At 54.6% G+C, this 68,771-nt stretch overlaps 2 protein-coding genes across 3 annotated transcripts; one reads left to right on the top strand and one right to left on the bottom strand.

Annotated features, from left to right (window-relative positions):
* Nucleotides 1-12,882: 12,882 nt before the first annotated feature.
* On the top strand, nucleotides 12,883-29,019 carry EPHB4 (EPH receptor B4). Of its 2 annotated transcripts, none has more exons than XM_068968216.1 (17): nucleotides 12,883-12,999; nucleotides 15,532-15,602; nucleotides 15,820-16,107; nucleotides 16,834-17,230; nucleotides 18,500-18,655; nucleotides 18,840-19,172; nucleotides 19,499-19,623; nucleotides 20,333-20,498; nucleotides 21,455-21,557; nucleotides 21,772-21,836; nucleotides 21,949-22,062; nucleotides 22,179-22,426; nucleotides 25,197-25,412; nucleotides 25,706-25,855; nucleotides 26,404-26,474; nucleotides 26,674-26,829; nucleotides 28,020-29,019. In XM_068968216.1, the coding sequence occupies exons 1-17, from the start codon at nucleotides 12,948-12,950 to the stop codon at nucleotides 28,147-28,149; spliced, it is 2,841 nt and encodes a 946-aa protein (XP_068824317.1). In that variant the 5' UTR covers nucleotides 12,883-12,947; the 3' UTR covers nucleotides 28,150-29,019. The 2 variants fall into 2 exon arrangements, with proteins under 2 accessions (XP_068824317.1, XP_068824316.1); XM_068968215.1 differs by having other exon boundaries at nucleotides 26,281-26,474.
* A 2,510-nt stretch (nucleotides 29,020-31,529) lies between these two features.
* On the bottom strand, nucleotides 31,530-66,256 carry ZAN (zonadhesin). The gene is given in 47 exon segments (XM_068967557.1): nucleotides 31,530-31,617; nucleotides 31,708-31,810; nucleotides 32,885-33,025; nucleotides 33,553-33,691; nucleotides 33,799-33,843; nucleotides 33,845-33,992; nucleotides 34,434-34,514; nucleotides 34,756-34,932; nucleotides 35,243-35,417; nucleotides 35,623-35,752; nucleotides 36,817-37,064; nucleotides 37,381-37,522; nucleotides 37,983-38,194; nucleotides 41,313-41,605; nucleotides 41,921-42,045; nucleotides 42,247-42,411; nucleotides 42,489-42,733; nucleotides 43,024-43,168; nucleotides 43,433-43,641; nucleotides 45,111-45,287; nucleotides 45,572-45,666; nucleotides 46,020-46,131; nucleotides 46,377-46,557; nucleotides 46,775-47,022; nucleotides 47,301-47,442; nucleotides 48,693-48,895; nucleotides 49,932-50,101; nucleotides 50,205-50,312; nucleotides 50,671-50,814; nucleotides 51,586-51,731; nucleotides 51,882-52,006; nucleotides 52,500-52,616; nucleotides 52,777-52,918; nucleotides 55,266-55,450; nucleotides 56,177-57,172; nucleotides 58,084-58,168; nucleotides 58,458-58,729; nucleotides 59,269-59,415; nucleotides 59,506-59,584; nucleotides 60,106-60,197; nucleotides 60,471-60,635; nucleotides 62,497-62,649; nucleotides 63,676-63,763; nucleotides 63,928-64,199; nucleotides 64,378-64,524; nucleotides 64,857-64,913; nucleotides 66,208-66,256. Coding segments are annotated over 47 exon segments (7,908 nt in total).
* Nucleotides 66,257-68,771: the final 2,515 nt, after the last annotated feature.

Here is a 68,771-nt window from a genome sequence, read left to right as displayed (position 1 = left end):
TTAAGGGGTCCGCCTCTTCCAGCCTCCCGGATCCCGGTCCAGTGCACCAGGTTCCAGCCCCAGCCCTCACCCCTGCGGCGCCCTCCCCTAGCGCCGGGTCCAGCCCACCGGCTGCTCTCCTCGCTTCCACCACCTGAGGGCGCCATTGGCTGCCGATCCGGGCGAGCCCTGGAGGCGCTGGCCTTGGTTGGTTCAGTCTCGTTCCCCGCCTGCTCTCGTGGTTCCCAGCAAGGTTGCCCCCTCCAGCAATGATTACAGGACTTGTGAACCTTCAGGAGTCAGGATTCCCCTCCTAACTCTTTAAGGCCTTCCCAGGTGGCTCAGCGATATAGAATCCGCCTGCAATGCAGGAGAGGGAGACGCGGATTCAATCCCTGGGACGGGAAGATCCCTTGGAGAAAGAAATGGAAGATTCCCTGTAGATGAAAATGGCAACGCACTCCAGTATTCTTGCTGGGGAAATCCCATGGCCAAGAAAAGCCTGGAAGGCTGCAGTCCGTGGGCTTGCAAGAGTCAGACACCACTTAGTGACTAAACCACCACCGCCCACCTCAACTCTTTACAGGTATGGTCAACATTGGTACTACCTGGTGACATCCCATTTGTCCACTGTAGATAGACCCTCCTGCATAAGGTTGCTGTGCGAGTTCAATAAACTTGAACAGGCACTTGAGAACAATACTGAAATGCTCAATAAACTATCTGCATACCATACTGTATTAAATATGCATAAGCACTTTGTGAGGTGGATCCTGCTATGATTTCCATTTTTCACAATAGGAAATTGAAGCTTGGAGAACTTCAGTAATAATTTCCTAACTTTCATAGAGGCCTTTGTGGTTACACTGTCATTTGAGCCTCAGGAAATGAACACTGCTTTTCCTGCCACTGGGCTTTGGCTGTAAATTAGCTGTAACGTTTCCCTAAGAGAGGAAGAGATTCAAACCGGTGCAAATGTGGCTTTGCCAGGGAGCGGTCTCCTGAACAGTAAATGCATTTTCATCAGTCATCCCTGCTACCCACGACATGGAGCTTGACTCCAGGGTCTCTCTCACATCCCTCCTATTACAATTTTTGGTGATTTCAATATCTGCATTGATGAGACCTCCAACACTCTAGGCTGGCACTTGCTTAAACTCCACTTCTGCATAGATCTCACTCTCCATCCCACCCAACGGTTATGCCTAGACTTTATCATTACCAGTAACTGGATCCTTCCCTCTTTTAGCCCATCACTTCTAGTTATGCCTGTTGAGGAAAATTAATCTGACACTTACTAAAACAGTAGGAAAGACTTTATTCAGGGCTACTGCAATAGGTATCAAGACACAGGAGGGGAGAAAGAATGTGCTCAACTCAAAACAGAGCAGAGAAACCTGGGGATTTATAGTCAACTAGCAGAATGAGGGGGTCAGTGAATGGAAAATTACTAAGAAGAAGCACCAAGCATAGGGGAATTCTAGCTAAAGAGGCTTAACAGGATCCTTGCTGAAGGAAGGCCAGGGTGATCAATTATGAAGGATGGATGGATTCTCTCTGAACTGGGCTAGACATGCCCAGCAAGGATGAGGGCCAAGGTGGAGGCCAAGTCCAGAAGAGGTTTCAGAGGAACTTGACTGAAGTTTGATGAAGAAGAGGGTCCTTGTTATGCCCTGACCCCAGCAATCCTCAACCTCACTGGACCCCCAATTCGTTGATCCTGCCCTCTGCCCACTGCCCTCCACTTACTTCCCTCGTTACCCAGCTTAAAGTTCACAGTCAGTGAAAAGCACTGCCTTACCCCTCGCTCCCTTTATAACACCTTCCGGCAAAATCACAGCCCTGGTAAAAGCAACTATCCTCCAGTCTCCTTCGCTGGCTCCTCCTCTTCTCGTTTGAACTCTGGAGCACCCCTAGGTGTTGGAGAAACAGCCAAGAGGCCCCATTGATCAGAGGCTCCATTGAGCACTAGAAGCTCAGTCCACAGACTTCTTTTAACCACTTACACCCACTCCCTTGGTGATCTCATCTAACCTCCTCTTTTGAAATACCTGCTCTATAGTAGTGCCGAAACGGTGTATCTCCAGCCCAGATGTCTACTCTGAACTTCGGATTGTATGTATCTCCAAGAACATGCTTACACCTGTGACTGGACATCACATGGGCAACTCAAACTTGGCATGTCCAAAATCCAACGCCTGACCACAGCTCACTCTTCTTGTGGTTGTCCCACTTCCCCAGTTGCTCAGGTCAAAAGCCTTGGGGCTATGCTCAAATACTCTCTCACACAACCCACATCCAACCCATAACAGTTTCTTTGGCCGGTAGTTTTCAAATACAACCAGTATCCAACCGCAAATACCACACTAGGCCAGGTCACCATCATCTCTCGTCTGCATTATTGCAACAGCCCCCTAACTGGTGTGCCTGCTTCTGCCCTGGCCCCTACAGTCAATCCTAAAGGAAATCAACCCTGACTATTCATTGGAAGGACTGATGCTGAAGCTGAAGTTTCAGTACTGTGGCCACCTGATGTAAAGAGCTGACTAGTTGGAAAAGACCCTTGTGCTGGGAAAGATTGAAGGCAGCAGAAGGGGGCAACAGATGATGAGATGATTAGATGGCATCATCAACTGAATGGACATGAGTGTGAACAAACTCCAGGAAATAGTGAAGGACAGGGAAGCCTGGCAGTCTGCAGTCCATGGGGTCTGCAGAGTCGGACATGAGTGAGCGGCAGAACAGCTACAGTCTATCATTAACAGATTAGTTATGCTAGTAAAGTAAGTGTCTGTTCAGGACGCTACTCTTTTCAAAACTGTCCCGTGGTTTCCCATTTTCCTCAGAATAAAAGTCAAAGGCTCTGATATCTAAGGTAACCATACCTACCTCTTGATTCACTGACTACAGTCCGACTACCATAGTTTATGCCTGTTGTCTTGGCGTATGTAGTAACAGCAACTCTTTAGCTCAGAAGTCGTCTATATATTACATGAATACCTTACTCATGAAGCCGTACCGGATCTTCATCTCGTCCTCACCTCCCCTGACCCTGCCCCACAATGACTTCTGGGCTGGTCCCAACAAGGCGCTACGAGCACACACCCAAAGAGTCTCCTTTGTCTTCTGGACTCAAATATTATCTTAGTGAAATCTTCTCTGCCAGTCCCACTTAAACACTGAAGTACGCCTTCCTTCCCATCCCACTTTCCTATTTTCCTCTTCTGTTTTTTTTCCCCCTCCATAGCGCTCAACACCAACTAATACGTGTCGTTTACCGGTTTCTCGTGTTCACTGAGAAATGTAAAGCTAAGCTCCACAAAAAGTTAAGCTCCCAATAGGAAGTTAAGCTGCACAAATCAGGAATTTCTCTTTGCTTCGCTGCTCTAATTGCGGTAGTTCTCACAGTCCCGGGTACTCGAGCGGCCTTCAAGCACCATTCACTGACCGCCCGGGGAACCATCTCAAACCTAGGGCTTACTCTTCACGTGATTGCATTGGCCCCGCCCCGCCCGCTCGGACGGGAAGATGGCGGCGCCCAGGGGGCCTCGGAAAGAGGGCAACCAACGAGAGGGCGCCGGCTCGCTAGAGCGTCCGCGCCGCCGCCTAGTCTGCGGTTGCGTCCTGGGAAGGCGCGAATTCGGAGAGTATGTGTTGGTCTTCCTCCCCACCATTTTTAGAGAAAGGAATTAACTGATCCTCAGAAAGTGCTCTATCTGACTTGCCCCTGTCTCCCTATCGCTTGGGGTTCCCGGATCCGAGACGTGTTAGGACGCGGTTGCGGGATTCAGTATCTAAGCTTTCTCCCCTCCTGTTGTCTCCCGGGTCTACCTGTTAGGACATCTCGGGGTGTCCATCCAGCCTCCAGTTCTAGGGATCCCCGAACACACAGCCGGACAGCCCCTCCGAGACAGGACGCCCAATCCCCGCCTCCAGGTGCCCCACTCCGAGTTCAGGCCCTAAATGCTACCTCCAGGGAGATCCATCCTCCCTACTCCCGCCGAGAGCTCCGCAAGATTAAGTCTTGTGAATCCCGACCCCCACCCTCCCCCAGGCACCAGGGGCAGATGAGCCCTTAGCCACCGCCCCTCCAATTTCCTGCAAACCCAGCAAACAAAAGGCTCGGGAAGAGAGACAAGGCTGAACAGGGCACCCTTCCTGCAGGAACAGCTGATGGAGCAAAATGACCCAGGAGGGAGAGAAGGGGGAGGGATGAAATTCCAGGGTTCCAGGAGGACTGCAGCAAGAGGCCAGACTCGGATCTCGGGGAAGGAGGGAGGGAGTCCCGGAAAGTGGATGTGCAAGGCCCAGGCAGGACACTGCAGTTTGCTGGGCTCTCTCAGATCCCAGCAGCCCTGGTGGGGGTGATGTCAGCCGTAGGGAATGGAGGGGGTGGGGGGAACACTGGATTTCAGGTGAGCTCTCAGGCCCCTGGGCTGGATTGGTGGGGGCTGGGAGAGGCCTGAAGCCCTGCGTCATCTCCTCTGGGGCCCAGCCTACGGCCCCCTGGCCCGACCTGCTACCCTCGGTGAGGGCCCCACCCTGGCCTGGCTTCCTGCTCCTCCCCAGCCACAGAGCTTTCCCTGCCAAGCTCAGGAACCAGCCCCGGGGCTTCTGGTCTCTTCAGAGCTTTGGTAGCCTAGCCCCCAGACACGCAGAGTCCTTATATTCCCTCCTAGAGCTGTTGCCCCTGCCCCCATCCCTGTCATGGACACAATGGTATGGGAAGGGCCCTGTCCAGTGGGTGGGGGGATGCTGGCATGGAGAGGGGGCTTGGCCTCATATCCTGTCAAGCTGCCAAGGGAAGAGAGGAAACAAAAGACTTCCCCCTGCTGAGACAATGAGCCTCCCATTACCTCTCCGCCCCCCACCCCTCCCTCCCCACCCCTCCCTTTATGCTCTGGCCCCCAGCCCCCTAGCCTCCGTTGTCTCTGCCTCCTTGGCGGCGGGTAACCTCGGGTAGTCTTGGCCTCTGCGCTGAGCTCTGCCCTTCTCCCGCCTTCCTTCCGATCAGCTCTCACTGATCCTTGCTCCCAGTCCTGGCTGTTTCAGTCCCCTGCCACTCAGTGCTCAGGGACCCTTCTGTCCCCAGAGCCAAGATTGGGGCCTGGCTGGGCAAGGCTCTGGTGAATGTTAGGGGGTAAATTACACCCTCATTAACGGCTACTGGGAAGTAGGGGCTCCAGGAGGGAAAGCATCCAAGGCCACCAAGAGAGAGGCGTACCCTCAGCCTGGCCTGGGTGAGAGAGGGAGAGAAAGGGCACAGGTGTCCTCCAGGTCCTGGAGGTGGGGCTGGAAGGCCATCCTGGTGCTGAGTGCAGAGTCTGGCCCACCTGCTGGCTACTAGCTGAGTGCATTGGACAGGTAACTTAACCTTCTGAGCCTGTCTCATTTTTAAAGTGGATATAAAACGCCCATCCTGCCCCTCTAACGGGGTTGTTATGTTTTAAATATGATAATGTTTGGGGGAAAAGAAGAGGAAGTAGGTAGTAAAGCTTTCCTTAGTCTCAATCTCTGCAGCCTCCTCCACACCCCTCGTTCCCACCTCCAGCATTTTCCATCACCATCATGTGACAGTAACTCCCAAACCAGTACCTCCAGCCAAAAAGCTCTCTGAGCTGCAGAACCAGTGAGCTCAGATCTAGTTGACTTCTGGCCCGGATGCCAGAAGGGATCTGAAACACAACATGCCCAGCATGTCCCCCATCCCTGCCCCTGTGGTCTCTATTCTACTAGCTCCTTCCAGGTTGCCCTTGAGAGTCCCTTGGGCAGCAAGGAGATCAAGTCAGTCAATCCTAAAGGAAATCAGTCCTGAATATTCATTGGAAGGACTGATGTTGAAGGTGAAGCTCCAGTACTTTGGCCACCTGATGCAAAGAACTGACTCATTGGAAAAGACCCTGATGCTGGAAAAAGATTGAAGGCAGGGAGAAGGGGTTGACAGAGGATGAGATGGTTGGACGCCATCACCGACTTGATGGACATGAATTTGAGCAGGCTCCAGGAGTTAGCAATGGACAGGGCAGCCTGGCGTGCTGCAATCCATAGGGTCACAAAGAGTTGGACATGACTGAGCAACTAAACTGAACTGAAGGCTAGGCTTGCAGTAGGGCTGCATGCGGGTAAAATAAATCCCTACTTCATCTGGTCTTCCAGCCCCCAGGGAACATGAAGGATGGAAAGAGATGCAGAAGTAAGCTGCCCAAGTCTGAAACTTGAATCATGTTTGATTTCAGTTTCCCTCCTCCCAGCCAGGCTTCGGGTCCTGTCCGCTCTAGTTCCCTGACATCTTTTGAATCCTACCCCACTCCAACCCTCACACACACACACACACAGACACTCACCCATGTCAGTTCAAGCCCTCACTGTCATTTGAAGTACTGCATGTGGTTTCTCTGCTTTCAGTCTTGATCATTTCAATCTATTCTCCAAAGTTGTACAAGCCAAGCAAGGACTTTCTATACTGATCTGACGATGTCACTTCTTTGCCTAAAACGCTTCTGGCTCAGGCTTCCCTGGCTGGCATTCAGGGTGGTTAAGACTCCCCACTTCCACTGCAGGGAGCTCGAGTTAGATCCCTGGTTGGGTAAGTTACTGCCTTGAGGTTCAGCCAAAAAAGAAAAAGAAAGAAAGAAATTACAATATAATAGGATAAAAGCTTTTCTTTAAAAAAGAATCTTCAGCTCCCCAGGTACTCAGGACAAGTGCACCCCTGGAAGGTCCTATAAAGATGGAGACTGGTTTTTGCTCACCTCCAGCTCATCCATTGTCACTGCCCTGGCACCCCACACCAGGCATCGTGAACACTGACAGCTTGAGGACAATCTCACCACATCCATGCTTTTGTACTTGCTGCTCCTTCTGCCTTGAAAACAACCTTTCCCACCAATCTCCTCCAGGACTCATTCAGACAGCGTTGTCTTCTCCAGACAACTCACCTTGAACCTGCCAGTTGGTTCCATGTACTTCCTTTAAGATACCATAGGACCCTCTGCCTACCACCCTTTGTGCTCAACACATAGCCTCCTGTGTTCTGTTGAGCTTTTATGACAATTTATACCCCTGGATTGTCAAGTCCTAGAAGGCAGAGAATCATGTTGTGTCCCCAGTCCTGTTTCATAGTTCAGTTCAGTTGCTCAGTCATGTCTGACTCTTTGCGACCCGATGAATCGCAGCACGCCAGGCCTCCCTGTCCATCACCATCTCCTGGAGTTCACTCAGACTCACGTCCATCGAGTCCGTGATGCCATCCAGCCACCTCATCCTCTGTCGTCCCCTTCTCCTCCTGCCCCCAATCCCTCCCAGCCTCTGAGTCTTTTCCAATGAGTCAACTCTTTGTATGAGTTGGCCAAAGTACTGGAGTTTGAGCTTTAGCATCATTCCTTCCAAAGAAATCCCAGGGCTGATCTCCTTCAGAATGGACTGGTTGGATCTCCTTGCAGTCCAAGGGACTCTCAAGAGTCTTCTCCAACACCACAGTTCAAAAGCATCGATTCTTTGGCGCTCTGCCTTCTTCACAGTCCAACTCGCACATCCATACATGACCACAGGAAAAACCATAGCCTTGACTAGATGGACTTTAGTCGGCAAAGTAACGTCTCTGCTTTTGAATATACTATCTAGGTTGGTCATAACTTTTCTTCCAAGGAGTAAGCATCTTTTAATTTCATGGCTGCAGTCACCATCTGCAGTGATTTTGGAGCCCCAAAAAATAAAGTCTGACACTGTTTCCACTGTTTCCCCATCTATTTCCCATGAAGTGATGGGACCGGATGCCATGATCTTTGTTTTCTGAATGTTGAGCTTTAAGCCAACTTTTTCACTCTCTTTCACTTTCAAGAGGCTTTTTAGTTCCTCTTCACTTTCTGCTATAAGGGTGGTGTCATCTGCATATCTGAGGTTATTGATATTTCTCCCGGAAATCTTGATTCCAGCTTGTGCTTCTTCCAGTCCAGCGTTTCTCATGATGTACTCTGCATAGAAGTTAAATAAGCAGGGTGACAATATACAGCCTTGACATACTCCTTTTCCTATTTCGAACCAGTCTGTTGTTCCATGTCCAGTTCTAACTGCTGCTTCCTGACCTGCATACAGATTTCTCAAGAGGCAGGTCAGGTGGTCTGGTATTCCCATCTCTTTCAGAATTTTCCACAGTTTATTGTGATCCACACAATCAAAGGCTTTGGCATAGTTAGCAGAAATAGATGTTTTTCTGGAACTCTCTCGCTTTTTCCATGATCCAGCAGATGTTGGCAATTTGATCTCTGGTTCCTCTGCCTTTTCTAAATCCAGCTTGAACATCAGGAAGTTCACGGTTCACATATTGCTGAAGCCTGGCTTGGAGAATTTTGAGCATTACTTTACTATCGTGTGAGATGAGTGTAATTGTGCGGTAGTTTGAGCATTCTTTGGCATTGCCTTTCTTTGGGACTGGAATGAAAACTGACCTTTTCCAGTCCTGTGGCCACTGCTGAGATTTCCAAATTTGCTGGCATATTGAGTGCAGCACTTTCACAGCATCATCTTTCAGGATTTGAAACAGCTCAGCTGGAATTCCATCACCTCCACCAGCTTTGTTCATAGTGATGCTTTCTAAGACCCACTTGACTTCACATTCCAAGATGTCTGGCTCTAGATGAGTGATCACACCATCATAATTATCTGGGTCATGAAGATCTTTTTTGTACAGTTCTGTGTATTCTTGCCACCTCTTCTTACTGTTTCATAGTAATTGTTCTAAAAATAAGCATTGGGTAAATTAAAGATCAGGGTCTTCCCTGGTGGTCTAGTGGTTAGGAATCCACCTTCCAATGCAAGTTTGATCCCGGTTCAGGGAACTAGGATCCTACATGCCATGCCACGGAGCAACTAAGCCCCCACTGCAACTCCTAAGCCCACATGTTCTAGGTGCTGTGCAGTGCAACTAGAGAAAGTCCACTCACGGGAAGGAAGGCCCAGGGAAACAAACAAAAAAAGACAAGAAGGTAAATAGTCAACAAATATCTATTAGCATCTACTATGAGAGAGGCTTGCATGGGACTTCAAGTGAACACAACATGTAAACTTTTACGAAACTTAGAGCCACATACAAGGAAATACACAGTCACTAATAAATTATATTAATAAAAGCACGTGTCTATTACAACTTTGTATATGATGAGTTCAGGAAGGTTTGTGGTGGTCATGTAAGGAGTGGATTCAGATTTTGTGGGCCCTGATGTTTTTATAATTTAGGGGAACCCGCTTTAAGAAAACAAAAATAAAACCATGAATATTAACTAGGTGTAAGTTAAAGTTTACTTAGATTGAGCAATCACAACCAGCTGTAATGTTAAGATGACACACACCATAAATATCACAAAATCTAGAAAAACAATACAATATTTGTAGTTAATAAGTGCCAACACATCACTATAATTCTATCATGTCCTGTCTGTTAGATGTGAACTCTGACCATCTTGTCATATTATGATTTTCTATTATTTTCTATTCTCTCTCTCTTTCTCTAGTATGGCTGATTGAATTTTTTCTTTCATTACTGAGAATTTATAAAACTCTCATTGAGCTTTACAACTTATTATTGTTACTATCAAAATCTCTATCAAATTCCTTTTGTGTAAGAGGTGTGAGATTTGGGGCCATTTCAAATGTTCTCCTGCTGTGACTAACCTTGAAAACTGTTTAAATGGATGGTACTCATTAACTAGGGTGGTAGGAGGAGCCTGGAAGGTGAGAGATGCCTAAACTTAAAAATTTCTGAGCTCCCAGATAAACTTAACTCTAGACTTTGACAGTCAGGTGGACCTTACAAGGAGGGGCTGGGATATGGGAAAAGGAGAAACAATTTCTACAACTGATGTTGAAAGAGATGGCTTCTTTGTTGTTTGTTTAATACATAATGAAAAGAAAAAAAAAATCCTAACTCCAAGTCCACTCCAAACAACTGTAACCATGTGGCTAGCAGAAAGAAAACCCTACTAGCTGTTGAGGGTGGGGGGTGCCCCACAAAGGTACTACCATTGGCAGTACATTGATCATGGAAAAGGAATAGGGGCAATAGCCTAACAGCCTAATATCTGGGGTGGGAAAACAGCGAAGTACTCTAAGTGCCCTAATAATGAAGAAAGGTGGGCTCGAGACTTGAGGTCTGTGGAGCCAGCGTCAAAACAGGTAGTGCCACGGATGCTCACCTGTGTAATTTAACTCGGTGGATACTGAATTAGCTTACCTCCAAAGTGGTTCTGGGTGGTTGGAAGTGGAGGAAATGATCTCACACCCACAGAAGAGACCGAGCATGGTTTTTGAACATTTGAGTGTATCATCTCCATGGACGAGGGAAATAATAGGATTTCCACCAGAGCATAGATCTTTGAGGTCAAGAGCCCTGTTTTACAAACAAATCTTGCAAAGTAGCAAAGTGACCACTTGGCACACAGTAGATGTTCAATAAAGGTTTCGTTTTATTCACTCTTTGATTGGTAAACACTAGGTGACTCAGTGGTAAAGAATCCCCCTGCCAATGCAGGAGACTTGGTTTATTTCTATCTCTGGGTCAGAAAGATCCCTGGAGAAGGAAATGGCAACCCACTCCAGTATTTTTGCCTAGAGAATCCCATGGACAGAGGACTACAGTCCATGGGGTCGCAAAAGAATTGCACACAACACAGCGACTTAACAACAGGTATTAGGAACTGGATCACACGCTGTGCGATGAGGGCTGAGGACCTGTGATCAAGGATCAACTGTGTATTTTCTTCCCTGTGGCGCTCTGCTCCCTCTCGCTGAGGGAGTCCTGGTGCTCAGGGGTCAGAAATACAGGGTTTGAATCTGTGATGGGCTGTTACATCTCTTCACCCCTCTGACTCATCAGCCCGTCACTCCATCCAGCCCCATTTCTCGAGGCACCTGGGTTTCCTTTCCATTCAAGCCATGCACCCCCCTCACCCACCCCCACCATGATGATGAACTGCCTCCCCCATCAAAGGAGAGGAGTTACGCAACCAAGAGCCTGAGGGGGACTGAAGGCAGGGCCCAGGAGGAGACACAAACAAAATTTTTAGAAGCTGGGAATCAGTGCAGACTGAGAGCAGTCAGAGGGTGTCGGGAGGAGATACCCTGGAGCAGAGGCTGCGTAAGAAGGGAGACGGGGCTTGGATCGCGGAGGGAGGAGGGAATTCCTAGCTCTGACCTGGTCTGCCTGGCTCCAGCCAAGCCGGCTGTTTCCTGCCCTCCGTGACCCCCCACCCCGGAGCAGGACCCAGGCAGGGCCACGAGGAAGGGCAGGGGTGTGGGGAGCACCACTTGCAGCAGAAAGATAAGTGCGCTGGGACAAGAGGTCACTACAGGCCTGGCTGTCCTCGCTGTGGGTTAGAGGGGCTTGGCAGCCCCCCAAACATCTAGGACTCCTCTCTCCCTCTTTCTTGGCTCCTGAGCTCCTCAAGACTCTGTCCCCCTTAACTGCCTTCTAGTCTAAGCTCTTTCCTTCCAGCTCTTCCACTGGCCGACTCCTGCAACACTGTCTTGGTCTCCCTAAGACCCACCCCACGGGTGCCCAGACAGACCAGGCTGGGGGGAGGAGCTGCTTTTCTGGGGCCCCCCTCTAACTGATGAGATGGAGGGGGAATGGCCCTCCCAGACATGCCGAGGGCCCTCAGGAGCCAGACAGGAAACAGTTTCAGGAAAGACAGCATCAGACCCGGCCCGAGTCCCAGGGGTCAAGGCTGAGGGCGGCGCGGGAGCCCTCCTAAACGCGACGGTGATTGAGTGAGGACCATGATTTAGGAATCTGGCCCTCCCTCTCTCGGATCCAAGTACCTTTTATTTACCCTTGCTTGCTCCCCATCTCAACCCAGATGACTCGTTCCTCCGCACGTTTTCAGCGATAAATTGTGCGCACAGTAGGTCCCCAATACTTAATGTTTGTTGAATGACTGTGTGAACGTTCGCTCCACGGTTATCTAAGCTGAGATCGCTGCCTCGGGGCCGGCTGGGCCACCCCTCCGTCCTCAAAAGTTTCCCTCCAAACACGGTCCCCTGCGCCAAGTAGGGGGTGGTGGGCGAATCCAGAAGAATCCGAAGTCCGCAGGAAGCATCCGACAGGGCTTCGCGTGTGCGGCCCTCCAAGCTGCTGGGTGCGTTTCCCTGCTCCCTGGTGTCTGCTAGGCTCAGGCCTGCCCGGGACGGGGGCGGTGGCGGTGGGGTGCGGGGGCGGGCATCCCCGGGCCCCGGCCCCGACACGCGCGGTCCGGGTCTGGGCGCACGGCCTCGGTGCAGGTCCGGGCGGTCCCCCGCTCCGCGCCCGCCGCCCCTCCCCCTCCTCCAAACTTTCTCCCAACTTCCCAACCTCCTCCGCTCTGTGCCCCGCTCCGCTTCCCTCATGAATTATTCAGCAGCGCGCGCTCCAATCAGCGCGTCCCGGCCCCCTAGCCAAGCCACGACTGGGGGTGGGGGAGTCCCCCCGCCCCCCGCGCGCCCCTCCCTCCCGGCCAGGCGCCGCCCGGCCCAGTCCCCAGCCCGGCCCAGCCCCAGCCCGCCTGGCCCGCGCCGAGGTCTCCCTCCCTCCCGCTTCGCTCCCCGCTCGGCTCTCACCCTCCCCGCCGGCGCGGAGCGCACTCGGCACGGCGGCACGAGCAGCGCCACTCCAGGGAGGGGGGGAGTCCGCGAGTGGCCGGGGCTGGACCCCGAGTCCCCGGAGGGACCCCGACTCCAGCCACGTCTACCTCTGCGCCCGCCCGGGCGGCCGCTGCCAGGACGCCCCCCGCCTTCTCGTCTGCGCGCGCGGCGGGGACGCGGGGCCACACCTGGGCGCCGCCACCCGGTGCCCGGGGCGCCCGCATGGGCCCGCGCTGAGGGCCCCGAGCGAGTCCCGCGCGGGGAGTCGGCATCCACCCGCTCCGGCGGGGGTCCAGACCTGGGGGGGCTAGCGCCCCCCAAACTCGGATCGGATCCAACCAGAGTGAGGCGGCGCCATGAAGCTCCGGGCTCTGCTCTGCTGGGCTTCGCTTGCAGCCGCCCTAGAAGGTGAGTTCTCATGGGGGCACCCCGGCCCTTCTGGGGCCCCCGAAGAGGGGCCTCGGAGTGGAAGGGCCGACCTCTCTCTCCCCCTAACCCGGCACCCCAGCTCCGAACGCTCCCGACCAATAGTGCTGGCGCGGGAGGGGGGCGGGGAGGAGGCGGCTCAGCGGGGAGTGGAGTTTTCTTTTGTTTGGGAAAGACTTGGAGTCGAGCTCCGTCCCGGGACGTGCCCCGGTCCCGGCTCCCCGAACTCTTAAACTCGCTTCTCCAGACGCCGTTGGCAGCCTTTCGTTTCTCCCGACTCCAACCTGCAGAACTCTCTCCAGAGTTTCTGTCCCTCTTCTCACCTCCGCCAAACAGGAGGAAACATTTCTGGAGGAACAAGAGGGCAGGCAGAACTTTGTGCTAGGCCATAAAACTCCGCCCGCCCCCCATTCCAGAGCGTTCGCACCTTGATCTACAGTACCCCCCACCGCAGTCGGGGATGGCCGCCTTCTGCACTCAAGTCTCCAAACCTTCCAGTCTCTCCCCAGTCCGCGGCCCCTGGAGCAGGGAGGCTCCCGCCCTGGCTTCCTCAGGCTGCACCCCAGCCCTTTAAATGCAGTGTAGACCCCAGCCCTTGCCCCAGTCCCACCAGAGTCCTTTTCTCTAACCCTAGCCTGCCTCTTGTCTTGTCCCCTGAACTCAGCCTCACTTCTGTCTCATAGGCTGTCTTAAATTTCTACTTTTTCTGCACCGCTGCAAATATTCCTTTATCCGTGAGCCTCTGCCCTCCCCTCAACCTCTAGCAGGGAAGCGAGAGCCCTATAAACCCTCCTCCCACGGCCCTAATCTCCTTTCAATGAGTTGCCTCCTTCCCCTCCTTCACTGCCTGCAATCAAAGGGGTCTCTGGGGAGTGGGCCATGGGGGGCTGCTGAGAAGAAGGAATCAAAGGCGGTTGGAAACGCATCTCCTCCAGGCTGGGCAATGCTGCTCTGGACTGGGGATCAAAGGCAGGGTGTGGGGGAGAAGGGAGACCTGCTGGGCTCAGGAAGTCCGCGAAAGAACCAGAGGGAGAGGGCAAAGGCGAAACAGGGAGAAAACCCGCCAGGATGACGTGTGGTGAGAGAGAAAGAAAGGTGCCAAGGGGAACAGGGAGTAACTTCGAACTCCTGTTACCTAAGTGCTTGCCGAGCCCAAGGCCCGGTGCTACGTGCTTTCAGTTTTCACGGTCCCAACAACCCTGTGGTGGGAAGTATTGGTACCCCCCATTTTACAGGTGAGCAGACTGAGACAGGCGTTCAGTCTTTTATCCAAGGCCCTGTGCCCCAGTGAAGGTGAAAGATGGGAGACAGAAAGCAGAGTGACAGAGAGATGGAGGTGGCCGGAGAGCGGGGGGGAAAGGTGAGAGGCCGCAAGAGAGGGAGGCAGGCAGGACCGCGACAGGATGAGAGAAACGGGAGCCGCTTGGAGCGCCCAGGACGGCCTGAAACAGACAGTGTGTAAATTGGAGACAGGAAAACACTCTCCAGTCTGGAACAATGGAGGGTGGAGACGGCTGCCTCTATCCACCCGCTTCCCAGAACCCGGGCATCCTGTCCCCAGCGTGCCGGGCTGTCTCCTGCCACCCATGGGGGCCCGGGCCTCTCCTCGGGCTGGCCGGGCCTCCACCTGACCCCTGGCCCTCAGTGGACATCACCTGGTCTCTGGGAGGAGGCTGCCCCACCCACCTGCTCTCCTGTCTCTCCTGCAGTCCCGGGAGGGGGGACCTGGCCCAGGTGTGCTGCAGGCTCCTCCCGTCCAGACCTGTAGCATCCCCCTCCCCACGTCTCCCAGGGGATCCCCCTCCCCTCCCTCTCCCCTCCTCTGGTGCAGTTCTCCTAATCTCCCCCTTCCGCCAGAGCCCCACCCCTCCCCTCCCCCGACACCCCTCCCCAGAGGCCAGAGCCAAGCCAGGTGTGCTCACCCCCCGCTACCCACACCCCTAAAATCCCCTCCCCTCTGCTTGCCCGTAACCAAATCCAGACGTGAGGCCTCCCCAGACGGAGGCCGAGGGCAGGGAACCCCAGCGTCCTGGCCTCCAGGACGGCCTCCTCGGAGGACAGCTAGGCAATGGGGAGGGGATGGGGGTCAGGGCTGGAGTGTTTGGTCTGAAGGATCAGAGGCGGCATCTTTGCATTTGGGCGAGGGACTGCAGAGGCGGAGGGAGACCCTGGTGGGAGGGGTGTCCCCCTACCCCAGGTCAAGTCAGGGTCAGTTTGGCCCTTTCTGCGCTGTTTGCCCTTTTTTCCCCTTTCAGCAACTGTGTCTTCCCTTCTCTGGGGCACAGCAGTTCACAGAGGCCTGGCCCTGGGAGTCCTGGGGTTCAGCTCCCTGCCTGCCAGCTGTTAGGGGCGGGGCTGGCACTCAGAAAAGAGGCTTGAAACCTGGGGGCGGGTGGGGGTGGTGGGCAGAGGGCAGGGCAGGCTCCCCTCCTCGGCTTGTCTGTCTGTCTCAGCTCCCAGGTCTTCCTTGTGTCTCCCAAGCTCCGACTGACTCTGTATGTGTGTCTGTCTCAGAGACCCTACTGAACACGAAATTGGAAACTGCCGATCTGAAGTGGGTGACGTTCCCTCAGGTGGACGGACAGGTAAGAGCTGGGGCCCGGGAGGAAAACTGATGGGGGTGGGGGGCCACTGTGCAGCTGCTTCCCGCGCCATACGCCCACCCCCACATCTCAGCAGCCAGGGCAGGGGTCGTCTGAGCCCTCGCCCCCCAGGGGTCCCCCAGCCTCCCTCCTGGCTTCACCGCAAAGACCCCGGAACTAACCCTCGCCCACCGGCTCAGCAGCCCCCTTCTCCCCACAGTGGGAGGAGCTGAGCGGCCTGGATGAGGAGCAGCACAGCGTCCGGACCTACGAGGTGTGTGACTTGCACCGGGCACCGGGCCTGGCCCACTGGCTGCGCACCGGCTGGGTGCCCCGCCGCGGGGCTGTCCACGTGTATGCCACGCTGCGCTTCACCATGCTGGAGTGCCTCTCCCTGCCGAGGGCTGGCCGCTCCTGCAAGGAGACCTTCACCGTCTTCTACTTCGAGAGCGACGCGGACACGGCCACGGCCCACACGCCAGCCTGGATGGAGAACCCCTACATCAAGGTACGCAGGCGCCCCAGGGTCAGGGGGGCTGGCCTGGGGGAGGAAAGCAGGAGGCCCCCGGCTTGAGGAGGGAAGCGGGTAGTCTGCTAGGTGGAACGGCCAGTCTACTCCACCAGGCAAGTACACCTTGCCCCCCTACCTCTTTTTTGGCTGGGCCAGCACATCTTGCAGGATCTTAGTTCCCCTGCCAGGGACTGAATGCATGCCCTTGTTAGTGAAAGTGTGAAGTGCTAACCAATGGGTCGCTCACCAAGGAATTCCCACCTCGCCCCTTCACAGTCTTTGCACCAGCTGATGCCTCAACCCTGGAGTGCCTTCTCTCTGCCTCTCCCACCCAGCTCCTACTTGTCTTGTGATTCCAGCTCTGGGGTCCCGCCTGCCATCGCACTCATTACACTTTTAACTTATCATTAACTTTTCATCATTTCCTTCCTGTCTGTTTCCTCGGCGCAGAGTCCAGGGCCTGGCCTAGAACAGGTGTTGATAAGTGTCTGTAGGGTGAGTGAGTGCACAGCAAGGGGAGGCTGGACTCTTCATAGGAGCTTGGCTAATGTTAATGGACAGTGTTGGGGCCTGCAAGAAAGTGCACACTGGGAAAGGTAGAGAGAAGGTCCTGGAACAGGGACTGAGCAGGTCACAGAGAGGGTGAGCCTGGGCAAAAGACAGTCCCGCGGGGTCCTCGGGGAGTGGAAGACTGTGGCAGTGAGTCTCTTTCCACCCTGGCAGGTGGACACAGTGGCTGCTGAGCACCTCACCCGGAAGCGCCCAGGGGCTGAGGCCACGGGGAAGGTGAATGTCAAGACACTGCGCCTGGGCCCGCTCACCAAGGCTGGCTTCTACCTGGCCTTCCAGGACCAGGGCGCCTGCATGGCCCTGCTCTCGCTGCACCTCTTCTACAAGAAGTGCGCCCAGCAGACCGTGAACCTCACCTACTTCCCGGAGACCGTGCCTCGGGAGCTGGTGGTGCCCGTGGCCGGCAGCTGCGTGGCCGACGCCGTGCCCGCCCCCGGCCCCAGCCCCAGCCTCTACTGCCGGGAAGATGGCCAGTGGGCCGAGCAGCCGGTCATGGGCTGCAGCTGCAATGCAGGGTTCGAGGCCGCCGAGGGGAACACCAAGTGCCGAGGTGAGGGGAGGGGGCCGGTACCTTGATCGGGGACCCACTTCTCAAGATTTCCAGTTTGAACGTTCTTTGCTCTCCTGGGCACTCAGTTACTGGAGGGTGTGTTTTCCGGGCCCCCAGCACCGTTCTGAGCTCTCCATCACTTCATGCTCTTGCTTCTGACTCCACGCAATTGCTCTCTGGACCTAACAGGCTCTCTTGGACTAGGGAACCTTGTTGGACTCAGAGGCTTCGTGAACTCTAGCTCTGTTCATTATGGTTTCCTCTAATTTACTGTAACTGGATTCTCACTCACCTTGTTCTCGAGAGCAGAGTTTCTTAACCTGGGTTTTGTAGATAGGACGAGGGAATCTGTGAACTTTGATGGAATGATAAAAAAAAGATGGCTTTTCCTTTTCGCTCATCTCTCCCTGAAACTGGTCACTCCTTTCACGGAGTGTCAGTCACAGCCCAGCGGTCAGAGCAAGACCTGAGATTTGGGCCTGGTTCAAATGCTGGGGGTTTTCACAGCTCAATGGAGATGATTTGCAAGAAGGGCAAAATGTTGTTTTCCCTGTGAGTTCAGAATTCCGTTGGCTGTCAGTCCTGCCACTGTATCTCATTAATAGAGAAACATACCCTTTGCCATGTTGTAAACTTTTCTTTCTGTATTTTTTTTTCCAGTATCATTATTCTTAATGTGTGTGTACTTAGTCACTCAGTTGTATATGACTCTCTGTGACCCCATGGACTATAGCCCACCAGGCTCTTCTATCCATGGAATTCTCCAGGCCAGAATCGGTTGCTATTCCCTTCTCCACCTGTTTTGATCATTGTATTTTCACTTCCTTGGTTTTATTGGTAATCTGTGTATTTTATGGTGTACCTTTAAAATCATTCTGAGCAAGGGTCTTGAGTTTCACCAGGCTGCCATGGGGTGGTGAGGGGTGCACGCCAGGGTTCAGACCCTTGATCTGGAGGAAAGTCTTCTCCTCTTACAGGCCAAGTTTCTAAGCTCCTCACTCCCTGCTCCCCTCTTTGCACCTCATGCAACTTGATTTTATTTTTTTCACCACACTGTGTGGTATGTGGGACCCTCGTTCCCTGACCAGGGATCGAACCTGCACTCCCCGCAGTGGGAGCTCAGAGTCTTAATCACAGGACCACCAGGGAAGTCCCTCATGCACCTTTAATAACCGCTGAATGTCATCTTCCCCCGCCCGGATCTCTACCCCCAACCCCACCACTGAATGTCTTTGATGCAAGTTCTGATGGACGCTTTCTTTCTCTCAGCCTGTGCTCAGGGCACTTTCAAGCCCCTGTCCGGGGAGGGGTCCTGCCAGCCGTGCCCAGCCAACAGCCACTCTAACACCATTGGCTCGTCCATCTGCCAGTGTCGCATCGGGTACTTCCGGGCCGGCACAGACCCCCGAAGTGCGCCCTGTACCAGTAAGTGGCCAGCGACCCCCGGGACGAACCCCTCACCCCAGCACCTGTCCTCCCATGCCTTCCTCCTCTTGACCCTGGCTTGGTGCGCGGCCGACACAAGATGTCAGTGTGGCTGCCCATCTGTCCCCACTGCCCATGCCCGGCCATTGTCTCAGCCTCTACCTGACACCCTGGTCTCCCGCAGCCCCACCGTCCGCCCCGAGAAGCGTGGTTCCCCGCCTGAACGGCTCCGCCCTGCGCTTGGAGTGGAGCGCGCCCCTCGAGTCAGGCGGCCGGGAGGACCTCACCTACGCGCTCCGCTGCCGGGAGTGCCGCCCCGGTGGGTCCTGCACGCCCTGTGGGGGAGACCTGACCTTCGACCCTGGCCCCCGGGACCTGGTGGAGCCCTGGGTGGTGATTCGCGGGCTGCGTCCTGACGTCACCTATACTTTCGAGGTCACCGCCTTGAATGGGGTGTCCTCCTTGGCCAGTGGGCCAGTCCCGTTTGAGGCTGTGAATGTCACCACCGACCGCGAGGGTGAGACTGGGGACTGGGGGCAGCCTGTGGTTGGATGGGAGAGGCCAGCGAGGGGGGTGGACAGTCTAAAGGCCTGAGGCAGGGAAAAGGCAGCAGCTGGGGAGTGGAGTTCCCAGGAAATACACTGGGTCAAGGCCTTTGGGGCAGGAGGCAGAAAGAGAGTGTTAAACAGATGCAAAGGCGGGCTCCAGAGTTCAGAGAGAGCCAGGAGGGAATCCCGAAACAGCTGCAGGACCCAGACAAGTGTGGCCGGCAGAGGCAGAGCTGGGGAAGCTAAGGGCCAGACCCGCCTCGCTCCAGGGCCCCAACGCGTCTGTCTCTCGCAGTGCCACCCCCGGTGTCTGACATCCGGGTGACTCGGTCATCACCCAGCAGCTTGAGCCTGGCATGGGCCGTTCCCCGGGCACCCAGCGGAGCAGTGCTGGACTATGAGGTCAAGTACCACGAGAAGGTGAGAGCCAGGCCCCGCCCTGGGGGGGGTTGCGGTGAGCAGTGGGACCTGCTCCAGGGGCCGGGACACCTGAATTGCAGGCATCTGCCATACACCAGCTGAATGATCTTGTGTCAACCTCTTGGCCTCTCTGAGCTTCATGTCTTCCTTGTAAAATGCTTAGGAAAAGAATTTCTTGGTGGTCCAGTGGTTAAGACTCCACAATTCCCTGGTCGAGGAACTAAGATCCTGCATGCCAAGCAGGATAGGCCCCTCCCCGCCCCGCCCCCACCCCCCACCCCCGCCAAAAAAATGCTTTAGATAATGGAACCTACCCCACAGAATGGCTACCGAGACTACATGACATAATTCATGCAATACAGGCGGCTCAGTGCATACATAGTGAAAGTCGCTCAGTCGTGTCAGACTCTGTGACCCCATGTACTATACATCCATGGAATTCTCCAGGCCAGAATGGGTAGCCTTTCCCTTCTGCAGGGGATCTTCCCAACCCAGGGATCGAACCCGGGTCTCCCGCATTGCAGGCAGATTCTTTACCAACTGCGCCACAAGGGAAGCCCCAGTGCGTACATAACTGAGCACAAAGGTCTCACCTGTCTCACAGCAGGGTGGAGATGCTAGTGATGGAGGCCCAGGGCAGGGGAGGTGGGAAGAGCCATGGAATCTGGGGGCCCTGGCTTACGGCCAGCCCGCCTCTCCTCCGGAACAGGGCACTGAGGGCCCCAGCAGCGTGCGCTTCCTGAAGACATCGGAGAACCGGGCAGAGCTGCGGGGACTGAAGCGGGGAGCCAGCTACCTGGTCCAGGTTCGGGCGCGCTCCGAGGCCGGCTACGGGCCCTTTGGCCAGGAGCACCACAGCCAGACCCAGCTGGACGGTGAGTCTGGGGGGCAGGGTGTGCCTAGGGTTGGCTGTCCCCCACCAGGCAAGGAGGCCTTGGCTCTCAGGACCCCCAAAGTCACTTCCCTCCTGCTTCTGTTTGCACTGCGAGGCATTCTGGCCTGGTGATGGGACATAGAAACCAAATCCAACAGCTGGGTGTGAAGGCCCGCTCAGCGGCTTTCCAGCTATGTGACCTTTAGCAAAAACTTGACCCCTGAGCCCCAGCTCTCTCATCCAACACTTGGAAATAGGAGGCCTCTCTCCCAGGGCTCCAAGGATTAAATGAGGTGACACTTGGTAGTTTTTATATGCTGGCCCAAGGGTTTTTGTCCTAAACCTTTTAATTTTTTTTTACAGTTTTATTGGGATATGATTCATCTACCTTATGACTCACCCATTTAAAATGTATAATTCATTGGCTTGTAACATATTCACAGAGTTGTGCAACCATCCCCGTAATTAATTTTAGAACATTTCAGCACCTCAGAAAGACATATTACCCCCTCCCATTACCTCTCAGCCCCCGGCAAACACTCATCTACTTTTTTGTGTCTAGATTTGCCCGTTCTGAATCTTTCACACACATGTCATGCGATACAGCCTTGTGACTGGCTGCTGCTGCTTTCACAGGGCATAATGTTTTCTAGGTTTGGCCGTATTGTAGAATATATCGGGACTCCATTCCTCCTCGTAGCCGAAAAATAATCCGTTGAGTGGCTTTCGCATTTTTCTTCATCCGTTGATCTGTTAATGGACATTTAGGTTATTTCCACCTTTTCATTTTTAGCCTTAGGTACTTCCTGTTCGAGTGGAGTTTTTTGTGGTCACCAGTATTTATGACAGAACAGAATCAAACCCGCTTAGGCAGGGCAACTTCTTCCCGGCCCTGAGGGCCTCGAGTGGAGCACACGGGCCCTCAGGGCCTCCCTGACCTCCGTTCTTCTCCTCCAGAGAATGAGAGCTGGAGGGAGCAGCTGGCCCTGATCGCGGGCACGGCGGTCGTGGGCGTGGTGCTGGTCTTCGTGGTCATCGTCATCGCGGTTCTCTGCCTCAGGTGAGCGTCCTGGGCACCTGGAGACCCTGAGGAAGCCTCCGGGAGCTGGCTGCCCACTCTCTTACTCCAGGTCGAGGCTCCCTGGACAGGAACCTACCTGCTTTCGCTTGGAATCCTCTGACTCCTGCTTCTCTCTTGCCGTCCATTCCCTCTGGAACTCAGTTCCCTCTGGGACTTGTGACTCAGTTTACCTCTTCTGTCCCATCCACTCCAGGAAGCAGAGCAATGGGAGAGAAGCTGAGTACTCGGACAAACACAGCCAGTATCTCATCGGGCACGGTGGGTAGGCCCTTCCTGAAGAACTCAGGGCTGGGGCGAGAGCTGTGAGCCCAGGGCATCTGAGTGCAATGGGAGTCACTTCTTAGCTGACGGGCCCTGTGCGCTTCCCCAGGTACTAAAGTCTACATTGACCCCTTCACTTACGAAGACCCTAATGAGGCTGTCAGGGAGTTTGCAAAAGAGATCGATGTCTCCTATGTCAAGATTGAAGAGGTGATTGGCGCAGGTGAGCAGAAAACGCCTGGGTCCCAGGGAGGAGGGTGGAGTTGGTGGTGGGGTGGACCTCAGGGCCAGCCAGAACCCCCGGGAGAGGAGAGCTGACCCGCAGCGTCCTTCCTGAAGGCGAGTTTGGCGAGGTGTGCCGGGGGCGCCTCAAGGCGCCTGGGAAGAAGGAGAGCTGCGTAGCCATAAAGACCCTGAAGGGCGGCTACACGGAGCGGCAGCGGCGGGAGTTCCTGAGCGAGGCCTCCATCATGGGCCAGTTCGAGCACCCCAATATCATCCGCCTGGAGGGTGTGGTCACCAACAGCGTGCCTGTCATGATCCTCACCGAGTTCATGGAGAACGGCGCCCTGGACTCCTTCCTGCGGGTGAGCCCCCCCACAACACCCCAGTCCACCCTGCCCTCCCCCAGCACTCCAGGACAGACGGTGGGCCCCGTGTTGCTGCCCCTCCACCCTTCATCCTGGAAGGTTGAGTCCTGGGACTGGTCTCCCCGTGGGGCCAGCCAACCCCAGGATCTGGAGGGGCTGTCATCTCTCCTTGTGACAAGTATTTACTGAGCATCTTCTTACGCACCCGCCACTGTCCGGGGCCTCGGGAATTCGAGCCCTGAACATCTCTGCTCTTGGAGAGCTGCTGGTATAATCGGGAGACTGAAAGTTAACAAGTACAAACAAGCTTTTATAGAAAGTAAACAAAATTTCAGATGTGAAAAAAATTAAACAGGCTCATAGAAATGAGAGGAAAGAGCTCATTTTTGCTACTTGAACAAAATTGTATGAAGTTTTATTTTTTTTTTTTAAACTTTACTAGGCATCTTTTTTTGGGGGGAAAAAAAAAAGCTTTTTTTTTTTTTTGGCTGCACCATGTGGCCTGTGGCACTTCCCTAACCAGAGATCAAACCTGTGCCCCCTGCAGGGGAAGTGCGGAGTCTTAACCACTGGACCACCAGGGAAGTCCCCAAAAGGTTTTTCTACAAAGCAAAACAGTGTTGAATTTAACAGAATGACAACAACCCCCTGGTATCACGTAATGCCTATGTGATACTCATATTTCTCCAGTTGTCCCCAACATGTCCCAGCATCCAGTTCAGGATCAAGCATTGCACTGGTGGTTATTGTTTTGAGTCTTTTTACATCCCAAGACAGTCCTTTGTCGTTCTGATACACTGAAGGGCTGGGCCACTTGTCCATTCAAATGTCTTTTCTAGGTTGATTGGATGATTGGATTCTTCCTTGTGGGGTCATTTAGCTTGTTTCTCTGTGTTTCCCATAAGGGAAGCTGTATCTAACATTGTGATAAGTTCAGAATTCTACATCTGTGGCCAGCCTCCATCAGGCGGTGCGGTGTACTTCTCATGGTACTGCATTAGGAAACACAGGCTGCCCGGCTCCCATCACGACGGATGCTGCGGCAGATGCTGGGGCAGTGTCTTGTGGATGCGGGAGTTTGTTACATTGTCTGGTTGCAGGAGAGGGAAGGGGGTCTGTCTTAGAAGAGATGGCATCTGGGTAGATGAGAAAGCCAGCTGTGAGAAGATGGGGGCAGGGGGAAGCATACTGGGGACTGAAGAGCCCCCCAGAGTATATGGGATCTGGTGCGTTCGAGAAGCAGAAAGGCTGGTGAAGCTGAACCAGGTCAGCAGAGGAGCAGTGGTGGGTCACCTCGTAGTTGGTGGCTGGGTCTCATGGCCTTAGAACTGGGGGTGTGATTAGAAGTCCAAAAGAGGAAGCTTTGGGGAGGATATCAGCAGGAGTGATAGTCATTCAGTCGTGTACGACTCTTTGCAACCCCAAGGACTGTAGCCTGCCATGGAATTTTCCTCTGGCATGAGGAGGCAGAGAAGGACGGCCTCCTCTTTCCATGGAATTTTCCAGGCATGAATACTGGAGTGGGTTGCCTATCCCTTTTCCAGGGGATCTTCCGAATCCAGGGATCGAACCTGGGTCTCCTGCATTGCAGGAGGATTCTTTACTGCTGAGCCACCAGGGAAGCCTGCCAATGGGGAGACTGGCAGTCACTCAGGCCGTGGGGGCTGCAGTGGGTATGGAGAAGCAGTTGGGTTTGGGGTGTGTTTCGGAGGCATAGCCAGCAGAACTTGTTGATGCATCGTAGGCTGTGAACAAGGGAGAGAGAGGAATCGTGGAGACTCTGAGGTCTCTACCCTGAGTGCCTGGAAGTGAGGCCACCAACTGAGATGCAAGGTGTGAAGCAGGTGCAGGCTTGGAGGATGGGTTCAGAATTCAGTTTCTGGACTCAGTGTTGCTGGCCCTGCAGGGCTGCCAAGAATCCCCTGCATGCTAGCTGAATCCAGAGGATGGGCTTAGTTAACCATCCATGACTGGCGGGCTTACCTGGTGAGAGCAGACTCTATGAAGGTGAAGGTCGGGCTTTAGACCTTGGTTTTTGGTGCTGCGGTTACCGATCACACCCGACTCCTCACCATCCTCTTGAATCCTATATACAGTTGGTCCAAGAGGGCTGAGCGAGAGTGTGGCTGTATCAGCGCCAAGGCACACCTCTCCACCTGGAGACAGGTGTCTTCAGAGCACACTCTGAACTGTCATCGCTCCGTTGCTGTCAAATAAAAAGAACGTGTTAGATCCAAACCATTTGTCTAGTATTTCCTGGATGGAATGCACTGTACTAGGTTAAATGGAAGAAAGTGTAATCTTTTTTAAATTTTCATTTTTGTTATTTTTTAACACCAAAACATTTTGTATTGGGGTATAGCTGATTAACAGTGTTGTGATAGTTTCAGGTGAACAGCGAAGGGACTCAGCCATACATATACACGTACCCATTCTCCCCAAACCGCCCTCCCATCCAGGCTGGCACAGAACGTTGAGCAGAGTTCCCTGTGCTATGCAGTAGGTTCCCGGCTCCTCGGCTGTGCCGGGTCTTAGTAGTGGCAGGCAGGATCTTTGATCTTGGTTGCAGTTTTCAGAATCTTCAGTTGCAGCACGCGAACCCCTAGCTGTGGCTTATAGGATCTTAGTTCCCCGACCAGGGATTGTAACCCAGGCCCTCTGTATTGGGAGTGCAGAGTCTCAGCCACTGGAGTACCGGGGCAGTCCCGTAGATATGTCGGGGAAAGAGGGGCATCCTAACTGCGACCCCCGCCGTGTCCATCTCCAGCTGAATGACGGCCAGTTCACCGTGATCCAGCTCGTGGGCATGCTGCGGGGCATCGCCTCGGGCATGCGCTACCTCGCCGAGATGAGCTACGTCCACCGAGACCTGGCCGCCCGCAACATCCTGGTCAACAGCAACCTCGTCTGCAAGGTCTCAGACTTTGGCCTCTCCCGATTCCTGGAGGAGAACTCCTCCGACCCCACCTACACGAGCTCTCTGGTGAGGCTGGGGGACGACCATGTGATCTGGGTTCTTAGGGCCGGGTTGGAAAGGCGGGAGACGGAGGGGCTGACAGCTCTGGTCCGGGCCAGGATGTAGGAGCAGACCTGCACTGTGGCGGACGTGGGGACTGGGGGATCAGCTGAAGGAACTGGCTGCCAGGAGTCTGGGAAAAGAACAGAGTTGGGGAGCTGGCCCTTTGGGGCGCCGAAAGAAAGGAGGCCTGAGCTGGGGGAGACACAGAATGCCCAAGTGCTGGGAGTCCCTCAGCTCACCTTGTCCTCCGTCTTTAGGGAGGAAAGATTCCCATCCGCTGGACAGCCCCCGAGGCCATCGCCTTCCGGAAGTTCACGTCTGCCAGTGATGCCTGGAGCTACGGGATTGTCATGTGGGAGGTCATGTCATTTGGAGAGCGGCCATACTGGGATATGAGCAATCAGGATGTAAGTATCTCGTGGTCCCACCAGCCTGCCCTGAAATGTCTTGTCTCTTGGGATGTGGGGCGGCGGGGTGGCAGGGGATGCCGCCTTAGAGAGCTCATCACTGTTGGGTCCTTGAGGTGGGGAGAGTGCCATGGTGAGGAGGTGGTCTGTGTCTCGCGTTTGATAACAGCTCATCTGGTCACAGACGGAGGCAGAGATGGAGGGCAGGCTTGGGAGATGTCTGGATCATAGCTCAAGAGCTTCTGGGACATTGAGCCACAGCCAGCCTGGGCCCTGGCCGGGAGGGCCAGCCCTAGGTTAGCCCTTCTGGGGGCCTGCAGCACCCATCCAGGCGTCTGTTAAGTCGCCACTTCACTGGGGTCCTTTGGCAGCTTCCTTTTCCCCTTGACGCCCTCACCCAGTGCTTCTTCCACCCATCATTCCAGGTGATCAACGCCATTGAACAGGACTATCGGTTGCCCCCGCCCCCAGACTGCCCCACCTCCCTGCATCAGCTCATGCTGGACTGTTGGCAGAAAGACCGGAATGCGCGGCCCCGTTTCCCCCAGGTGGTCAGCGCCCTCGACAAGATGATCCGGAACCCTGCCAGCCTCAAAATCGTGGCCCGGGAGAATGGCGGGTGAGGACCCCAGAGAACGGGCCCTCCTTCTGCACTCTGCCACCCTGAGAACCTCGCTTCCGCCCCCCTGCCCCCGCCACCCCGGAAGTGTCAGTCCTTTCGGTGGGATGTGCCCTTCCGCCTCTCCAGGCCTGGGGTCTGCGTCCTCACCCTGACACACGCTGGTGCTCAGGGTATCCTCCGCATCCTTGCCCCCCAGGGCCTCGCACCCCCTTCTGGATCAGCGGCAGCCTCACTACTCAGCTTTTGGCTCCGTGGGGGAGTGGCTTCGAGCCATCAAAATGGGAAGATACGAAGAAAGCTTTGCAGCTGCTGGGTTTGGCTCCTTTGAGCTGGTCAGCCAGATCTCCACTGAGTAAGTCATGGTGGGAGCTGGGGACCGGGGGACCGGTGGTGAGGGCCAAGCAACCAGGATGGGTGGAATCTGGGTGACCAGAATCAGGCTCACAGTTTCAGCAGGGGCCTTTGAGGTCAACTTCTGGTGCCCATTCGAGAGCCTCTCCCCCCAGAAACAGTAACAGCTGCAGGGGCTGAGAGCACGGGAATCTTCCAGGTCAGCTGTGCGCGCCTCACCCCCTTGCACCACCTCGGCCTTGGGCCATCTCGCTCCTGCCTCGAAATCTGTATCTATCTTTCTGCATCTATCTACATTCCAGACCCTGCTCTCACATTAACAACGTGTCAACTCTGGATGTTTTCCCACCCATAAAAGGAGAAGGTTGGCCTGGGTTTTGGAAATCCTTTCCAGCTTTAATGTTAAATGGTTTTACAATTCCAGTGCCTTCCAAATACTGCTTTCCCCTAGTTGGCCTCTCCCTGGTCCTTCTTTCCACCTTTCCATTCCTCTCCCAAGGACTCCTCTCACCCTGGGTTGGAATCACAGAAACAGAAGGACTAGAAATCCAGACTCAGAGGGTCCAAGAGGCCCTTTCCTTGGGAAGCCAGTCTTGTCCCAGCAGGTCTGGGCCCTCCTGCCTGACTGGCTTGAGCCTTCCCTTGACACGGGTTCACTGACATGGGTTCTTGTCTTCCACTTCTCACGGGGGCTGGGAGCAGTCTGTTTGTGTCCTCTCTCTCGCCCATTCCTTTCTCCACCCACCCAGCTCCTCCTCCTCCTCTCTATCTTTGTCCTTCTGATTTTTCCCTTTGATTTCTTTGTCCGGAAGACTTTTCCTTCTGACTTACTTTGTCCTCTGAAGCATTCTTTTGTCAACTTCATTTTATGGGCTTTTCTCTCTCTTTCATTCCTCTTCTTCCCTGATTCTCTGCCTTTCCTTCTAGTTTCAACATCCAGGGCGCGGCCCCCCACCCCTTGTTTCTCTATCCCTGCCGGTACCTAGCCTCGCCCCCTACTGCGGCTGCATAGAACTGTGGTGGGCGCCTAATTGGCCCCCACCCCCGGAAACTGCCTGACAACTGTTGACGTCTACCCGCTTCCCCGCTGGCCATTCTGATTGGCTGGCACGCCCGAGGCAGGGACGGGTTTTTGAAGGAGAGATGACCTGGGAGCTTAGTGGTCTCACCTAGCTGTTCATTCTTCCCCAGGGACCTGCTCCGAATCGGAGTCACTCTGGCAGGACACCAGAAGAAAATCCTGGCCAGTGTCCAGCACATGAAATCCCAGGCCAAGCCTGGAGCCTCAGGCGGGTCGGTAGCACCGGCCCCCCAGTACTGAGCTGCATCTGCACGCCTGGCTCCGTAGCTCTGGAGCGGCAGGGACTCCAGCGCCCGGGGATCCCTTTCTTCCTGGGGCAGAGTCGGGGCGGGGGGGACCCAAGAGGCTTCCATCCCCACGCCCCACTGACTGGATTGCACTTTGAACCCATGGGGGCGGGGAGCTGGCAGTTTGGAAAGAGAGGATTTGGGGATTCTGCAGTGTGGAATCATCACTGTCCCCCCGGGGTTGGGGGGACCCCAAACCGAGGGTGCAGGAGCCCTTCCCTCAGGATTGGGTGTGACCGGAGGAAAAGGAGCCCCCAGAGTCTGCCAACATCCCAGGGCTAGTTGGGCACGATCTGCACCGCCTCCCTTGGATCCCCAATTAGGGCCCCTCCTCACCTTGAAGGGCCGCGGCCCTGCAGACCAAAGAGAAGGGGGGACTAGCCTGCGAGCTCGGGAGGCGAGAAGGGGCGTCATGGCCCAGTGACGGAATCACTGGACTTGGATGTCCCAACCTTGCTGCTGTCTCTGCCGAACTCAGTTTTCCCTTGTAAATACCCCTCCCCCATCTGCTGCCTTCATATTGAAGGTTTTTGAGTTTTAATTTTTTGTTTTTGGTCTTATTTTTCCTCCCTTTGCTTCCCCCTGGTTTTTGTTTTGTTTTCTACAGTCCTTGTCATAACTTTTTGTGTTAGAGGGGACCTGTGTCATTATTGCCTCTTCAGCCCAAGTGGAAACAGGGACCCGCCGTTGTGTCTTGTTTCCAGAACAGTGCCTTGGTCACGCCACAACCCCCCGACATTTCCCTGCCCCTCAAGTACCCCCAAGCTGTGTCCATGGGGGGTTGCCGGCGGTGGGGGAAGTGCTGGAAAACAGCCAGACACCGGTGCTTGGAGGGGTTCTTAAATTATATTTAAAATGATTGTTTTGTATAAATAAAAGGAAATGGGAAGTGTCTTCACTCTGGGGGTGATTAGGAGTGGGAGGGGGGTGATGGAATAGGCTTCTGTAGAGGGGGGCTCTGGTATGGAGGGGCCTTTGAGCCAGGCTGACTGAGGGGCCGGAGGTCTGGAGATAGGGCTGTGGCGCGGGTGGGGGCTGGGTGCTTGGTTCCCAGCCCCAGGGTGTGTTTGAGGTGGTGGGGTGGGGGCACTGGAGATGAGTCATTGGCAGCTGCTTCTAACGGCTCCAGATGGCTCTGCCAAGAGCCTGGGGCACCTCCGGGGTGGGGCTGCCCTCCTTCCCCCCACCCGCCCTGGTTTCCGAGCCCTGGCTGAGGGGCTCTATGAGACAGGGGAGGCCTAGAGCTCGGGACCCTGGTCCTACAGCCCCCTGATGGGAGAGGGATCTGTTGGGGTGGAGGCCCCGCCAGATGAGGGAGACAGATGTGGGCCAGATGTTGACAGCTGGGGTTGGTTTAGAGGCAGTGGGGGAGGGGCAGGGGCTGACATGGACGACACGGACCCCCCACGTGTATGTACACACACAGACACACACACACACGCTGGGCTGGGTCTGGAGGACAATTCCCCCTTTCAAGGTGCTGCCCAGGCAGGTTCTCCCAGCCTCTTGGGAAGGGAGGGGAAACCACCTGAATATCTTCCCCTAACTTCTCCCTCCTGAGCAGGAAGATGAGGCTGGGGTCAATTCCCTGATGTCTTTCTCACCATCTTCAGTTTCCCAGCCTGCCCGCCCCAGGGGACACCTGCAGGGACAGGCCTGGACCCAGTCCACTTTGTCAAGCTGGTGCAGCCTTGCCATTTTTGCATCTCAGTTGCCCCCTGTTCTGCTGGGGTTGGTGTGTGAGTTGTTCAATCATGTCCAACTCTTTGCTACCCCATGGACTGTACCCCACCAGATGCCTCTGTCCATGGAATTTTCCAGGGAAGAATACTAGAGTGGGTTGCCATGCCCTTCTCTAGGGCATCTTCCCAACTCAGGGATTGAACCTTGGTCTCCCACATTGCGGGCATATTCTTTACCGTCTGAGCCACCAGGGAAGCTTCGCCGGGGTTGGTACAGGACCCCAAATCCCAGCTTCTGCCCCTCCCAGCCCAGGAAGCCTCCAGGAGTGGTCCTGTCCCCAGTTTCCTGCCTCTACTACTGCCTTTGGGAATCTCTAATGCTCTGGAATCCTCTGTCGCCTTCCTTGATGACATGGCTCCTGTTTGTACCTCTAACAGGATGGGCGGGACTCTGTCCTGCCCAGGACTTAGGGAGGATGCCGGTCCAGGCCACCTCCTACCCCTGCCAACCAGACATCCAGGCTAGATAAGGAGACCTTAGGTGGGTCAGAGGTCAGGGGAGCCGGACACAGACGAAGAACAGAGAGTCAAAGGGTCAAAGAGCAGGAAAAGGGAGGTCAGTGCAGGGGACAAGGGGTGGTGCCAGGCATCCAGCTGGGAGTCCTATGATGCTCAGGTTAAACAGCCAGCCCAGCTCCAGAGTGCAAGCTGCTCCCTCCAGCTAAGAGGCAGAGTGATCTGGCCGGGGGCACCCCTTCCTTCTTGGAGCCCTTTCTCCAACCAACTTGGGTCTCACTTCCTTGGGTCAGCCACATAAAGGTGGCCCCTGGGCTCATTTGGAGGACAAACAGAGTAAGGATTCCTTTCTAGAACCCAGGGTCTCGCCTGCTTTGGCGTCCCCTTCTCCTTGGTATTTCACATCTGAGCCCAGTGGGCAGCCTTCCTTTTTCTCTTAGAGCCCGCGCAGGACGTCCCAGCCCCCTCCCCCAGGACCTGCCTGGTGGGAGGCACAAGGCATGGGGCTCAGGGCGGGCATGTCTGCACTTTGGCCCTTGGCTGAGGTGAGCCGGTCACTCCTAGTAGGATGGAGCTCCAAGCTCCTCCCAAGCCAGGCCCCAGCCCCCACCCTCAGTTACCATAGCAACCCCAAGGCCCTTTGGGTCACAAGCCAGTTGACCCTTTGGAAAAAGCCACATTTCCCATCCTGAGCCTCTGCCCAGAGCTTCAGTCTCATCATTAGAAACAGAAAACCTCAGGATCACCTTTCACTTACCAAGTGGGAAGCTCAGAGGCCAAGACCTACAAGAACTAGGATTCCTGGGGTGCCCTCTTTTCTCCTGTATCCCTGAAGCCCCTCATGGGACTTTGTCTAAAGGACAGACAGCCCCTTACCTCCTCAGACCTCGGTTCCCCTCCCTGTGGACACTTTCTGGAGCATCCAGCCTTAGGTCCCCGGCCCCGTGTCTCCCTTCTGTCTCTCCCCACCAAGGTCCACCTCACAGACCCTTCCTCCACCAGAATCATGTGGAAAGTCACATCTCAAAAATAAATAATTTTATCTCTCTTTCTTCTGTGGACAACTCAGAACTGAGCGACTCTGAGGGCTTGGTCTGGACTAAAATCTGAGAGAAAACATGGATAAGAGGGAGCCTCAGGCCAGGCGCCAAAGCTGTGGGCCGTGGGGCTGGGGCTCACCTGCACCCGGCGGCTTGCCTCTGGTCTGGCTCTGCGTTTTCTCCCTAGAAACACACCAGTGATGAAGGTCAGCGCCCACTCCTCGTGTCTGCTCCCCCCAGCCGGCCCTCCTCTGCCCTTTTAAAGAAACTCACCTCCTCCCTTTCCTCCTGGAAATGCATCCTCTGGTCACCGCCACTAGCACTGTGACCACCATGGGCACCAGCAATGGCAACAGGATGGAGGCAAAGTTGGATGCTTCTGGGGTGCGGGGAACAGAAATAGGGGTGTGGGATAAGAGGTGAGGGGGATACACCCTTCCGGTCCTCAGCTGCCAGCCTGGGTGGACTGCATTCCCTGCACGTCTCTGGGTCCTGGCTCTCCCTCCAGGAAGCCGCCACTCCTAGGGCCTTCGAGACCTTGGTGCTGCCCTCCTGCTCCCAGTGGACACGCAACTCCCACAGACCCTTCAGGAGGATGTTCACCCAGCTGGTCCCCCAGAGTCCAGGGTATCAGCTGGGTCAGTGCTTCTCCAAGAGTAGCCCTGGTATCACTCCCATCAGTCACCTAGAAGCTTGTGAAAAAATGCAGGCATCTTGGGGCCCCACCGAGACCTACCCAATCCAAGTCTCTAGGGCTGAGTCCCAGAGACAACCTTGCCCCACCCTGATCGTAGGCACAAGGATACAGTCGGAGAATTGCTGGTGCAGAGGCATGTGGGGATTATAGTTTGGGATAGAGAAAACTAATGAAAGGTTCCAGGGAGGCTAAGAGGGACACAGGAGAGGGAAACAACAGCAGGGTAAGGCATACAGATCACAGAAGTGGGGAGCTTAGGGTCAGAGAGAAGATTCCAGAGTGCTGGGTAGGGCATAGGGACTCTGAGATTCTTTCAGGATACTGATCCTGCTAATCTTTAGGGATCATATCCAAATATTATATTATTACATCTCATATGGTAATATAAGACAGTGATAATATACTATCTACTATACATCTATGGGCATCCTTGGTGGCTCAGACGGTAAACAATCTGCCTGCAATGAGGGAGACCCAGGTTCCATCCCTGAGTTGGGAGAATCCCCTGGAGAAGGGAATGGCAACCCACTCCAATATTCTTGCCTGGAGAATCCCATGGACAGAGGAGCCTGGTGAGCTATAATCCATGGGGTCACAAAGAGTCGGACACAACTGAGCAACTAACACACACACACGCATACATCTGTAACAGATACTGTAGGTTAATATCATATACACGGACTTATTCTGCGGCCATTGTTGGTGGGGAAGGTGAGGAGCTTGTGAGGTACAGGTCTGGGGTGAAGTTCTTGCCTGGCTTTTCAGGGGGAGGTACATCCCGCGGCTCCATGCAACGGTCTCCCCCATAACCAGGTTCGCACTCACAGGTGAAATGGGTTCCCTGCTCCCGGCACCGCCCATCATTCTGACAGGGGTTCTGTAGGCACGGGCTGTCTGCAAGGATGGAAGCGGGTGGGAGGGAGTCCTGGGCGGACACTCAGAGCCAGGGAGAGGGGCCTGGGGGCTGGGACGCCAGGGAAGAAATTCTCCCAGATAGATTGGCTGGGGTCCGCTGGCCAGGCTTCCAGTCCTGGTTCTATACCCCCGAGATCTGGGGAAACTGCTTATCCTCTTCTGAACTCCATTTTCTTTACCCTATAACGTGGGAATGCTATGCTCACCCCAAGTGCTGAGTAAGGACTAAAGGGGATCTTGAGACACTAACGCAGAGCAGAGAGCAGAGGCTCGGGGAAGACAGGGCCTTTGCCTTGTCCCTCCCGAGAGAGAGAGAGAGAGAGAGAGAGAGAGAGAGAGAGAGAGAGAGAGAGAGAGAGATGAAACGGCAGGAGTCCTGATCTTGATGAGATGGGCTCTTCCCAGGACTGGGAGGGCTGGTTTGTTCCAGGTCCAGGGGCTTCCCCCTTCCCCCACCCTGACAGGGGATGAGGGCAGCTGGAAGCTGAGGGCCTGTCCCAGCTCACCTCGGAAGCAGCCACGAGTGAGGTTCCCCAGGGTGCAGACCTCCCCAGGGCTGCAGCCGAGGGGCTCACATAGCAGGAGCCCCGTGCGCGCGCAGGTGCAGCGCTGGGAGCAGTCGTGGTTCACGAAGCTGTCACCCTGCTGGAGAGGGAGAAGGCCCAGGAAGCAGGGGCGCCTGCTTGACCTCCCGTGTTGGGCTGTCCTCTCGCGCCTGCGCTCCCCCGGGGCCTCCCACTAACAGCCCGGACCTGGTAGTAGATGCCGTTGTTGGTGCAGCCACAGTGGGCCAGGGGGAGGCTCTGGGCTCCGCTGTAGATGTAGCCCGGGAGGCTGGCACAGCCCTCCACACAGGGGCCCTTGCAGCCCCGGGGGGCTGCCAGCGTGGCACAGGAGGCCGGGCAGGGTGTCATACAGCTCTGGTAGACAGTATTGGCTGGACATGACAAGGCTGAGGGGACACAGTCATAGTCAGAAGGTGGCAGAGCAGGGGTAGGCGCCCCCAGGTACGGAAAAGAAGGTCACCCAACAGCACAGAGCTTGCTAAAGGCAGGGAGGACCAGCTTTGCGAGTCTTTTTGTCTGTGACACTAACTCATGAGGAGGATCAAAGGTGGGCCTTGGCAGAACGGAGTGGGAAGGGGTGATGCGGGTGAGGGCAGGGAAGGGGTTCAGTCGGGAGGATACTAACAAGGGGGAGAGTCTAGGGCTGGGGGAACCAAGATGGAAAGCCAAGGTGGGGGAAGCTGTGGGGGCTCAGAGCAGAACAAGGGGTGGAAAGAGCCGAAGGGGTCAGGGGCCAGCTGCTAGGGCAAGTCAGGGCCTCACCACAGTGGGTGTGGTCCCGCCAGCTGGCCGGGGTGGTGCCCGCCTCCTGGCAGATGCTGGCATATCCACTGAGGACCTGGCAACGCAGCTCCTCCTGCTCCTTGGGGTCGTGGGCGGCACACAGGTCAGACACACAGTGCCTGGAGGACAGCAGGGACAGGTGGGGGGCTGTCAGAGACGGGGAGGGAGGCCAGGAGACCCAGCCCTGCAGAAGAGGCCCTGGAAGCCCCATCAGAGAGTGGGCTGGCGTGCCGTGGGGATGTGTGTTCGTGTGTGTGCGTGTGTGTGACAAGGTACTATGCACAGAATTGTGCCCAACAGAGAGCCAGTCAGAGAACAGGCCACAGGAGCTGGATAAAGGGTCTCGGGTCCCCGACTCACTCCAGGAAGGGCTCAGGGGCCACAGTCTGGTGACAGACAGCAAAGGGGCCCTCGGGGTCCACCAGCACCCCACACGCCTGGGTGCGGCTGATGAGCTGCAGCTCCTCCGGGCGGCATCCCGACACACCAAGAAAGCCTAGAGCTGCTTCCTCTTTCACTTCCTCCTCCTGTACAGCCCTGGGCAGAGACAGTGAAGATCCAGGTGAGGCCCACCAGGGCTGCCGCGATCGAAGGAACCTGGAAGGGGAGGGCCCGGGGCACAGGCTGGGATCCACAGGGCTGGTGCCCCGCAGTCGGCGGGAGAGGAAAGATGTGATGGGATGAAAAGAATCAGGCCTGTCTGAGCCCTCGGCCTCAGGGCTCCTCTGCTGAGCAAGTGCGGGTGAGCTTGTGTGAACAGATTTTAGGTTGGTGCTCATGCCCACCCTGGCCGGCCGCCCCCCACCCCGGGTCAGGGCCTCCCTGCTTTGAATCCCAGCCCTCTCACCTTGAGATGCGGGGGAAGCTTCCCTCGGTCATTTTTACCTCCCAACTATTGCCAAAAGCAAGGAGGTTCTGGGTGACAGCCCCGTTGGGCAGCATAAAGTCATTCCTCTTGTTCTGGTCGCAGTTGCCGCACAGGCCGAGCACAAGCTTCCGGTAAGTGACCGGCAGGGAGATCACTGCGGGAGGAGGGGGCCCAGGAGTGAGACCCCCCCGCACCACACCTCATCCCTCCCCACTCCTCCTGGGTTGTCTCCCGGAGCTTGAGGCCTTGCTTGCAGGCAGGGGACCCTCTCATGGAGCCCATGGTTTTCCGTGAGGCGGTTTTCCCTCCCCCTTCCCAGGAACGCTCGCTTTGGCCCTCTGGTTCCCACGCTCAGGCACCTGCGTTGTTCTTTCCGTTGAAGCTGACCACCAGCTCAAAGTCTGTGATCACGAACAGGCGATCGCTTCGTAGGGAGACCCGCAGCTGGTCGACGGGCTCATAGGGGGCGGTCACCTTCTGGCCGTTGACCTGGAGGAGGCAGATGGGAGCCGCAGGGAAGCCTGAATCAAGGTGACCCTCAGGCTCCCCTGGTGGCTCAGTGGTAAAGAATCCACCTGCCAATGCAGGAAATGCGTGCATGCTAAGCCGCTTCAGTCGTGTCTGACTCTGTGTGACCCTATGGACTGCAGCCCACCAGGCTCCTCTGTCCATGGGATTCTCCAGGCCAAGAATACTGGAGTGGGTTGCCATGCCCTTCTCCAGGAGATCTTCCCGACCCAGGGATCGAACCCATGTCTCTTATGTCCACCTGCACGGGCAGGCAGGTTCTTTACCACAAGCGCCACGCGGGTTCAATTCCTGGTCTGGGAAGATCTCACATACTGCGGAGCAACTGAGCCCGTGCGCCGCAGCTGCTGAGCCCGAGCTCTAGAGCCCAGGAGCCGCAACTACCACGTTCATGAGTGGCAGCTCCTGAAGCCCGAGCCCCTGGAGGCTGTGCTCTGCAACGAGAGAAGCCACTGCAATGAGACGCCTGAGCACCGCAACGGAGAGCAGCCCAGCTCACCGCAACTAGAGAAAGCCCGTGTGCAGCGATGAGGACCCAATGCGGCCGAAACCAAAAGAATTAATACAATTATATTTAAAAAGGTGACGCTCTGCTGCGCTGGCCTCCACTTCTCTGCACATCTCGGGACCTTGTTGTTCCATCATTCTCTGCAACAGGGTACTCCAGGAAGCTTTACTATCCCAAATGGCAAGAGCGTCTCCGAGGTCTGCTCCTGTTGCAGCCCCTTTCTTTACAAAAAAAGAATAAACAACTGGCAGGTGGGCATCCCTGGTGCTTCTTCAGACTACCTGTCGGATCTTCCCTTCTTCCCACTGCCCCACCTCTCCCCGACCTTACCTGAAATCCTCCTGCCCAGCTTGGGCTCCCAAGGAGGTAAGTGCAACACTGATTCTGATTTCTACAACTAGGCAGCCTCTGCCAGGAACCTCCCAAGGAACGGGCAGCCCTGGCTCCACCTGCTCCTGGTGGCCTCTCATGGACTGACCTGCCTGCCCCGACCCACCCTGCCTGGCCCAGCTCTTACAACAAGCTCCAGTTCATGCTGGAGCTGGACCGTGTAGCCGTAGACCATCACGATGATTTCGTGCAGGAAAATGGGGTTGTGAGACGCATACATCTTGTTGCGTCCCTCCACGATGAAGGGCTCCACGCCACTGGGGAGCACATCCACGGTCTTGACCAGATAGTAGGTCATGCGGCCCTGGAAACGGTAGCCGAGGCCATCAAACGTGCGGTAAGTGGGGTCCCCATAAACCGTGCATCGCTCCGACCCTGCCAAGAAGAGCCAGCACTGAAGAGAAATGGCCCTGCCCAGTGGAACGGCCCCAGGGCCCCTCACCTGCCTGCCCCCAGTGCCTCCTGTTCCCTGAACTTGATATTTCCACCCTCTCCCTCTCCCAGCTTGAGAGGATCTCCCTTGCCTGGTTCGCTCTTTTCGCCCTGAAAGTAGATCCCAGAGAGAATCTGCAGGCGATCAGCGAGCTGGTAAGAGGTAAGAGCCCACCTCTGTCTATGTCAGCAGCTCCCTCTCCCCAGAGCCCCCAGCCTGGGCACCCCCCTCGACTGCACCTCCTGAGGGCCCCCTTACTGTAGGGTTTGCAGATTTCTTTGCCGTCCTCGTCGGTCTCACACCGGGAGCTGGCGGGGCAGGCAAAGGCCTGGCACTGAATGGCTCCCGCCCGGCAGGTACACCTCTGGGAGCAACTGCTGGAGAACCAGGCGTTACCCTCCTGCAGATGCCACGGGAAGAACGAGGAGTGAGGAAGGGAGGGCCAGCTCTCTTTCCTTGACGACTTCAGTCTAAGCCCATAGTCTGACGGCTCACTTGGCACAGGCCAGAGGCAGTCCCAGTGCCAAGGCACCCTCTGTCACTGTAGCGCTCCCTAGAGGCACTGCGCTGTCTCAGGAGGTACTGCTGAACCCATCTTCCAGATGAGAAAACTGGGGTCACAGAAGCCCTGTGACTCAAGAGGGGTACCACCAAGATCTTCAAACCAAGGCCACTCTACCATGCCTCAGTCCTCACATCCAAACCACACACCCTCCACCCCAGTCCTGGCAGGAGGCCACCCACCCCAGCCACCAGCCTTCACATCCAGCGCCAGCCGCAGCAGCACAGGCCAGGGGAAGGCGGCATCCTGAAGGTGTGTGGGTGGTCCCCCCCACCCCTACTTCCCATTCCCCACTCACGGGGAGGAATCTGCCCCGGGCGCCCCGGCAGCCACACTGACTCCTGGGCACACACCGCCGCTCCTTGAGCACATAGCCGGGCTCACAGACGCAGCCCTCCTCGCAGTTGGAGGGACCCCTGGAGCCTTTGCACCGGCCTTCCGGGTTGTCGCAGGTAGGGGGGCAGTGGGGAAAGCAGTTGGTGTAGACGTAGTTGGGGGGGCAGTCCAGAGCTGGAAGGGTGAGGGAGAAACGCGGACTGAGCGTGGGCTCCGTGGTGGGCCTGAGGACAGAATAGAGCAAGCATGCTCCTCCCGTCTTGGCGTGGGAGCCTGTGGTCGGGCAGCAGGTGCAGCGCGACCTCGGTGCGTCTGGGCAGCAAGCTCGTGACTGGCCTGTGTACCGGCATGACAGGAGCCCAGGGCAGGGAGGGACTCACTCTGCTGGGGGAGCTAAGTAAAACCCTTTGAGCAGAAGTAGTTGCAAACAAATGAAAACATTCACAGATAGCAAGAGTCCACAACATGAAGACGTCAGTTCTCCCTAAATTAATTTTATTACCGTTATTAGGTCACGTGGGGCCACATTTGGGGTCTTAGTTCCCCAGCTTGGGATCGAACCTGTGCACCCTGTAGTCCTAACCACTGGACTGCCCAGGAATTCCCTCCCTAAGATAATTTGTACATTTAATGTGATAGCAATAAAATATACCAACAGGATTTTGGTGTGTGTTTTTTTTGTTTAAATAGGGAAAGATGACATTAAAGTGGAGATGAGGATATAAACAAACCAAAAAAGCTGGGAAAACTCTAAACCAAAACAAACAAACAAGAAAAACTAAATGTCCCTGCCAGAAATCTAAACACTACTTAAACTCCCAATGATCACAACACTGTGTTGCTAGTAAATGAAGCTAAATGGAGCAGTGGAAGAGGAGAAAAAGCCCAAAGAGGAACTCAAATACACATGGGAATTTAATATAAAATGTGACATCTGAGTCAGTGGAAAAAGAGACTGGTCATTTAATAATACTGGGAAAAAATAAACATGAAGTTGATTGAGTTCTCACCCTACACAGCAGGATACATCCCCACGGATCAAAATATTTAAATATACAAAAAAAGAAACCATACAAATGCTAGGGCAAAATGTAGGCAAATTTTTTAACTTCAGAGTAGGGAAGGCATTTGTAACTGGGGCTCAAAATGCAGAAGCCATAAAACAAAGACTGTTATATCTGACCTCGTAAATACATACATATATATATATATCTGCATGGTAAAAAAATAAAAAGTCAAAGATAAAAAAAAGACATGGAAAAAATTTTTTGACTCATAGCACTAATGAAGGGCTGGCTACTCTCTGTAGCAAAGGACATCTATAAAATATTTCAATAAAGGGCAACAAACCAGTGGAAAAATGGTGAATAGGTAGGAAGAAATCACAGGAAGGGAAATCCAAACGGCTCCTGAATGTATGAAAGAATGCACAACCTCACTCATAATAGGAAAAATACAAATTAAGACTCTTTTTATCTTTCACTTATCAGATTGGCAAAAATCCAAAAGCATGATAATACTGTGTGTTGGCGAGGCTGTGGGGAAATGGGCAGTGTTGCTGGTGGGAATGTAAATGCCTCAACCACTATGGAAGGCCATTTGGCAAGATCTCTCAAAAGCATAAACTCACACAATCCTCGATCCAACAATTCCACTGCTAGGAATTTATCCTACAGATAAGAGACACACACATAGGAAACTGTATCTGCGTAAGGTTATGCATCGCAGCACTGTTTGCAATAGCCAAAGAGTGGAAACAACTAGGAAGTCCATCAATAGAAACTAGTTAAATAAACGATGACAAATGAATTATGACATGTCTGCAAAAGAGAGTAAGGATGCTTTTTACATATCTGATGAGGAAGGGCAGCCAAGTGAAAAATAATGAAGTACAAACGACTGTGTTCTGTCTGTTGTTTGTAAGAAAATATGGGAAATAAATTTGCAGTTGTTTGCATGTGCAGATAGAAAAGACTTTTGGAAAAATACTCAGATGCGGATAAGAGCAGGCTAGGGCCTGGGGCCCAGAGTCAGGATGAAAAGAGACTTTTCACTGGGAATCTTCTAATACCTTTAAAAATTTTGAACCATAGGAATGCAGCACAAATGAAAAACACTTCACTGTTTTAAAATTTTAAAAGTTCTGAAATTAAATAGCAGTGCTGGTTGTATAACCTTGTGAAGATACTGAAAATCCATGAGTTGTATACTTTTTTTTTTTTGGCAAATTGTGTGGCTCTTAGTTCCCTGAGCAGAGATCGAACCCACACTCCCTGCGGTGGAATCTTAACCCCTGAATCACTAAGGAAATCCCCAAATTGTATACTTTTAAAGGGTAGAAGAATATAGTACGTGAATAATAATTTTAAAAAAACTTTTTAAAGGAAAGAGTTAGAGAAGAATGCCTTGGAATCTGCCAGGAGAGGAGAATAAATAACTTTTGGGGTGCAGGAAAGGGTGTGTATAAAGGCAGGGAGGGGTGTGGGAAAGCAAGGCCCACGTGGGGAATAGGATGATATGTTGCAGGTGATGCCGGTCACAAGTAACAAGGGGGAGTTAGGGTGGACAGCTCACAGGATCTCAAACATCTCAGAGAGGAGCTCGGACTTGCAGGCACAATGGCTCACAGGTGTAACATGATCACATCTCCTTTGGAACGACAGTGCTGAGAAGCAGCCTGTGCCATCCTGCGACAGGGGACACCGGCTAAGAGCTTACTGTAAATGGTCCACATTAGAGAAAATGAGGCCAGAAATAGGTCAGAAAACACCAAAAAGAAGAATGGAGGAGCTTTCAGGGCTCCACAGGTGGGGCCTTCCCTGGTGGTCCAGTGGCTAAGACTCCACTCTACCAATGCAGGGGAGCTGGGGCTGATCCCTGATTAGGGAACTAGATCCCACGTGTGTGCTTAGTCGCTCAGTCGTGTCCGACTCTTTGCGATCCCATGGGCTGTAGCCCACCAGGCTCCTTTGTCCATGGGGATTCTCCAGGCAAGGATACTGGAGTGGGTTGCCATGCCCTCCTCCAGGGGATCTTCTCAACTCAGGAATCGAACCCAGGTCTCCTGCACTGCAGGCGGATTCTTTACCATCTGAGCCACCAAGGAAGCCCGGATCCCACATGCTGCGGCAAAAGATCCAGCAGGCCGAAACTAAGACCTGGTACAACCAAATAAATAAAAATAAAAATAATTTCTTTAAAATACCAAACTCATATTTTTAAAGAGAGAGAGACACACACACAGATGAAAAGGTTTGGGAGCAGTCTGGGGGTGGCCAGAGGGGACACTCACGGCAGAAGCTGCTGTTTCTCCAGATGGGAGGCCTGATGCCCTGGGCTTGGCAGGCGGTCGCAAAGGCTTGCAGAGACTGGCAGAGGGTGCTGCTCAGGCCCCCAAATTCACAGAGGCTGTCGGTGCATCTGACCAAGAATGGATTGAGGATCACGCGGCTGGCACACCTTGCCCAGCCCGGAGTCTGAAAGGCTGCCTGGCATTGCTCCTGGGCTCTCTCCAGGTCAGCTGGCTGGCAGGTCGTTTTTGGCTCCTTCTCCGATTCTTCTTCGGTCTTGTCATCATCTCGGCAACTGGGAAGGGAAAGGGGGTCATCACAGGGACAGCCATGGCCTCATCTGTGAAAACAACTTGGCGCTTCCAAACCACCCTCTAGACCCCTCCTGTCTTCACCTGGAAGCTGGCCTGGGCTCTGACCAGCCTTCCACGTGGCCCCCGTCGCCTCCCACATTTTGAAGCCAAGACAGGAAGACCCAGATGCCACCCCCTGTCAAGCAATACGCATTGAGGACCACTTCAGTCTTTCCATCCCGGGTGGGCCATATGGTCTAGAATCCCAACTCGCGTTCCTATGCCAACAAAGGTAGAGAGTCTTTGGGGACAATTACCTTGGGTCAATCTCCTTATCTTGCCAACTGTCCACATACGTGATGTCATCTGGGGCTAGCTCATCATTAGGCATCAGCAGTTCGTCCTCTTCCTCACCGTTGAAGTTCCCGCACACGCCGCAGGTCTGGGTGGGCAGAGAGGAAAGAGGGATCTTCCGCATCTGGGATGGCAGGTGGCATTTGTGGTTGGCACCCCCTTTCCACTCCGAAGAGAAAGGCATCCCCTCCTTGCAGCTTTTTCCCATTCTGGGGAGTGACTGTTCAGTCGGGCACCCCACTCCCTGCAGGCTGACACCCCTATGAAGTGACCCAGATGTTTTCCTCACTTTTCCATAATAGGCTTTTGGGATTTCGATCTTGAGGAAACCATTGCCATCAAACTTGACTTCCACCCCAATGCTGATGGTGAGCACCATGTAGCCGTCCCTGGAAATGACGCTGACCCCCCGGATCTGGGAGGTCGCAGGCAGGGGGACCCATGTGCCATTGATCTAGAGAGGAAGGCAGGACCCGTGAGCAGCAGGAAGGACCAGAGCCCATGTCCTCCCCTCACCATCGCCCCGCTCACCAGCACGCGGTCCTTCTTCAGGGTGACCAGGGTATTGAAGACGTGTACGTAGACCTTGCGGAGGTAGGAAGTGTGGGCTTGGTCTTGCCGCTGCCCATTCTTGCCACTGATCTTGAAGAAAGGCAGGTCCATGGTGGAGTGGCACGTTTTCGCCAAGACATAAGTGCAAGCGCCCTGGACTGCATGGTAACTGCCATCGAAGCTTATGTACCGGGACCTGTCCTGGATCTGGCACACTCCCATCCCTGCAGGACAGAAAGGCGGCTGAGGAGTGGTCCAGCCTCCAGCAAGAACAGGCCTTCTCCCCACCTTCATGGAAAAGATGTGGAGGAGAGGGAGCCTCAGAAGGGAAAGGGACAAAGAAGAGTCAAGACCCAAGGAGGTGGAACAGGTGCCGCTCAGCCCAGGAGAGACTTTTAATATCCCGAGTTCACGACTGCCGTGGGAGCTGTGAGTGAACCCGAGGAGCCCCTCCTGGACGGAGGGGCGGTTTTGGTGGCTGAAGGTCCTCCTCCACGCTCGGTGGGCCTCCTACCTGCCCCCCGGCACCGCATCAGCCCATCGCGGGGCCAGCACATCTGGCCAGGCTTGCAGGCGGTTTGGAAGCAGGAGACGTTGTTGTGGATGGAGCAGGCGCAGAGCCGGGAACACGTCTTGTCCGTGTACCATGTCTCCCCAACCTGTGGGGCGCGGACATCAGCGGAGCCGATAGAAACTTGGAAGCTGGAGAGGGATGGAGGCCTCCCCCGCACCACTGCACCCTGGGGCCCCCAAGAGGTCGGTGTTGTTCAGCCTCCCGCCTCCATCACCAGCCTTTCTCAAGCTCCAGGCTTCTGAATTTTGCTTCTCAGCCCCCAGCACTGCCCCTCCCCGACACCTCTTTGCAGGCTCTGAGCCCTCTGGCCCCCAACTCATGGAGGCCCTCTTGCAGTCTGGCTTCTCACCGAGTGGTAGGTGCCCCCGGGGCTGGTGCAGCCACACTCGCTGAGGGGCACACAGGTGGTCCCACTCAGGATGTGGCCTCTCTGACACTCGCACCCCTCGGCACAGGGGAGCGAAGACGGGCAGTACGACGGGGTGCTCAGGCTGAGACAGGTGGCCGGGCAGGGGTCGGCGCAGGGGCTGTATCTGCTGCCTGACGGACACTTCAGAGCTAAGAGATTGGCGTGTAGGAAGGAAGAGTCATTTCCAGCTCTCTTGACCTTGGGGCCTGAGGAGCTCCTAAGGGCTTCCCTGGTGGTCCAGTGGCTAAGAATCTGCCTGCCCATGCAGGAGACACGGGTTCGATCCCTGATCCAGGAAGACTCCACGTGCCGCGGAGCAATTAAGCCGGTGAGCCACAACTACTGAGCCTGCGCTCCAGAGCCTGGCAGCTGCAACTACTGAAGCCCACGTGCCCTAGAGCCTGTGCTTTGCAACGAGAGAAGCCACCGCAAGGAGAAGCCCGAGCCCCGAAACTAGAGAAGAACCCGCGCCACCACGAAGACCCAGCGCAGCCAAATTAAATAAATTAATTTAAAAAAAATTTTAATGGATTTTTAAAAAAGAATTCCTAAGAAAGAATTCCCTGGCGGTTCAGTGGTTAAGACTCCTCGCTTTCACTGCTGAGGGCGCAGGTTCAACCCCTGGTGGGGGAACTAAGATCCTACAAACGACACAGGACAAAAACATTTTTAAAGAGTGCTCCTGGAAGTGTCAGATGAGTGGATTAACCAAAAGGGGTCCATCCATACAATAGAATATGATTCAGCCTTACAAAGAAGGAAATTCTGGAGCCTGCTGCAACGTGGGTGAAACTTGGGGACATTATACTAAGATAAGCTAGTCACAAAAAGATGAATACTGTGTGATTTCACTTAGATGAGGTCTCTAGAGTCCTCGAATGCATAGAGATAGAGAGTAGATGGTGCTTGCCAGGGGCTGGGGGGAGAGGGACGGGGACTTGTATTTAATGGGGACAGTTTCAGTTTGGGAAGAAGAAAAAGTTCTGGAAACAATGGTGATAATGGTTGCATGACAAGGTGAATGCACTTAATGTAGCTGAACTGGACACTTAAAAGTTTGTTACAATGGTAATTTGTGTGTTCTGTGCATTTTACTACAATTAAAAAAAAAGAGTTCCTGGGAAAGAGGAAGAAAGGTCATCACACGGGTGACCTGGGGAAGATGGGAAGGAGACAGTAGCCAAATGAGGTCAGAACTTTTTGGCGCTGGTAAGTCGCTTCAGGTCTGACTCTTTGTGACACTATGGACTGCAGCCTGCCAGGCTGCTCTGTCCGTGGGGATTCTCCAGGCAAGAATACTGGGGTGGGTGGCCATGCCCTTCTCCAGGGGGTCTTCTGACCCAGGTCTCTTAGGTCCCGACCTGCATCTCTTACGACTCCTGCATCGACAGGCAGGTTCTTTACCACTAGTGCCATTGGTGAGGTGGAAGTCAGACGGGGGCTCCCAGCCGAGGGAGTCGAGGGGAAGATGGGGGCTGGGCTCCAAGAGACTGGAGAGGGGGGACAGAGGGCATCCCACATGGGGGCTGGGGGCTGGCTGCGAAGGGGAGAGCGGAAGAGCAGAACTGAGGGAGAGGGAGAGAGGGCGGGGCTCAGGGGACTCCGCTAGGTCACTCACGGCAGAAGGTGCTGCTCCGCCAGGTGAGGACCTGGCCGGCCCGGGCGCACAGGGACGCGTAGGCCTGCAGGGAGCGGCACAGGGTGAACGCGTCGCCCTTGGTCCCACACTGGCCATACACACAGCTGGTGAAGCTGGCCTGCGGGGCCACCACCCTGTGGCACCTGGAGAAGGGTCCTGGTGGATGAAACGAGGTGGGCGAGAGTGAGCGGAACCATGAGGCTGCTCTGGGGCAAAGTCTCCATTCACTTCCATCCAAACCCGTGATTATTAAGAACCTACTGCCTGAGACGCAAAAAACCCCCACAGATCCATCAGCGCCCCCAGGGGACCACTGCCTCCGCATCCACTCCGCTGTCTCTATTTCCTGTCTCACCTCCCTCCCTCAGTGATCAGCCCCCCTCCTCTGTCTCCTCTCCCGGGGGTGGGGGGGAGCAAACAGGGGCCCCTGCGTGGCTTACCCTGGGGATTCACCAAGATTTCACAGTTCTTACTCCAGGGGTCAGTTGCATTCTTTTCCAGGCACCTGGGGGGCCTGGCGTCTGCAGCAAAGCAGCTAACAGAGGGGGAGGGGAAGGAACAGGAATTTAGGATCAGAGGACACGTCCCAAAAGCCAAAGCAGACATGGAGAGGGAAGCGGGGAGGGGACCAGGGTGGGAGAGGAGAAGAGTGAGGGCCTTGAGTAGTAAGGTCAGCAGATGCAGCAGGAAGGAGAAAGGTTAGATCTCAGGGTGGACTTCCCCAGAGACAGGTCAAGAAGCCCGGGAGAAATCAGCAGGCAGGGGTGTGGGAGGTTGGAACAACCTTCCATCAACTCCAGGAGAGACTGGGGACACCGCCAGGCTGCCTGCCAAGCAGGCAGCTCCCCGCCCCGGTCCAGCTCCCCGCTCTCCTCATTCCCGGCTCACCCAGATTCAGATAACTCATTTAGTTTCCAGGAGGCCCCCAGGCGCACGGAGTTGACAGCAGGTCTTTTATCAGGCTGCAGATTGTCGTCCAGGCTGTTGTTGTTGTAGTTCCCTGGGGGACCAAGCAGTCAGAGAGGCCGCAGGCTCGGTCCCAAGACCAAGAAGCCACCCTCTCTCCAAGAGAAGGCTTTTCTCTTCCTTCATCTTCGGCTTCCCTTCACGCCTACCCTCACACACGACGCCCTCAACCGAGTAACAGATCGCCAAGCACCTGTTCACGTGTGGATGAGCAAGATCCCTGAGAGGCTCGGGTTGCCCGTGGCCCCCGCTTCACCTACACGTGCCCAGGGAACTCACCACACATCCCACAGAGTCGGCCGGCATAGGAGGAAGGAGCGGTCACTTCCACCAGGTGGTACCCGTCGTAGCGAACTTGAAGCCCGAAGTCCGTGTAGAGGAGGACAAAGGAGCCACTGGGCCTCACGGTCATGCGGCCGTGCGCAAACCCCAGGGGCAGAGCCACCTGGCGGCCGTCCAGCTACAGAGGTAGGGAGGACGAGGTAGGGAAAGGCTCCGGGGACAGGATAACAATGGGGCAGAGGCCAGGGAGCAGGCGGGGGGCGGGGGGGGGGGTATGTCTCAGAAACTGGGGTTTCGGTATCTGCCGGACAGGTGTAATTGCAGGCAAGAGGGAAGGGAAAAGAGATGCCGCGTGGGCTGGGGGTGGGGCCGGGGAGGCAGGCGCAGGCACGCACCATGACCTTGCGGCCTTTGAGCATCCAGACTCTGATGCCGAAGGCCTGCACCTGGACGGCTTTGACGTAGGAGGCCTCCAAGTTTCCGCCGCGGAACTCGTTGGTGGCGCTCACAAAGAAGTAGTTCTCCAGGGACTTCAACGAGCAAGGCCGGGTCAGGACGTAGGTGCAGGTGCCCATGAAGTGGTGCAGGGCTCCATCGAATGTCAGGTAGTGGGGGTCCCCCCAGACAGTGCAGGTGGCCGACCCTGGGCACCAGGAGACGGCGTTCAGGGATGCACTCACCTTGATCTGCCATCCTGGCGAGTCCACGTGGTGATGGTACCCACGGGTCATCAGGATGGTCCGTGAGGCGTGGAGAGGTCAAGGACAGGGACCGCTCCAACCTCACTGTCTGGGTTCTTAAAGATGTTGTTTTGACTCCGGGCAATCACCTCCCAGCCCCTGGTTATACCCCAGCTCTCTGCTTTAGGACAGGACCATGCCTCTGCTCAAGGTCATTTGGGCAGCCCCCAGGCTCACTCACCTTGAGGGTGGCAGCCATAGGTGCCATCCTGCTGACCACACAGCTCCTGGGCCTGGCACTGCCATGGCACACAGCGAGTTCTGTTAGTGCCCTCACAGATGCAGAGCCGTCTGCAGCCTGGCTTGAACCACCGCTCCCCTACCTGGAAGGAAAAGAAGTCGTCCCCTGGTCGGGACTTCCCTGATGGTCCAGTGGTTAAGAATCTGCCTTGCAATGCAGGAGATGCAGGTTCGATCCCAGTTTGGGGAACAGAGATCCCACATGCAGCAAAGCAGCTAAGCCTGCGTGTAGCAGCTACAAAGTCTGCACACACTGGAGTATGGGCACCACAACTAGAGTCAGTATAGACAAACACACGCTTCTTAAAATAGAAGGTCATCTTAGCGCTGCTGTTCAGATCACTGCCTGCTCCTTGGGAAGGTGTTCGTGTCATCCCAAAGCTCCAGGCTCAGCTCCATTCGCTCATTCAGTCACTCCGTTATTTGTCTGTCCACTGTTTCAACAGATAGTTATCATCCGCCTCGTGCCAGGCGTCAGGAATTCAGTAATGAACCAGATGGTCGATGCCCCTGCCCTAACGGAACTCACAGTCCAGAGGGGACGGTCAACACGTAAACAAACAGATCCCGTGCCCCAGCCCGTTATGTACCCAGAGGTGACCATCAGGGCACCCAGCGTGTTTCCTGCCATTGGCACTTGCTGCAAGAGTTTAGGGGTGCTTCTCAGGGTGCTTCAAGGAGGAGGCAGCATTTCAACAGGACCTCAAAGGAGGAGAAGGTGGCTAACTCAGGTGGTGCCTGGGAGGCCAAGCAGGGGGAAAGGGGCTGCAAAGAAGGTGAAATTGAAAGAGTAAAACGTGGATAAGGAGTGTTCTGGGGGCCAGCCTGGAACGCGGCTCTGAGTAAGGGAGAGCCCCATGGACATCAGGTGGTGGAGGGCTTGGACGGACCTCATCCTCAGGCCTTGCAAAGAAGGAAGAGAGAAGTTTCACAGATCAGGGCTAGCTCCAAGCAGTGCCTCTGAGAAGATGGTTCGGATGGGGTCCAGGTAGCAACTGAGAAATGGACCCTCCATAGGCGAGAGAATGCAGGTGAGACGCAGACATGCCTGAGCCTTCAGGGGATGAGAAACAAGAGAAGTGACTCAGGGAAGTGACAGGCAGGGGAGACAGGAAGGGAGAGAACCGGGGGTCCCAGGTTTTGCTGGGGCCTGGGCTGACTCTGGTGAAAAGTACTGGAATTGAAGAAGGAAAAAGGGGAATTAGACCTAAGCCCTCCTCCTACCACTCCCCCCACCCCCAGTCTCCTGCCCACGAGCTGGTCAGAGACTTCAGAACCCGCACAAGTGCCTTCTGGCTGCAGCACTGAGAGCGGCCCAGCCCCGGCGGCTCACCTTGAAGTAGCCGGCCGTGGGGTCGAGGCAGCCACACTCGGACTGGGGGACACACTGGAGCCCGCTGAGGACGAAGCCCGGGTTGCACTCACAGCCCTCCACGCAGCGGTTCTGGCAGGCCATGCCCGAGAACGTGGAATGGCAGGTGTCAGGGCACAGCTTGGCACACAGGGTGTATCTGCTGTTGGGTGGGCAGGCCAGCGCTGGTGGAGGGGGGGCACAGGTGAGGCAGGGTCGGGAGAAGAGGAAAGAGGTAGTTTCCAGCCTGGAGCTCGGAAGGCCCATGGCCAGAGGCTTCAGCCCGGTCTCCAGAAGAGAGGAACTGGGAGAAACCACCAAGGAACTCAGCCTCCACGCCCTGGGCCTGGAGGGGGCCCTGCAGGGAGGTGCCAAGAGGCAGAACCACGGGAGCAGACCCACCAGGAGCCTCAGGAGCTCTGCCCCAGGGGAGCCAGTCAGAACCCATGTGGCCCCAGCGAGGCGCTCAAGCAGGCCCCCCAGAGAGCTGGGCCAGGACTGGGAGCTGTGGGGCGCCCTCCCACCCAGCAGTCTGCATTTTACGTGTACATTGCTCCACCTGGTGTGCATTCACACACATGTGCATTGCTCTCACACCCATACCCTCAGGTCATTGGGAAGGCTTTCTTTTTCTCTCTAAAAAATCTTTTTCCCAAAGAACTTTAATTAAGACTTTAACAGAAATAAAAAGGTCAGCGTGTACTCAGGGCTCACATCAGATGTAACAAAATCAAACTGAACCCAGGGTGGAAATGCTGTTGTTGTTGAGTCGTTAAGTCGTGTCTGACTCTTTGTGACCGCATGGACTGTAGCCCACCAGGCTCATCCATCCATGGGAATCTCCAGGCAAGAATACTGGAGTGGGTTGCCATTCCCTTCTCCAGGGGATCTTCCAGACCCAGGGATCAAATCCGGGTCTCCTGCACTGCAGGCGGACTCTTTACCGTTTGAGCCACCAGGGCAGCCCTAGAGTAAAAATACTGCCTGGAAAATCCACAGCTGGGAGGAAACCCCGGGAAGCCTTCCTGAGTGTGCAGGTGACCGTGTGATTTTCTCAGGGGAGGTTTCCGACTGCGGATTTCCTGGTCCTTGTGTAGGGATGAAGGAGTTCCACCAGGTGCTGCCCCCACAGCTCCCAGCCTGTGCCACCATTCTCAGAAGCCACCAGCCCTCTGACGTGTGAGTGTGAAGAAAGGGGCCCGGCATCTTCGCACGACTCACGGCAAAACTGGGGTCCCCTCCAGGGCTTCACTGCGTATCCGGCTTCCTGGCAGGTCTCAGTCAAGGCTGACATGTGGGTACACAGTATCTGCTGCAGCCCCTGGAAGTTGCACATGTCAAGCAGGCAGTTGTCGAAGAAGGAAGCGACCTTGAGGTGAGGCAGGCAGGCCCTAGGGAGAGAGGTCAGGTCAGAAGGGATGAGAGGACAGAACCTCGTTCCTCCCATTTTGATGGGCCCGGGCACGGGCCCTCCTGTTCCTCCCCACTACGTACTGAAAGGCTCCGTAAGCGACCACGAGCCGTCCGCAGTACTCCGGCCTCGACATTGTGTTCTTCAAGCCAGTATCGCAAGATGGGAGAGATGCCTGGTTCTCCTGGCACCTGGAAGAGACTCACCCGCACAAGCCCTAAGGACCGAGGCTCGCCTCTATCCCCTCCGGGCCCGGGCAGTCTCCCCGCTCTCGACGCCCCCTAGTGGACAACATCTGAACGCCAAGAGGTGGGAAAACGGGGCCCGCCAGCAGGAGGCGGGGCTGCTCAGAATCGCCTGGGGACCGCAGGTGGGGAGGGTGGGGTAAGCGTGGTGGCAGTGAATTTCGTAGGGAACCATATCCAGGAGAAAGCCAGACGTGGGGGCATACAGAAAGCGCAGACCAGGAGTGATGCCGGCCAGGGTTCTTGGTTCCTCGAAGGGGCAAAGGAGCAGGAGGGTGGAGTGGGGGGGCAGGGAGGTCCTCACGCCTGGTCCTCGTCCTCCGAGGTCTGCCAGCTGTTGCCCAGCTCTTTCTCATCTCGTGCTGGTTTGCCATCCGGCTTCTGGTTGTCGTTGCTACTGTCGCCATCATAGTTGCCACAGAAACCGCAGAGTTTGCTGGAGTAGGTGCTGCGGGGTTCGTGGAGAGTAACGGTCTCCATCATCTGAGGGACCACAGAGGGGCAGGGGTCGCGGGAGGCCACGGGCAGAGGTGCAGACAGGGAACCAGGGCTCCACACCAGGCACCAGGTGCACCACGACCTCCAGCTCTCGCCCTTAAGCTGCCTTCACGTCTCCAGCCCTCCCATTCTTCTGCTCACACCCCCTCTTCCAGTCACGGCAAACTCCTCGCTGGCCCTAAGACATTCCACTTTTCCCCTTGGAATTACTGTTTACTATTTCTTTTTTTACTTAAAAAAATTTTTTTTTTATTTTTTGCCTGTACCATGAAGCATACAGGATCTTAGCCCCCCAACCAGGGATCGAACCTGTGCCCCATGCATTGGAAGCACAAAGTCTTAACAGCTGGACCACCAGGGAAGCCTCCAGTATTTCTGTCAAGTCTTTCTTTCCCTTGTTTGGCCATCTGGGGATCTACTCATCCGTGAAGACTGCAGTCAAGAGACCACTGTTTTGAAAGCTCCCATGGCTCATTAGCAACTCCTTCTAGAACATTCCCGAAGCCTTGTGTATATATCCTGCTATTATCCCACGGCCCTGAAAGCATTTCCTCCCCCTCCGCAACCAAAGGGAGGCCTGCTGGTGGAGCTAGGTGTTTCCTACCCATGACTGAGAATGAGCGCCCAGGATGGCAGGGGAAGGGGGATGGGAGAGTCCCTGAGAGGGAGGGAGGGGCAGAGTGGGAGGAGTGGCAGCCGCCTCGCTGGGTCGCGCCCTCACCTGGGTACACGCACATACAGCTGCTGGTCACCATCCCATCTCACCCGCAGACCAAACGCCGTCTGCAGCTGCACAAACCGCCCGCTTGGAGTCAAGAAGACGCCTCCAGAAGGTATGGCCGGGAGGGTGACTCGCTGACCCCCAACCTGGAAGGTGGGGGAGGGCCAAGGGGGGAGAGGAGAGACAGATCCGGGGATCAAGGAGGAGCCAGCTGACTCCCACGCCCCACGCCATGCTCGTGACCTCTCCCGCTCCACATGGAACGCTCTGGGGGAGCTGGGCGGATGAGGCCTTACCAGCGTGTGTCTGCCCTTGAGCAGGGTGATGGTGGTCTCCGACAGAGTCACAGAGACCTTGCTCAGGCAGGACACGCCCTCCAGTCCTCGCTCCTCATTCTTCACCGTCACCCTGAAGAACGGCTCTAGGCCGGGAGAGTAGGGGTCAGGGGAGAACGCCAGGGGGCTCGCTCATTCCAGAAATATTTCTGAGCGCCCACAGAGGGGGGCAACCCCACCCGACCCTGTGGGGATAAAGCCAGAGGGGAGGCAGGACCCCAGCGGGAGTGGGGCATCGTCCAGAACAGCTTGGGACTGCGTGCCCGAGAAGCCGTCCCCACCCCAGCCGACGGGGGTGTCTGCTGCCAGGCACGCCCTCAGGCCAAGCAGGCCCAGGAAGCAACTGATGCCGAGAGGAGTCTTAACCTGCCTTCTCCCCACGGTCTGGTCCTGAGAAAGTCCTGCTTTGCAGATGGACGTGTCATCCCTCGCTCTACAGTCGGTCCTCTCCCATCTTGCCCCATCATCAGCTCTGGCCCTTCCCCACTGGCCCATGCGCTCCCAGGCCCAGCTCTCCCGACCTCAGACTCCAGGGCCAGGCCGTGGGGACGGGGAGGGGAGGCAGCTCCAGGGTCCTACCTGTCGAGTTGCCACAGGGTTGGGCCAAGAGGTAGGTGCACTTGCCCCTGAAGTTAAAGTACCTCCCGTCAAAGGTGAAGTAATGAGGGTCTCCATAGACGAAGCAGGTGGCAGTGCCTGCCGAGGGGACACGGGGGACGTGTGAAGCTGGGTTACCAGGCCAGGCGCCATGGCCACCTCACCCACCTAGTGGTCCCAGCTCCCCTGGCCAAGGAAGGGATGGGGACCCCGGTGTCACACCCACGGGGACAGGCGGGGAGAGCATGAGGGGTCTCACCATAGGGGTGGCATCTGTACTGGCCATGCTTCAGTTGGCACACTGTGTGGGTCCCGCACTTGTAGGGCTGGCACTCTATCTGACTGCCGGGCTGGCAGCGGCAACGTTCTGTGCAGTTGGGGCTGAACCACTCTGTCCCTGTCTGAGAGCAGGGGGGCTGGGGTCACAAGGGTACCAGTCCCGGGAAGACTGTTTCATCCCATGGTCTCATCCCCTCCTCCTGCAGACCTCGCCTTGTTCAGACTCCTCTCCCCATTGCCTAGCAGAGATTCCTGCTCGCCCCAGGCCCTTTGCACATGCTGTGTTGGAGCCTGTCTCCCTTCCCCCCATCTAAACCATTCCCATACAACCAGCAGAGTTCAGCGCAAGGGTTGCTATCTTCTCAGGAAGACCTTCCAGACCACCCCGACTAGCTGTGGGTACTTCTCCTTCCTAGGACTTAACACAACCACACTTTTACATTAATTTTTGTGATTATTTGATAAGCTCCCCTACAAGGGACTGTGTCTTTCTTTACTCGCTATCTCAGCCCCAACACATACCACAGTGCCTGGCAAAGAGTTCTCATTTAATGAATACTTCCTTCTCCCCCAGAATGTGAACCTGTGCTATTCATGGTGACCCCAATGCCAAGAGGGTTGAAGGTACCCAACTACGTTTATTGAATTTATAAGTGAACATAAATCCATATGTGTTTCCCGGGGCAGAGGGAAGAGACGCCTGGCGCTGATGGTTCTGACATCAGCAGATGGTTCTATCCCAGCTACTGCTGAAGCTAATCCCAACACTGACCAGGGACACCTGGGAGACAGGTTAAGAGGGCTGGAGGAGGAAGTCACCCTCAAGGAGACAAGCAGGAACTCTGATGCTCCATGGGAAGAACACCAGAGCTGAGAAGATGTACTATTCAACAGTGAATAGCTGACTGCACTTTTATTTAATAGGTTGACTATATTTATCATAAATTGCTAACAATAATAATTAACATTTAAGAAACTGGTCTGTGTCGGGACCTAATTTCATCTTCACAGCAACCGTATGAGGTAAAAAATCTTACTGTGCACGTTTTATAGATATGGAAACAGATTTGAAGAGATCAAGAGAGAACCTTGCCCAGGGTCACTCAGCAAGCAAGTGCCGGAGCCAGGTTGCAACTCAGATCAGCCTGACTCTCAGCGGCTCGGTTTAATATAATGGCCAACAGCCCACGTCTGGCCACTGAGCTCTTCAAATGTAGCTGGTGCAGACTGACATGGCTCTAAGTGTGAAATACACATTGGATTTTGAAGACTTCATTGGGAAAAAAAAGTCATAAACAATCTCATTAATAACTATTAATTACCTTTTGAAATAGGTAGATGATTGGAGTTAATTTAACCTGTTTCCTTGTACCTTTGTTTTTTTTCAAGATTTTTTTTTGATGTGGACCATTTTTAAAGTCTTTACTGAATTTGTTACAATATTCCTTTTTTATGTTTTGCTTTGGTTTTTTTTTGGCCCCAAGGCTTGTGGGATCTTAGCTTCCTGACCAGGGATTGAACCGCATCCTCTTGCATTGGAAGGTGAGGTCTTAACCACTGGATCGTGAGGGAAGTCCCATACTTTTTTTTAAGGTGGCTATCATGACACATAAGTGCCATATGAGGCTTGAATCTGGCCCTTCTGGACAGCACTGGTCGGCAGCCTCCAGAAACTCTGGAGGCACCCGGGGGCAATCAATAAGGAGAGACAAGACTAGTATCACCTCTCCTTTGACAGATCCTATCTGCAAATTCCTTGCTTGTTTGTTTTGTTTTGGCTACATCTCTCAGCTTTTGAGAGCTTAGTTCCCCACTGAGGGATTGAACCCAGGGCCCTGTCAGTGAAAGTGCTGAGTTCTAACCACTAGACAACCAGGGAATTCCCTGCAAGGTCCTTTGGAAGAAGGTTCTGGAATGCTTCATTCTGCCCTGAAAATGCCTGAATGTACTCAGTGTCCGGGGCTCTCTGTACACACAGGGACCCCTGACTTTCCTCAGGATGGAGAGAAGGGCCCTGCAATGCCTGGCTGTTCTAGGGTCTAGTGCAACATGGCTGCCTGTACAGGATGGAGAAATACAAAAATTTCAAAGCTTCCAGGAGCACCGAGGACAGGGCCTCAGGACGGCAGGATCTTCCTCACAGCCTAGAGTCAGGCTGGGCCAAAGTGACCGCTTAACAAATATTTATTGTGTGAACAGAGTGACCACCGAAAACCACACGCCGCGAGACCTCCCTGGCAGTCCAGTGGTTAAGCCTCTGCGCCTTCACTGCAAGGGTTGAGGGTTCAACCCCTGGCTGGGGAACTATGAATGAAAGACTCCAGCACCAGGTCATCACTGCCCAAGAGCTGACCCCTTGAGAATGTCCTGTGGGTCCAAATTTATGCCATCTGAGGAGCAGGTGGCACCAGACTCCAGGGGTTCGGCTCACAGTCCCCCTCTGGGGAACTGGACAGCCTCAGGTCTCACCTTGTAGTAATTTTCATTGTAGAAGCAATCGCAGGAAGAGGCATTGATGCAGCGGGAGTCGTGGAACAGAAAGCCTGAATTGCAGACACAGCCAGGCTTGCAAAGGAGACCACAGGTGGGCTTGGGGCTCTGGCAGGACGCTGGGCAGGCACAGTGTTCATAGTGGGCATTCGGGGGGCACATGGCTGAGGGGAAACCAGCCTCCATTAAACCTCCAGCTTTTCTCCTGTCTCCCCTCTACTCGGCAACCCCCCACCTGGCCACCATTCTTCTCAAGGAAGTAGGCCCATGTTACTCAGCCATTCCAAGGAAGGAAGTCCTGACACAAACCACAACCTGGATAAACCACAATCCTGACAACAACACATGCTGAGAAAAAGAAGCCAGTCACAAAAGACCACCTATGACATGATCCCCAGTGTATGAATTGTCCAGAACAGGCAAATCCATAGAGACAGAAAGCAGGTTTGTGGTGGTCAGGGGCTGAGGGGTGGGGGGACAGGGAATGCCTACTGATGGATATGGGCTTTCTTTTCGAGGTGATGCAAAATGTCCTGAAATGGAAAAGGGAGGGTGGTTGCACAATTTTATGAACACACTAAAACCACCAAATCATACACCTTAAAGGATGAACTTTGACGGCAGTGAATTATACCTCAGTAAAAGAAGCACTAGTAAGTCCAGGGATTGGTTCCCAACAACCCCCCCAGCATCCCCCACCCCAGCCCACCCACCCCCACCCCGCCCTCAGCATCCTTCTCAAGGCGGTCCTCATCTTTCTTTCTAAAGTCACCACGATTGGCTCCTCTTCCCTCTGAGACTGCACTTTTCCACAGCATGCGTTTCCCCAGCCCTCTCTCCTCACCACTGTCTCTGACTTCCAGCTCTTTGTCCGAGGCTTCACCACATACCGGGAGTAGGTCTCGGGGTTGTAGTGGTGGCCGGAGTCACAGGGGTCATGGAGGTACTTGGCATCGTGAAGACTGTCAGCTGAGTGGGTACAAGAGCTGGGCTGGGGTGGGGTGTCATGGGAGTTGTGGGCCTTTCAGTGGGGACAGTGGGCTTTTCTGTGGGGATGGTGGTCTTTTTGGTGGGGACAGTGTTTTTTTCTGTGGGAATAGTGGTCTTTTTAGTGGGAATGGTAGACTTTTCGGTGGGGACAGTGTTTTTTTCTGTGGGAATGGTGGTCTTTTCAGTGGGCACAGTGGTTTTTTCTGTGGAGATGGTTGTTTTTTCAGTGGGAATGGTGGTCTTTTTGGTGGGGACAGTGGTTTTTTCAGTGGGAATGGTGGTCTTTTTGGTGGGGACAGTGGTTTTTTCTGTGGAAATGGGGGTCTTTTCAGTGGGGACAGTGGTTTTTTCTGTGGAGATCATTGTTTTTTCAGTGGGAATGGTGGTCTTTTCAGTGGGGACAGTGGTTTCTTCTGTGGAGACGGTTGTTTTTTCAGTGAGAATGGTGGTCTTTTTGGTGGGGACAGTGGTTTTTTCTGTGGGAATGGTGGTTTTTTCAGTGGGAATGGTGGTTTTTTCTGTGGAGATGGTTGTTTTTTCAGTGGGGACAGTGGTTTTTTCTGTGGGAATGGTGGTCTTTTCAGTGGGAATGGTGGTTTTTTCTGTGGAGATGGTTGTTTTTTCAGTGGGAACGGTAGTCTTTTCTGTGGGGACAGTGACTTTTTCTGTGGGGATGGTTGTTTTTCCAGTGGGAATGGTGGTCTTTTCTGTGGGGATGGTGGGCCCTTCAGGAAGGAAGGTGGGTCCTTCAGGGAGGATGGTGGGCTTTTCTGGGGGAACTGTAGGTCTTTCTGTGGGAACAGTCAGCTTTTCTGCGGGAACCACAGGTTTTTCTGTGGGGACAGGGGATATTTCACTGGAGGTGGTAGATGTTTCTTCAGGGGTCACAGGTTTTTCTGTGTGGGCAGGGGTTTCAGAAGGGCCAGTAGGGGGACCTAGAGGTTTGGGAGGGAGCACTGTAGATGCAGGTCCTGTAAAGAAAAAAATTCCTGGAGTTTAGTCAATATCACACCACCCCCATCTTGACCCCCATCTAATTGGAGTGGGTAACTTTGTCGCACTTCTTCTAATCCCAACCCAATCTCCACTCACTCAACACTCAACAAAAACTGCCCCTAATATATGTCTGCTCTTGCGCTGGGTTCGGGAAACAAAGCGAATGGGATGTCAGCCTTCCCTTCAGGCTCACCACTCACTAGGTAAGGGGTCCAACCACCGAAATCCATGGCACCAAAGTCACATTCATTCAAGCAAGCATTCCAATGAGGCCAGGAAGGTACAGGTGGGCAGGACACAGAAGACAAAGCTTTGTGAGGCCTTGGACACAAAAGTATTAGTCGCTCAGTTGTGTCTGACTCTTTGCGACCCCGTGGACTGTAGCTCACAAGGCTCCTCCATCCATGGAATTTTTCAGGCAAGAATAGTGCAGTGGGTAGCCTATCCCTTCTCCAAGGGATCTTCCTGACTCAGGGATTGAACCTGGGTCTCCTGCATTGCAGGTGGATTCTTTACCAGCTGAGCCACCAGCACACAAAAGAGGACTTGCATTTTAACACATTATTGAAAGGGTAGCGGGGGTGGGGGGGTTGGGGGGGGCAGTGTTGGTGTTTGCAGAACTGAATGCCTGTGGCCAGCAATTTGTTATGTAAGTGAATATTGAAACATCTCCAGTCAGTAACGTTCAGGTGACAGAGGCCGCATTCATAAGTGTCTGATCAGTAAGCTGTGAACAGCGTGTGCAGAGAGGCCCGAGTGCTGCTCATCCTAGAGCGTGGCCCCTTTTCCGGGGCCTGGGATCCTGTCTTACCTCGACAGGTCCCCTGACTGATGAAGATGAAACCCAAAGCAACGACGAAGGCAGCGTGGGAGCCCCTCTCGACCTCAAACATCAGCTGAATGTCCAAGGGAGAAAAAAGCAAGAGAAAATTAGAAGTGAAGGCCTGGCAAGGCGGCGACTCTCTGGCAGAGGGTTTGTCTCCCACCAAGATGTCGCCTTATTCTAGCCTCAACAGCGCAATGTGGGCCCTGGCCTTCCCAGGGGCTGGAGAGCCTGGTGGGGAACACAGTATCCTCTGCTCCGCCCTTCCTCCAGAGATCCATCCTCACAGTCCTGGGGCGCTCCCGGACCCCAGCCGTTCACCCCCTCTCCAGCCCCATCCGGTGACTCTCCCTGTCTCTCACCTGCATAGGTTGTTGATGTCCCGAAGGGATGGCCATGGAATCGTTCAGCCAGTCAGGGCCCTGAGACCCAACTCGTTCCCAGAGAGAACTTGGGGGGCTGCCCGCAGGGCTCCCCAGCAGAAGCCTGAGCTTCGTGCCCTTTCCGCGGCCATCCATGTGGTAGGAGAATGCCACACAGATGGCACCTGGGGCGCAGAAGGGCCGGCTCACCAGTTTGTAAGACTGGCCTTCCTGGGAGAACTTGTCAGCCTCAAGGTAGACGAAGTGACTTTCTGGGCATAAGAAGGGAACGGACAAGGTGAGAAGCTGCCACCAGATAAGGCCTGTGCTTTCCTGAGCGGCACCTTGCTTTCCAAATAGGGGTGAGACGCAAACACCCACACTCCCCACGTCGCAGCGGGCGTTTTTGTTTGTTTGTTGTTTTCCTTTGATTCCTACTGTTTGTAGACGTCTCACTGGAAGAAGGCAGGATCACAAAGAAAGGGAAAACCAAACCAGCAGCCCAGATTCCTGTACTGGCTGCATCAGTAAATGCCTTGACCGAAAATAACAGTGGATTTTGAGGCCTTGGGCTCAATGAGAAATGGGATGCCTGGATTTTTTAGGAGGTTTTCAAGTGAACCCAGAGCATAATAATCCTCAACTCATTCTACCTCCATCGCCTCCAGAGCTCTGGCCCCATGACTGCTTTCCAGTAAACACCCCATGGTTGATTCTCACCACCTACATCTGGTGTCAGTCACACCAGCCGCCCACTAGCTGTGAGCAGATTCAGGAACTCATTGCCTTGAGGGCGCCTCCATCTCCTCACCTCCACTGAGGGAAATTCCGAAGGGACCTGTGCCATGGATGAGCGTATTTGCACTTCCCTGGGTCCAGCGTCCACCATCCTGTAATACCTGGACCCAGTCACAGAAGGGGTGGTCCTTGTCTTCAAAGTCGCACTGAGGAAAGCTCTCTGGGGGATCAGAATGGGAGGTCCGAGAAATCTGTGCCATGCTCTCTGTTCCCCCTCAACCCCTACCCCCGTTCTCCGAGCCCCTCTCACCCCCACAGGGAGCAATGCTGATTGCATCCACAGCCACCGCTGGCTCTGGGATCTTGGCAAACACGCCCACCAAGGTGAACTGAAGAGAGAGGGAGAAGGGGCCGGGAGTGAGAAAACAGCGTAAACGCTCTGTGTCCCTAGTCGCTCAGTCGTGTCCAGCTCTGCGACCCCACAGGCTGTAGCTTGCCAGGCTCATCTGTCTATAGGGATTCCTCAGGCAAGAATACTGGAGTGAGTTGCCATGCTCTCCTCCAGGGGATCTTCCCAACCCAGGGACTGAACCCAGGTCTCCTGCATTACAGGTGGATTCTTTACTATCTGAACCAACAGGGAAGCCCAAGAATACTGGAGTGGGTAGCCTATCCCTTCTCCAGGGGATCTTCTCAACCCAGGAATCGAACTGGGCTCTCCTGCACGGCAGGCCGATTCTTTACCAGCTGAGCTTCCAGGGAAGCCCTGCCTAAAAGCTCAGCCCCCTCCATCTGGTTTTACTCTATACAGGGACCCAGCCACCCAGCTTCCAGGGCCCAGACTCTCAATCCATGTCAGTATTGAGCAAGCCTCCCATGAAAGGAGACCTGACCCCTCACTGCTCTATACCTGAATCTGTCCCTGGCCTGTGTAATTGACAGAGACAGGCTGCCAGTTGGGTCCAGGTTGTCCTGAGAAGATGGTGTGTTTCCGGATGCTGCCTATGATGGAAGGAACCCAAGAAGGATGAGTAGCCGAGGGAATACCTGGAGTAGGTTCTCAGCACATCCTTTTCTCTCACTCTCCTGGTTTTTTAAAATCTATTTTTCCAGAAGCCCGTGCCTTCCCCACTCCCAAATTCCACCCTACCGAATCATCTTGCCGGTATCCCAGATTTCCCCAGACCCTGGAGGATGCCCCCCATTTCCTCGTCAACCCAACCCTGGGAAAAGAGCCTCAGGACAGTGAGAATCCCATGACACTGCCTTTCTCACCCAAGACAGATGCGTAGGCCGTGAAGCCTGCGCCGGGGGACCGGCCCCGGAGGACGTAGTGAAAGGAGAGACTCAGGCAGCCGGAGGACTGGATCAGGGGGCTTAGGAGGACAGATTTCTGACTTGCTTTTGCATTCTTGGGGTCCAGGAGCATGTAATAGCCATCTGGGGAGGAAAAGATCAGTAAAGTGGAGAGTGACCCAGGGCTAGGGGCTGCAGGGGCAGGGAGCCTGGCCCTGGGGAGCTTTAACAGCTGCCAAGGATAAGCCAGCACCGAGGTGAGCCTACACCCATCACACGAATGGCTGAGGCCTTGGATTCTTCCAGAAATGCTTGGCAGGTCGAGATGAGGACGCAGGAAACGCGGCATCTTGTCAGAAGCAACAGTCAGAGACTCTTCCTTTGGATTCTGATGCTTGAGGTCCCCTCAGAGTCACATCCCCTTCCTGGTCTTGAGCCACTGGATATAAGTGACTCACACAGCATGGTGAGAGTGCGGGTATGATGCTGACTGGCAGGGATGTCCTCACCCAGCCACACCCCCACCAGCCCACCAGCTCAGGCAGCCAATCAGCCTGGACCTCGCTCCGTGATATAACTGGTAGGTAGCCTGGAAGCTGGGCTGCAGGAGGAGGGTGCCACGGAGGGGTGTGGATTAAGGAGGTATGTGTCACAACACCCAAGGACTTCTACCTGGAGAGCATGCTTGGCCCAGGGAGCCCCCGAGAAAGGTGGGCTTTGCAGAGGAGAGAAGAAGGCTGAAATGGAGAGAACGGCAGGAAGCGGGCCTGAGAAAAGGAAGGAGCCAAGAGGGAAGGAGGAGGGAAGCGGTAAAAGGGTGAAAGAAAGCAACAAGCGTTGATACTGGGACGTCTGAGAAGCGGAGAAGAAGAAGGGAAGAACGATGGGAAAACATAAGGAAGCAAGATGGAAAAAGGAGGAGAGAAAACACCGAAGGGAACCCCAATAACATTTGCTGAAACTGCTGGGCATAAGGTATAGTGCTAAATGCTGAGGGAGATGTAGAGATGGGCTGGCCCTGCTCTTCACGGTCTTAGTATGCAGGTGAGGTGGGGTTTTCTCCAAGTCTTTCTAGAAGGCAAACCTCAGGCAGCAGAAAAGATCAGACGAGGGGATCAGAGGGAAGGCTGGAGAAGAATGGACTCTGCCCTTGCCCCGTCCCTTCAGTGGATTCCAGTACAAAACCAAGCTGGTGATCCTTTTAAATGTAAGTCAGAGCAGGCCACTCCCCTGGTCCTGCAACGGCTCCCGCATCCGTGTAGAATGAAAGCCACAGTCAGTCCTGACAATGGCCTTCAAGGCTCCAAGCGGTCTGAACCTCCGAGGACCCATCTGGGCTCATCTTCTCCATCCCAGGCATGTGGCTCCTTGCTGTGCTTCAACACCCACCCCCTAATCCACTGTCCCATCAGGGTCTTTGCAAGCCTGGCCCCTTTGCTTAGAATGTTCTTTCCCTCAATAATTTCATGCCCCTCTCCCTCACCTCCTAAAAGTCTGTGGTCAAACGTGACCTCTGTGAGACTTCCTCTGACCACCCTATTTAAAACTTATATCCCAGCCTACCCTGCTCCCAATCCCCTTATTTGTTCAATTTTTTTCCCCCTGACAGCACAGGTCATCTTATGACTGTATAATTTACTTCTTCATTGTTTCAGGAACTGTCCCCCCATCTCCTCCCACAACCACCCTCTGGTGTGGGACAGTACCTGGTGCAACGTAGGTGCTCAATAAATGTTTGTTGGATGAATGAAGAAGGAAGGGTGACGGGGAAAAGAGGTGAGGAGAGGGTGGAGCTCTGCCGGGTAGAGCTTTGTGGGTAGCAATGGGGGAGAGCTGTCTGGGCACTTAGAGTTTGCTTTCTGCCCTGTAACTTAAGCTGATGGAGGTTGGAGGTAACTCCATCCCAAGGGAGTTACTGTAGTGTGGTCAGGCAAGCATTGCAAATGCCTGCAGAGATCTCTAGAAGCTCAGAAAGTCAGAGGACAGAAGCGTGGCCATTACTCACCCCCAGGGCTAGAGAAGTCTCCCTCAGGCCCAACGTCCAGCACCCCCGTTGGCCCCTTCTTCTGGACCCACTTGGCCCCAGAGGCCGTCGAGATCCAGCTCCAGCCGCAGAGGTCTTTTAGAGTGTCAAAGCTGCATGTCTGCATCAAGCAGACTGAGGGAAAGAAAGGAGGAAGGAGGCAGTTCAGAAAAGTACGCCTCAGACGCAACATCACGAATCAGCTACACCCCCATGTGTGCGCGCGCATGCTCAGTCCCTTCAGTCGTGTCTGACTCTGCAACTCTGTGGACTGTAGCCCACCAGGCTCCTCTGTCCATGGGATTCTTCAGACATGAACACTGGAGTGGGTTGCCATGCCCTCCTCCAGGGGATCTTCCCGACCCAGGGATCGAACCTCCATCTCTGAAATCTCCTGCATTGGCAGGTAGGTTCTTTACCACTAGTGCCACCTGGGAAGTCCAATACTCCCATATAAAATAAAAATTAAAAAAGAAAAAGAGAGAGAGAGAAAAGATTGCCTCAGTCTGGAGTCAGATTCCTGAGTCCCAACCTGGGTCCTGATGTTACCACTGCCGGCTTGCCAGGCAGATTCGGTCCCGCTCCCCAGCAGCTGTGTTCCCGTCACAGGTTACTTAAGTCGTCCAGGCCTCAGTTTCCCCATCAATAAGCTGGTAGCAAGAGCACCGGCCTGTTGTAAGTTGCATCACGTGCAGGAGCATCTGGCACAGTGTCTGTGCTCAGTAAGTGTTAGCTCCTCGCGTGCACCTTCTGGAATATTCTTTCCTTTGAATTTAGTCCCCTCGAATCTCAAACATGAGCTTAGAGGGCCAATTCTGAACGGATCTGGGGTATTAATTACAGCCAGGTCGACCAGACACCCATGTTTGTCAGAGACTGAGGGTTTCCTGGGATGCAGGACTTTTGGTGCTAACACAGGCACAGCCCCAGGCAAACCAGAAAGGCCGGTCACTTTAGGACAGGTGTCGCCCCAGTTATGTGTTTCAGGAGAACCTGTCTTCAGACGTGGCAGCTTCAGGAATCAGGTGTGGGGTGTGGAGGTAGATGGAAGCAAGTCGCCCTAAGTCTGGGAGAAGCCAGGGTCACGGTCCCTGAGCGAGTCCTGCCACCTGGGCACGTGCGCAAAGGGTGAGGAGAGAGAGGAGCGGGGCGTGGGCTTACCTCGATTGCAGGAGCCCCGATGGATGGAGATAGCGTCCAGAGCGATGTCCAGATAAGTCGTGCTGCCCCACACGCCTTCGAATGTCAGCTGTGGGAGGGAGGAGGGGGCCACCCGCCCCGTGAGCCTCTTTGCCTTGGGCTCCCTCTTTCCTGCCTGAATTGAGAAGCTCCCCCACCCCCGTGCCCCCTCCTGGACTCCCTGCCCAACACCCAGATTCCCACGGGGACCCCAGACTCTGCCTGCAGCCTCACCCGGCTGGGCAGGACGAGCCCCAGAGGCACCGTGACGGCGGTGGGGATCCAGGAGGGGCTTTGCGTGTTCACGTGTTTCCACAGCAGGTTGGGGTGCTTGCCCTTGGTGCCTGAGGCCAGCCACAGCTTGAGTTGGGCGCCCCACGACAGCCCAAACATGTAGTAGGTGAAGCGCACGCAGAGGGGGCCCTGCTCCCATATGGGGGGGCTTCGCAGGCGGGCCACCCCGCCCGGGTGGAAGGCGCTGGAGTCCATGTGCAGGTAGTAGCCCTCTGGGGGAGGCAGAGCCCTGAACAGTGAAGCCTTGCCCACCCCCCACCCCACCCCCACCAAGGGCTGCCCCCCCAGCCCCTTCCCAGAGCCCTAGCACCTACTTCTGGCCGGCTCCCTGCACCCAGACCTGCCCATGTCCACCTTCCAGCTGCCTCCCTAAACCTTCAGCCTCCTCACCTCCACTGGGGTACCCCCCGGGAGGGGCAGTGCCGCTGGCGAAGGAGGGCCTGCTTTCTCGAGTCCAGTCTCCATCGTCTTTAGTCGCTTGGCTCCAATCACAGAGGGGTCTGGAGTCATCCTCAAAATCACACTGGGTGAGAATGGCTGGGGAGAGGAGAGGGGAGCCTGCGTGCAGAGCCAAACCCGGTGGTGTGTGCGGGGGTGGGCAGGATGTCTAGGTCGGGGGTGGCAAACTGAGGTCCCAGGCAGGCAGGCTTGTCTAGGCAGCCTCCTCTCCGTGCTGTTGTTCATCTGTATATGAGCCTTTCAGGCAAGGTTTGTTCTCTGCTCCTCCCTGGATCCCTCCACTCTCCATCCTCTGAGGGTTGCCCTTCACATATTTATTACATGTTCATGTCAACACAGGGCTGAGGGCACCTGGGGTGGCCGCCCCTGGGAGGGACAGGAGGTCCGAGCAGTCCCAGGTTTCAACTCACAGTTCTCCCGTGAGCTGCGAGCAAGGGGCTTCCAGTCTGGAGGCTTCTCTTTCCTTGGTGTTGATTTGGAAAGAGAGAGAGAGGGGAAAAAATGTAGTTCTTGTCATTACCAAGAACTGCTAAGCCTCCACGACCGTGAGCTTTCTGGAAATTTGTTCCTTTCTTTTTATCCATATCGTATCAGCGTGTATGCAGGGAACACACACTTACTTGAGTGTTTTCACAAAGGTCACTCACAGCCTCCTCACCTTGTCATCTGTCTCCTAAAAAGCATCTCCCCTCCAAGTTCCTCACGTCCCCTCTGGCTCCCTCTACCCCCTGTGCCCCGGGTGTCACGCGTGGTTCTCTAACATGAGAAGAGCCAGTTTCTCTGTGCGGGAATTCTCACACAGCACCTGAGAGTTTACATCTAAGGCATCTCTTTCTTTCAGGTCGAGGTTTTCCTGTGCTGTTTGTTGCCCAAGTTTTCTCCACGGAGTAGGGACCCTATGGGTCTGGTGTTGCTGCCAGATGGGTGGTGGGGACGGTCCTGCCCTGACTGAACACACAGACCAGTGACATCTTACAGATTCCACAGAGAAGCCAGTGGCCTTTCCCCAGGTGGCGTGGGCCACGTAGAACAGCTGTTTTAGTAGTTCAAGTCCTGCTTGTTCATATCCCTTCAAACATGGGACTTCCCTGGTGGTTTAGTGGTTAAGAATCTGCCTTCCAATGCAGGGGCCTAGGGTTCGATCCCTGCTTGCAACCATGCCTCCGTGGGGCAACTATGCCTGGGTGTGGCACCGACGCCTGCGTGCGGCAACAACGAAGCCCACGTGCCACAGTGCCTGAGCCCGCATGACGCGATGAAAATCCCGAGTGCCACAGCTAGGACCCGACACAGCCAAACCGATCAATGTTAAAAATATCCTCTCAAACAAGCTCCAGGACACCAAGCCACCCCTCATTTGTTGCTTCTTCCTACTTGCTGTGTCTCTGTCCACTGGCTCTGCCCTGGGTTTTGTTCATTTTCTGAGAACCCACCCTCTCTGTCCTCCCCTGCCACCCCCAGACCTGTCTCCCGAGCTCTGCACCTCCTCCCTGTCCCCTCACACTTCACCTCTGTCCCGCTTCTGCTCAGTGGCTCACATCCCCCAGGTCCAGGCTCAGTGGGCTGCAGGGCCCCGCCCACTTCTGTTCCGAGCCTCCGAACACCCATCAGGGGGGCCCTCCTTCCTCCCCGGGGCCACACCGTTCATTACCAGCCCGCTTGTCCTTTCCAGCTTTGCCCCTCGCTCTCTTCCTCAGAGGCACCCCCAATGCCCCCCCCCCAGCCCAGCTTACCAGGCGGGGGCCGGCGTGTGGCCCTGGCCCCAGGCAGCCCCCAGCAGCAGCACCAGAGTCCAGACTGGAGGAGCCATGCGGGACCTCAGAGGCGGCTCTCGGGAGAGGAGGAAGGCAGAGTGAGGAGCCCAGGCCCCCTTATCGCCCCCTGCCCCTCCTCGCTTGGCGTCCTACTGAGGAAGCCATGGAAACTGCACGGAGGACACAAGAACGCTCTGGGAAATGAAAACTACGAGAACGGAAACCTAAACCCTTACAGAAGAGCTCAACGCTGAAATCCAGAGAAATAAGATGAGAAGAAGAGAGAGGGGAAGAAAGGGAGGGAGGGAAGCGAGAGAGACTCGGTCCAGGATGACTGCCGTTCAACCGGGAGAGTCCAGAAAGGAAATAACAAAGGAAGAGAAATTACTTCAGAAAAAACACAGAAGATTCCCCAGAACTGACAGATGAGTCTCTTGATTAAAAGGGGTCCATTCCGACAAATGCAAAGAGACCCATGAAAGGTGTCTCATGAAATCTCAGACCGTCAGGGCTGAAGAGAACATTCCCAAACACTTTCAGACAGAAAACAGCAGGTCACGTACTAAGGATCAGGAGTCAGCATGGCACCAGAATTTTCAGTAGTAACCATGGACTCTGAGATCCAGTGGAACATTGTCTGCAGAATTCCAACCATTTCAAACCTAAAGTTCTACATAACTGGCAACAGGGGTTAAGGCAACAGAAAGATGGAGTGAAGTGAGGACTGGAAATGCTTCTTGGCAAAGAATTGAAAAAGACAAGTCACACAGGAAGACCTACAAGGAGCCAGGAAACACTGGAAAAGAGGTTCTGCTTCCATCGTCATAAGGGAAATGTTGATCAAGACTACAATTTTCATGTTGGCAACAGCTCAAGGGATTGAAGCATAGAGTGTTGGTCATGGTGCAGGTAGACACACTCGAATACATTGATGCTAAGACTATGTTGGCGAAAGCGTCTTAGAAGGTAATTTGACAATGACTATTCAACTTTCAAATGTGTTTATCTTGGATCCAATATACCTTTCTAGGAGTTTACCTGCAGAAATATGTGTGTATTTTCACAAAGATGTACATGCCTTAAAGATGTCAATTGCAGCATCATTTACAATAGGAAGGAAAAATCAAGGTTACCTAAATGTTTGCTGGGCTTGTACAGCAGACCTAACAATGCAAGAGATGTGGATTCAATCCCCGGATCAGGAAAATCCCCTGGAGGAGGACGTGGCAACCCAGTCCAGTATTCTTGCCTGGAGAATCCCATGGACAGAGGAGCCTGGCAGGCTACAGTCCACAGGGTTGTGAAGAGTCAGATGTGAATGAAATGACTTAGCATGCACGCAAATGTTTGCCAGATGGATGGTTGGATTGTATTAAGAAATATTATTTATATGAAGGAATATTTTGTGGCTGCACGGCAAAGTGATTCAGTTATACACATATTCTTTTTCATATCTTTTCCATTATGGTTTATCATAAGATATTGAATAGAGTTCCCTGTGCTATATGGTAGGATCTTGTTGTTTATCCATCCTATAGATAATACCTTGTATCTGCTAACCCCAGACTCCCACTCCATTCCTCCCCATTGGCAAACACAGATTTGTTCTCTATGTGAGTCTGTTTCATCTGTTTCTGTTTCATAGATGAGTTCGTCTGTGTCATTTCTTTAGATTCTACATATAAATGATCGCTTAAGGTATCTGTCTTTCTCTCTCTGACTTTACTTAGTACTATAATCTCTAGGTCCATCCATGTTGCCGCAAATGGCATCATTTCACTCTTCTTTATGGCTGAGTAGTATTCCGTTATATACATGTACCTTATCTTTTTAATCCATTCATCTATTGGTGGGCATTCAAGTGGTTTCCGTGTCTTGGCTATTGTGACTAGTGCTGCAATGAACGTAGGCGTGGATGTATCTTTTTGAGTTACGGTTTTGTCCAGATATATGCTCAGGAGTCTGATTGCTGGATTATATGGCAACCCAACTTTCAGTTTTTTGAGGAAACTCCGCACTGGTTTCCATAGTGGCTGCCCCAGTTTACATTCCCACCAACAGTGTATGAGGATTCCCTTTTCTCCATGCCTTCTCCAGCAGTTGCTATTTGTGCATTTTTCTTTAATGATGGCCATTCTGACCGGAGTGAAGTGTTACCTCATTATTGTTTTGATTTGCATTTCTCTAATGATTAACGATGCTGAGCATCTTTTCATGCGCTTGATGGCTGTCTGTAGAATCTCATGTTCTGTTCATTGCAAAATTATTGTCCTCATTTTCCTCATGTGAAAACTGACACTCTAGAGAAATGATGTCAGTTGTCCAGCATTGTACCTACTCGGTGTCCTGCCAAGTCCCATGGTTCCTAGAAGTGTATCCAACAGGGGGTGGAGTCACACCCCAGTCAGAGCAGATCTACCTTCATCAGTTTCATCAACAGGAAGTCTACACGAGAATGCAGATAAGAGGGTGGGTTTGCCACTTTTTTAAAACCCCATTGACTCTCATGGCTGTATCCTGGCTGGAGGGCTGTCCAGAGCTCAACTCTCACGAGCCCGAGTTCCTGTATCG

This window comes from Capricornis sumatraensis, chromosome 3 (genome assembly GCF_032405125.1).
Source record: "Capricornis sumatraensis isolate serow.1 chromosome 3, serow.2, whole genome shotgun sequence".
In the NCBI taxonomy this organism is placed as follows: Eukaryota; Metazoa; Chordata; class Mammalia; order Artiodactyla; family Bovidae; genus Capricornis; species Capricornis sumatraensis.
This window is presented reverse-complemented; position numbering and strand designations above follow the sequence as displayed.

What these genes read in the sequence shown, in the direction of transcription:
- EPHB4 (XM_068968215.1), top strand. Translation starts at nt 12,948, where the DNA reads ATGAAGCTCCGGGCTCTGCTCTGCTGGGCTTCGCTTGCAGCCGCCCTA. An exon ending in ATCGCGGTTCTCTGCCTCAG is followed by an intron (nt 21,558 to 21,771) that starts GTGAGCGTCCTG and finishes CATCCACTCCAG; the next exon opens with GAAGCAGAGCAATGGGAGAG. An exon ending in GGGATATGAGCAATCAGGAT is followed by an intron (nt 25,856 to 26,280) that starts GTAAGTATCTCG and finishes CCATCATTCCAG; the next exon opens with GTGATCAACGCCATTGAACA.